The sequence below is a fragment of the Dendrobates tinctorius genome, unplaced genomic scaffold (genome assembly GCF_039654945.1).
Source record: "Dendrobates tinctorius isolate UK_male_01 unplaced genomic scaffold, ASM3965494v1 ptg000300l, whole genome shotgun sequence".
NCBI lineage: Eukaryota > Metazoa > Chordata > Amphibia > Anura > Dendrobatidae > Dendrobates > Dendrobates tinctorius.
This window is the reverse complement of record NW_027361967.1, coordinates 537,604-609,314: the sequence shown is the minus strand read 5'-3', so window position 1 is coordinate 609,314 and position 71,711 is coordinate 537,604. Positions and strand designations below refer to the sequence as shown.

At 36.3% G+C, this 71,711-nt stretch overlaps 12 non-coding genes across 12 annotated transcripts; all 12 read right to left on the bottom strand.

Annotated features, from left to right (window-relative positions):
• Positions 1-658: 658 nt before the first annotated feature.
• On the bottom strand, positions 659-741 carry TRNAL-UAG (transfer RNA leucine (anticodon UAG)). The gene has a single exon. It is a non-coding gene; the product is annotated as a tRNA-Leu (tRNA).
• Positions 742-15,872: 15,131 nt separating this feature from the next.
• Positions 15,873-15,955, bottom strand: TRNAL-UAG (transfer RNA leucine (anticodon UAG)). The gene has a single exon. It is a non-coding gene; the product is annotated as a tRNA-Leu (tRNA).
• Positions 15,956-21,830: 5,875 nt separating this feature from the next.
• On the bottom strand, positions 21,831-21,913 carry TRNAL-AAG (transfer RNA leucine (anticodon AAG)). Its single transcript has one exon. It is a non-coding gene; the product is annotated as a tRNA-Leu (tRNA).
• Positions 21,914-25,781: 3,868 nt separating this feature from the next.
• TRNAL-UAG (transfer RNA leucine (anticodon UAG)) lies at positions 25,782-25,864 on the bottom strand. The gene has a single exon. It is a non-coding gene; the product is annotated as a tRNA-Leu (tRNA).
• A 1,922-nt stretch (positions 25,865-27,786) lies between these two features.
• Positions 27,787-27,869, bottom strand: TRNAL-CAG (transfer RNA leucine (anticodon CAG)). Its single transcript has one exon. It is a non-coding gene; the product is annotated as a tRNA-Leu (tRNA).
• Positions 27,870-29,772: 1,903 nt separating this feature from the next.
• On the bottom strand, positions 29,773-29,855 carry TRNAL-AAG (transfer RNA leucine (anticodon AAG)). Its single transcript has one exon. It is a non-coding gene; the product is annotated as a tRNA-Leu (tRNA).
• A 19,466-nt stretch (positions 29,856-49,321) lies between these two features.
• Positions 49,322-49,404, bottom strand: TRNAL-CAG (transfer RNA leucine (anticodon CAG)). Its single transcript has one exon. It is a non-coding gene; the product is annotated as a tRNA-Leu (tRNA).
• Positions 49,405-51,307: 1,903 nt separating this feature from the next.
• Positions 51,308-51,390, bottom strand: TRNAL-AAG (transfer RNA leucine (anticodon AAG)). Its single transcript has one exon. It is a non-coding gene; the product is annotated as a tRNA-Leu (tRNA).
• Positions 51,391-55,258: 3,868 nt separating this feature from the next.
• TRNAL-UAG (transfer RNA leucine (anticodon UAG)) lies at positions 55,259-55,341 on the bottom strand. The gene has a single exon. It is a non-coding gene; the product is annotated as a tRNA-Leu (tRNA).
• A 1,922-nt stretch (positions 55,342-57,263) lies between these two features.
• TRNAL-CAG (transfer RNA leucine (anticodon CAG)) lies at positions 57,264-57,346 on the bottom strand. Its single transcript has one exon. It is a non-coding gene; the product is annotated as a tRNA-Leu (tRNA).
• A 1,903-nt stretch (positions 57,347-59,249) lies between these two features.
• Positions 59,250-59,332, bottom strand: TRNAL-AAG (transfer RNA leucine (anticodon AAG)). The gene has a single exon. It is a non-coding gene; the product is annotated as a tRNA-Leu (tRNA).
• Positions 59,333-63,200: 3,868 nt separating this feature from the next.
• On the bottom strand, positions 63,201-63,283 carry TRNAL-AAG (transfer RNA leucine (anticodon AAG)). Its single transcript has one exon. It is a non-coding gene; the product is annotated as a tRNA-Leu (tRNA).
• Positions 63,284-71,711: the final 8,428 nt, after the last annotated feature.

The following is a 71,711-nucleotide window of genomic DNA, read 5'->3' as shown; positions in this document are numbered from 1 at the left end:
AAAAAGACAGCAATTTTGCCATTGAATTTTTACATTTTCAGTTTGTCTCCATGCACCAGTATAATTCTGACCCTGTGCTTCTAGAATAGGTCATGGTCGCACATAAAACACAATTTGCATGCATAATGTTACATCAAGTTTTATTTTTTATGAGATGCAAGCAATTGGAGCAAAAAAGAGACAAAAATTTAGAGAAATATTTTATTGATTGTTAAAAGTGAGACCATTTGTCCCAAAATGTGCTGAAACATGTCAGAATGACATGGGCATTTCACATTTTTTAAACTATGATTACCTACTTGTTAAGTTTTTGTTTATTAAATATCGTTATGGTCTATTGATGTATGAGGTGAAAACTATGAAAGTAGACTTACCAGCAAATCCGTTTCTAGATATATTTCATGACAGCACTGTAGAAGGTTGATTCCCTACCCTAATAGGGACAGAGAACACAAAGAGGTGAAATAGTCCCTCCTCATTGACTGTCCAAAGGATTTTTCTAGTGCCAAAAGAACAACAGACATATGCACAAAAAATCTGTTTGAAGTTCCTAGAGTTCTTTTTTGAGAGGACAAATTCAGATTCACTCCAAAGACTCTCAGGAAATTTTTCAAAACCACATTACATGAAGATAAAGTTTCTTGAAATTAAATGTTGATGTCAGAAGTGGGATTTGAACCCACGCCTCCAGGGGATACTGCAACCTAAACGCAGCGCCTTAGACCACTCGGCCATCTTGACTTCGATATGCAATTGGAACTTAACTCCTTCCATGCTAGTCAGCAGAAATGTTACCATTCCTTGTGATTAAAAACTTGTCACACCACCCCAAAAAAGTCAATAAATAACATTTTTTATATGCGTACTTTTCGTCTGCATTAATTTTTAAACCTCCATTTATTTTGTTTGGATGTTAGAAATGTTAGATTTCTCACAAATGCGGTGATGCACCACATTTCTTCAGAAACTACTGTTTGGCCACACAGCAGGGCTTTGAAAGGAAGAGCCCTATTTGGGTTTTGCAATGCAGATTTTGCAGGAATACCTTGCAGATGAAATTTGCAGAGTACCAAAACAGCAGAAAACCTCCCAAAGTGACCACATTTTAGAAATTATTTTGCACAATGAGTTAATCAACACCTGCAATTACTATTGTCAGCCTATAGGTGTTTTCACTCTGAACCATCCAGCATTGCAAGTATGCCAGTTTAGTGCCCAGCTTTTGCTTGCAGAGACAAGCAACCCATACATTTTTAAGTGGGCTCTACTCACTGGAGCAATGTCAAATATGTAGATGCTTTGTCTCACCATTAAAGTAGAAACCTCCTATATTTCAAATTAAAGATGACGGACCTGTGTTCAGCTTGTGTTTTTTGCCTTTTTGACTTTGTCCACAGCATATTTTTTAAGGACATTTGTCTCAGTAATGCCTCAGTGTTTCAAAGTCAAACAAGCTGACTATAATCATTCAGCTAGTGTCTGATAAGTGCTGTCTGTTTCAGCTATCAGGTTACCTTTTAATCCTCTTACAGCTAAGTCAATCTGAAATAAAACAAAATAGAGGAAAAATTACTAAAAAACATTCATGTGTTCAAAAGGAAAAAGTTACCGTTTCTCAAATTTTTAACATTTTGTTTTCTGTAGATAGTTAAGATTTTTAGGCCTTTTGATCATGATCAGTCCATGTGCTTTGTTTAATATCTCCTTAAAATGTAAACGGTGAAGAAAAAGCATTTTGCCGAAACCCGGGATTGGACCAGGGACCTTTAGATCTTCAGTCTAACGCTCTCCCAACTGAGATATTTCGGCCATATCTATACATTTTCTGGGGGGTTTGACACTCTGCAAATGTCAAGTGTCACACCTGGAGGGATATATTATAATTTTTCATTTGACTGTTTTTTGAAGCATGATTTCTATTTGAAACGCCTTCCATTTTGCTGTACATATTTAATAACATTCATTAACTATTTGTGAATGAGTAGAAAAAGACAGCAATTTTTGCCATTGAATTTTTACATTTTCAGTTTGTCTCCATGCACCAGTATAATTCTGACCCTGTGCTTCTAGAATAGGTCATGGTCGCACATAAAACACAATTTGCATGCATAATGTTACATCAAGTTTTATTTTTTATGAGATGCAAACAATTGGAGCAAAAAAGAGACAAAAATTTAGAGAAAATATTTTATTGATTGTTAAAAGTGAGACCATTTGTCCCAAAATGTGCTGAAACATGTCAGAATGACATGGGCATTTCACATTTTTTAAACTATGATTACCTACTTGTTAAGTTTTTGTTTATTAAGTATCGTTATGGTCTATTGATGTATGAGGTGAAAACTATGAAAGTAGACTTACCAGCAAATCCGTTTCTAGATATATTTCATGACAGCACTGTAGAAGGTTGATTCCCTACCCTAATAGGGACAGAGAACACAAAGAGGTGAAATAGTCCCTCCTCATTGACTGTCCAAAGGATTTTTCTAGTGCCAAAAGAACAACAGACATATGCACAAAAAATCTGTTTGATGTTCCTAGAGTTCTTTTTTGAGAGGACAAATTCAGATTCACTCCAAAGACTCTCAGGAAATTTTTCAAAACCACATTACTAAGTTTTGTTTGACCTCATCTAATCAATAAATGAAGATAAAGTTTCTTGAAATTAAATGTCAGAAGTGGGATTTGAACCCACGCCTCGAGGGGAGACTGCGACCTGAACGCAGCACCTTAGACCGCTCGGTATTAGACCGCTCGCCTTAGACCGCTTCGATATGCAATTGGAACTTAACTCCTTCCATGCTAGTCAGCAGAAATGTTACCATTCCTTGTGATTAAAAACTTGTCACACCACCCCAAAAAAGTCAATAAATAACATTTTTTATATGCGTACTTTTCGTCTGCATTAATTTTTAAACCTCCATTTATTTTGTTTGGATATTAGAAATGTTAGATTTCTCACAAATGCGGTGATGCACCACATTTCTTCAGAAACTACTGTTTGGCCACACAGCAGGGCTTTGAAAGGAAGAGCCCTATTTGGGTTTTGCAATGCAGATTTTGCAGGAATACCTTGCAGATGAAATTTGCAGAGTACCAAAACAGCAGAAAACCTCCCAAAGTGACCACATTTTAGAAATTATTTTGCACAATGAGTTAATCAACACCTGCAATTACTATTGTCAGCCTATAGGTGTTTTCACTCTGAACCATCCAGCATTGCAAGTGATGTTTCTGTCACACTAAGGTGCGACCCGTCTTAATTGTCTGTTTCCGAATTGTAGCTTTGGCACAAGGTATACGTATACTCGAGGAAAGAATACACAAGACAAGAGGGTATCGTGTCAGTATGATTCTTCTCTGTCTTTAATCAAACGTGTACAGCTTTTATAACAGAATTTGAGCTACATCATCAGTTACATCATGGACATATTTCCAGTTACTATTTGCTTTTCTCAGGTCGCTACACAATCATTATGTACACTTCTGGGTTACCGTTTACTGCTCCCACATTGCTAAACAATACTTATATACACAAGTATTGTTTTCTAGCTTGGCTTACCCTGGTCCACCCAGTTTATTCAATATTTGGTGAAGCTTAGGTGAATGATACCATACAGAAACAACTCTAAGAAAATATAAGAAAATATAAGAAAATCAGAAGTATCTTAAAGCAACATGATCCCAATATCCAGCAAAGCGTCCATATAGTGATACAGTTTTGATTCTTGTATATATTCATGTGCCATATATTCTTCCCTTAACAGTCCCTCCTTTGGAGATATGCAAAATCAAAATCCTAATCTCGTCGAACCTATCGATCTGTCCTCCCAGCCTACCTATCTCAACAGTGCTGGAACCTAACTAACTAATCTTCACCGTATATACGAGACGACCCATCTCTAGTAGATGGACCCCCTCCTAACGGACTTTGCACAGGAGGAAGTCAGATCCTGGACTTTCCCTCATTGGCTTGCTTCAAGCAGGCATATTCCGGAGGTGGTGCTTGCATGTTTTCATTGGGACATCTTTCATACAGGGGATCTTCAAAATCGGCATGCATGGTCATCACTGTGGTTTCCATAGTTTTCATCATCATTTTCTTAAGGCATGGCACTATGCAGCATAGAATTAAAGAAAATATGATCAAAGGACATAAAATAACTTTTGCAAACTTAATGGGTCAATAATTGCCTTCATGGCATCCCCAGTGTATTTTATAAACCGTTGTTGATTATTGTATAAATAGTTTATCCGCTTTGCATTCTTATTTGCGGGGATGGTGGGTTTAAACACAACTATTGTCTCGTTCTCGACTTTGAATTTGTCAGGTGCTCCCTGTGTGCCCCCACTGGTATCTATGCTTCTTAGCCAAAATTTACCTTTTGTGTCACCATTTTCCCTCCCAAGTTTAGTACTTGAGCCTAGTACATATAACCCTTGCTCATACTCTGAAGGGTTGTCAATAGTAAGGTACAGAACTATGCATCCCTCCTTGGGGCAGTGAGTGGCAGTGACAGGGAGTATTGAATCTGGAAGGCCACTCTGACCCTTAAAATGGGCTTTGGACAGGGTCATGCGACTTAATAGGCTTATTCCCCATTTGTCCCTTCGCTGTAGGGCCTGGGCTGGTTGATGTCTCCAGTCACTTTCACCAGTGTGCCACCCAACAAGAGACTAATCCTCCCAGTTTGAACCTTCCCCTATTTCAGCAGTAGTGACACAGATGAATTGTGTATTAAACCTGATATGAAACTGTGCCATGGGGCCTGGACATTCTTATTGTGAGACAGTAGTCAAATTGATATGTTACTCTTGGGGTGGAGACATTATACCAGAAAGTCAGTATGCCCTTCTCATGAGTGACTACCCCTTGGTGATTGACTACCCCTTGAGCTAGGAGAAGGATAAGTGCCAGATGGATGAAGAGTGGCAGCCGCTACTGGACTCTGGATCCGGCATCTCCTTGCAGTGGGAAGCGAGGACCCATGGACTGCTGCGATAGTTGACAGGACTTGGAACAGGCTGTCATCTCTAGGTTCAAGGGTACGTCTGTTGAACCTCTTGGTGATGAGGACTCAGTCACCGGGCAGGATCTGGTGGGCTCCTATGTCCTCAGGATCTGGGATGGATGAAAAGACTCGAAAATGCATTTTAGTCACATGTTTTTAAACTTAGTCTACATATAGGCAATTATACTTGTGCGTGTATGTGACCCAAGGGAAAGACTAAACTCTTATGCTATGACCCCTGTTTCCTGTATAGCATCAAGTATGTAAAGTTTTGTTCGAGGCCTTAAATTTTCCTTGTTCATCCTTAGGTGTATTTCATCCTGTATAACTTCATCTTAGGTCCATTTCTTCTTTTCTTCCTTGGATACTTGTTTCTGGAGTGTTATTCCTTTTCCTCTGTTTCCGTGTCAACCGGTATTACTGCTGCTTCTTTTGCTGTTACTTCAGCTAGCCTGTTGCCCACTGCTTCCCTTGAAGTGTCTCCAGTGTGTGTGCTTTTACTTTTACCACCGCAACTCTTCCTGGCATCAACAAGGACTCCATTAATTCTTGCATGGCTTTGTGGTGTCTGACCGGCGTTCCGTTAGCCGTGATGAAGTCTCTTTCTCTCCAGATTGATCTTGATAGCTTCATGTTGAGTGGACCTCTCGTATGCTTCTGTCAAGGCCTGCAGTCCTTTTGGATATAGGCAGTGGTTTTGCTGGCAGCAAGTTACTTCTGTGGCTACTGCTATACCAGTGTGCGAACGGCCTTCTTGGTCTGCATACCTTGGTCTATCCACAATGAGCATCAGGTCAGGATCTTCCAGGTGTTCTCTTGCCTCATGACAGCAAGACAATCGCGTTCAGCCATTTCAGAGTCGACTACCTCTTCCACTAATGTGTCAGAGATGTGGTTTTCATCCTCCATCTTCCTCCCCCCTTTGGCAGAGGTAGAAGAGTAGCTGAATTATGGACAGCACATCTGGAGATGGTGACGTCCGGGAGCAGAGTAGGGCATTGCAGACAGGTGCTTTGGGCCAGGATCTTCAACTGGTGACCCATAAAAATATCAGAAGCTTTGTCCAGCACAGGTGGGTTGCAAACACGGTTCTCATGCAAGTTGGGACTCCACGAGCCACTTGGTCAAGTCTTGGAGAGTAGAAGCCAGGAGGGCATTGTCTTCCTCCGTGAAGCTGTGTTAGGACTCCATTTACATGGTCAGGCTTCTTCATGACAAACAGACAAAACAGTTCGGTATAGCCTGGCAGTCCTAGAGCTGTGAAAATGTGATTGCAATTTAGTATTTAAAACACACTGATTACCTTCTTTGAAAGTCTTGAAATAATTATAAAAAGGTTGCATGTGTAGAAGAGCAGTATTGGCTTGGCTGTCTTCAGTCAGGGGAAGAGGTCATCCATATATATTGTAAAACGAAGTGGCTGTGGGATGTATCCTCTTCCAGGGCTCCAGGACCGTGGTCATGGCTCGGGTGAACATAGAGAGGCTATACTGTGCCCCTTGAGGCATCATAGTCCAAATATATTGCTGGCCCTCATGTGAAAACAAACAGGTACTGGCTTGCAGCATGTAGAAATAAACTGAAGAAAGCATTGGCCAGGTCAATCACCGTAAACCATAGAAAAATAAATAGAATTGATAAAAAAAAACATAGTGTGTGGATTTGGTACCATAGATGTGTTCAGTACTATAACTTCATTGACAGCACATAAGTCATGTATTATCCATAACTTCATAGAAATAATTGCAAATTATGAAATGGATGGTGAAATAGGATGAATATTGCAATTTCCTTGGCAGCAGGGCTACTGGCTTCGGCCCCACCTTTACAAACTGGATTTTCAGCCTGCCAATATTGAGTCTGGGATCAGTGCCATTAGTTCAACGCCCACATGATCTACAGATGTGTCCTGTAAAAAAAAAAAAAAAAAAAAAAGACTACATACTTCTTCAGCAAGTAGATCAATGTCCCTGATCAATCTTCTGATTGCATCGGGACCCACCAGGAATTTGAGAGGAGTATCCTCAACCTCTGTCTGGGTGAGAGATGTTGTTTCTCTCCTGTATTTTTGTGGGGGGGGCGAGCTGTTTACTAGGGTATCTGTCTCCTGGCATTTCCAGGAGTCCTTGCATGTAGTAGATTGTGTATAAAAGTATGAGCTTTGAGGCTTAAAAGATGATGATGATAATTATGTCCCCTCACCATATAACGATAAATACTGTAGATTATCAGTCTGAGCTATTTATTTCCTGTCTCCTCCGGTTCTGTTTACTTATATACCTCCATGTCATATTCATCTTTTTCTTCATTATTCTTTTCATAAATTACATTAATTAATAAAACTATAATGGATGCTGGACAGGATGTAGCACAAGACGTGCCGTCTATATAAATAGTTGGAAAGAAGGTACGGCTCTTTGGGTTGGTCATCTGACAGTCAGAACAAGTCTCACGATATTCTGCATTCTGCGTTTGACAGCTGGCACACGTCCAGTCATCGGGAATGTATATAGATGTATAAATGAATGTAATGCAGATATTGCAACTGACATCTTCCTGTGTAAATATTTGTTTTGCACAAAATTCAGCAATCTTGTTATATTCCTCTCCTCATGCCTTTTTTCCTAACTTCCTCTGCCATCTTATAAAATGCTTCAGGGTCCTGTAACACCTCATAATACCTGAGGCTGGGACGCTGCTCTCCACTCATTAACACATTCTTCTATCCCTTCTTATCTAATGCTCCTCCCCTCGTGATCAGAGGGTTTCTTAACGTACATTTTCTTTCTCACTCCACTATGGGTCATATCTGTCTTATAGATATTGACTGACTGCTCCCACCCATTCTATCATCTGAATTCTGAGTATATCTGAAAAACATATGTATGTGGGCGTCTTGAAACAAATTCTCACGGGGTTATGAACAGTTGGATATGTGACTGTAAAAGCTGTATGTACTCCTTATGTCCGAGTAAAGGGGTCTTCAGTGAACATAGTGATGTCTAGCTATCTTGAACACAGTAATATAGGGAATTAACCAACAACTAACACCAGAGTATTTCACAAATCTTGTGTATCCAGAAACTGCGTAGTATAAAAATACCTTATAAATTGTTAAAATTTCTGTTTCCTCAAAACTTTCGCTCTAAAACCTTTCAAAGAAAACCATCTCATAGAGAAATGTAGTGACATTAGTAAAACAATAACTAAAAAGTAACAATAGACCTCGGATCTCACAGAGATATCTGTACAAATCAAGCAATTACCATTCAAGTAATTCTCTTTCTACCTGAACCAACTAACCTTATAATTATAGTATGCAGAACAAAACCAGTTTATCCAATTCTCTAATTTCACAACATATATATGTATACACACATAGAATGCATTCAAAAATTTTAACCACATGCTAGTATGCCTCCTGCAAATTATACACACTACAAAAGACAAAAGACAATGAATTTAAAACTGGTACTGACATCAAATACTGCGAATCCTTGACACCAAAACAATTCGCAATTTACCTATCCATATGCCAGCCTGATTTGTAGAGGTGAAAAATCTACACCTGGGCAAACCATACTTTTCAGGGAGAGAGCAATCACTCAGTCACATCAACACGGTAATTGAAATTACCCTTCCACCCATATAACTTATGAACCTATGCTGCAGCTAAAACACCATCATCTTAGCCAGATGATGTCCGGTGGGAAACCCGCAAGAAGTTACCAACCACTTAGAGGTTGGAAAATCACTGAGAGTAATCAAGCCCCTACTCCCACTTGCCCACTGGGAGAGACACAGTTCAGACTTCTGCGATCATCGGTCAAGCCGAGAGCAGGACCGGAACCAGAGTGACAGAGAATTTGCTCAGTACGTCTCCCTATCTATATTTTTTTCCTTTTCAGGCTGGCTGAGGTAACAATCACGTATGCAAACAACCAAAACAGCAAAGCAGAGAGGCAAAGCAGATAAGGCAGACAATTAAACTTTTAGATTACCGTAATTATAAATATGCTTGAAGGGTTACTGTGTGTATACTATAAAACAACTTATTACATTTTATATTTTATATCCTCCGGACTGAATACAGATAATGTAGCGTGATTATTAAACACTTTGCATTCAGGAAATGCAGCTGAAATAGCAGTCTAACCAGTATGGCAGTATATTCAATATGAGAGCTGCGGACAGGCGTGTCACAACAATGCATCAATACTTCAAACATAAAAAAAAACTATTATGAATGTATTCCTTATCCCTTTCACTGTTCTTTTGTTACCAAGGCAACTAGGGCTGGGCTTTTTGTCACTTTAGGTATAGTAAATAGTGGTAATCACTTCTAGATAGGTGGTTGATATTTCAGCAGAGGGGGAAAAATTAGTAATCACCTCTTTCCTTAAAAATGTATATACCGTGTCATTCACGTCACCGGGCCCAGTTTATACCGTGGGCGTATGGCCGGACGTGAGCACCTATATGTATATATCTGATATATATATATAACTTCTTCGACCGTCTAAGGTCGGAACCAGGGTGATAACTCAGTGGAAACAGCCCCTTTGCACTCTGCTCTGTATGCTTCTAGTAGCCCTAGTGCAGTATGAAATAGTTTTTATCAGATAATAGATGGATTCTAGATACACCCTCCGAATTGGTTAGACCGGATAATACACACAGACAATTAAGGAATTATATACCTGACCGGGTCCATAGGCTCAGGACTTTCAAACGTGGTCAGTTTAAGGGTTCAGAGAAGACAGCCAACTATCTCCTCCCAGCCGGACGTGAATACAGAAGGTTAGGTAAGATGATATATTTTCTCACCAGGTCTCGAGCTGCAGTCTCGTCCCGCTGGAAAGACGTCCGTCCTGGGGGGAGATTTTGTTGCGGCTGTGATCATCTGGTATCGTCCTTCGATATGCAATTGGAACTTAACTCCTTCCATGCTAGTCAGCAGAAATGTTACCATTCCTTGTGATTAAAAACTTTTCACACCACCCCAAAAAAGTCAATAAATAACATTTTTTATATGCGTACTTTTCGTCTGCATTAATTTTTAAACCTCCATTTATTTTGTTTGGATATTAGAAATGTTAGATTTCTCACAAATGCGGTGATGCACCACATTTCTTCAGAAACTACTGTTTGGCCACACAGCAGGGCTTTGAAAGGAAGAGCCCTATTTGGGTTTTGCAATGCAGATTTTGCAGGAATACCTTGCAGATGAAATTTGCAGAGTACCAAAACAGCAGAAAACCTCCCAAAGTGATCACATTTTAGAAATTATTTTGCACAATGAGTTAATCAACACCTGCAATTACTATTGTCAGCCTATAGGTGTTTTCACTCTGAACCATCCAGCATTGCAAGTATGCCAGTTTAGTGCCCAGCTTTTGCTTGCAGAGACAAGCAACCCATACATTTTTAAGTGGGCTCTACTCACTGGAGCAATGTCAAATATGTAGATGCTTTGTCTCACCATTAAAGTAGAAACCTCCTATATTTCAAATTAAAGATGACGGACCTGTGTTCAGCTTGTGTTTTTTGCCTTTTTGACTTTGTCCACAGCATATTTTTTAAGGACATTTGTCTCAGTAATGCCTCAGTGTTTCAAAGTCAAACAAGCTGACTATAATCATTCAGCTAGTGTCTGATAAGTGCTGTCTGTTTCAGCTATCAGGTTACCTTTTAATCCTCTTACAGCTAAGTCAATCTGAAATAAAACAAAATACAGGAAAAATTACTAAAAAACATTCATGTGTTCAAAAGGAAAAAGTTACCGTTTCTCAAATTTTTAACATTTTGTTTTCTGTAGATAGTTAAGATTTTTAGGCCTTTTGATCATTATCAGTCCATGTGCTTTGTTTAATATCTCCTTAAAATGTAAACGGTGAAGAAAAAGCATTTTGCCGAAACCCGGGATTGGACCAGGGACCTTTAGATCTTCAGTCTAACGCTCTCCCAAATGAGCTATTTCAGCCATATCTATACATTTTCTGGGGGGTTTGACACTCTGCAAATGTCAAGTGTCACACCTGGAGGGATATATTATAATTTTTCATTTGACTGTTTTTTGAAGCATGATTTCTATTTGAAACGCCTTCCATTTTGCTGTACATATTTAATAACATTCATTAACTATTTGTGAATGAGTAGAAAAAGACAGCAATTTTGCCATTGAATTTTTACATTTTCAGTTTGTCTCCATGCACCAGTATAATTCTGACCCTGTGCTTCTAGAATAGGTCATGGTCGCACATAAAACACAATTTGCATGCATAATGTTACATCAAGTTTTATTTTTTATGAGATGCAAACAATTGGAGCAAAAAAGAGACAAAAATTTAGAGAAAATATTTTATTGATTGTTAAAAGTGAGACCATTTGTCCCAAAATGTGCTGAAACATGTCAGAATGACATGGGCATTTCACATTTTTTAAACTATGATTACCTACTTGTTAAGTTTTTGTTTATTAAGTATCGTTATGGTCTATTGATGTATGAGGTGAAAACTATGAAAGTAGACTTACCAGCAAATCCGTTTCTAGATATATTTCATGACAGCACTGTAGAAGGTTGATTCCCTACCCTAATAGGGACAGAGAACACAAAGAGGTGAAATAGTCCCTCCTCATTGACTGTCCAAAGGATTTTTCTAGTGCCAAAAGAACAACAGACATATGCACAAAAAATCTGTTTGATGTTCCTAGAGTTCTTTTTTGAGAGGACAAATTCAGATTCACTCCAAAGACTCTCAGGAAATTTTTCAAAACCACATTACTAAGTTTTGTTTGACCTCATCTAATCAATAAATGAAGATAAAGTTTCTTGAAATTACATGTTGATGTCAGAAGTGGGATTTGAACTCACGCCTCCAGGGGAGACTGCGACCTGAACGCAGCGCCTTAGACCGCTCGGTATTAGACCGCTCGCCTTAGACCGCTTCAATATGCAATTGGAACTTAACTCCTTCCATGCTAGTCAGCAGAAATGTTACCATTCCTTGTGATTAAAAACGTCACACCACCCCAAAAAAGTCAATAAATAACATTTTTTATATGCGTACTTTTCGTCTGCATTAATTTTTAAACCTCCATTTATTTTGTTTGGATATTAGAAATGTTAGATTTCTCACAAATGCGGTGATGCACCACATTTCTTCAGAAACTACTGTTTGGCCACACAGCAGGGCTTTGAAAGGAAGAGCCCTATTTGGGTTTTGCAATGCAGATTTTGCAGGAATACCTTGCAGATGAAATTTGCAGAGTACCAAAACAGCAGAAAACCTCCCAAAGTGACCACATTTTAGAAATTATTTTGCACAATGAGTTAATCAACACCTGCAATTACTATTGTCAGCCTATAGGTGTTTTCACTCTGAACCATCCAGCATTGCAAGTATGCCAGTTTAGTGCCCAGCTTTTGCTTGCAGAGACAAGCAACCCATACATTTTTAAGTGGGCTCTACTCACTGGAGCAATGTCAAATATGTAGATGCTTTGTCTCACCATTAAAGTAGAAACCTCCTATATTTCAAATTAAAGATGACGGACCTGTGTTCAGCTTGTGTTTTTTGCCTTTTTGACTTTGTCCACAGCATATTTTTTAAGGACATTTGTCTCAGTAATGCCTCAGTGTTTCAAAGTCAAACAAGCTGACTATAATCATTCAGCTAGTGTCTGATAAGTGCTGTCTGTTTCAGCTATCAGGTTACCTTTTAATCCTCTTACAGCTAAGTCAATCTGAAATAAAACAAAATAGAGGAAAAATTACTAAAAAACATTCATGTGTTCAAAAGGAAAAAGTTACCGTTTCTCAAATTTTTAACATTTTGTTTTCTGTAGATAGTTAAGATTTTTAGGCCTTTTGATCATGATCAGTCCATGTGCTTTGTTTAATATCTCCTTAAAATGTAAATGGTGAAGAAAAAGCATTTTGCCGAAACCCGGGACCTTTAGATCTTCAGTCTAACGCTCTCCCAACTGAGCTATTTCGGCCATATCTATACATTTTCTGGGGGGTTTGACACTCTGCAAATGTCAAGTGTCACACCTGGAGGGATATATTATAATTTTTCATTTGACTGTTTTTTGAAGCATGATTTCTATTTGAAACGCCTTCCATTTTGCTGTACATATTTAATAACATTCATTAACTATTTGTGAATGAGTAGAAAAAGACAGCAATTTTGCCATTGAATTTTTACATTTTCAGTTTGTCTCCATGCACCAGTATAATTCTGACCCTGTGCTTCTAGAATAGGTCATGGTCACACATAAAACACAATTTGCATGCATAATGTTACATCAAGTTTTATTTTTTATGAGATGCAAACAATTGGAGCAAAAAAGAGACAAAAATTTAGAGAAAATATTTTATTGATTGTTAAAAGTGAGACCATTTGTCCCAAAATGTGCTGAAACATGTCAGAAGGACATGGGCATTTCACATTTTTTAAACTATGATTACCTACTTGTTAAGTTTTTGTTAATTAAGTATCATTATGGTCTATTGATGTATGAGGTGAAAACTATGAAAGTAGACTTACCAGCAAATCCGTTTCTAGATATATTTCATGACAGCACTGTAGAAGGTTGATTCCCTACCCTAATAGGGACAGAGAACACAAAGAGGTGAAATAGTCCCTCCTCATTGACTGTCCAAAGGATTTTTCTAGTGCCAAAAGAACAACAGACATATGCACAAAAAATCTGTTTGATGTTCCTAGAGTTCTTTTTTGAGAGGACAAATTCAGATTCACTCCAAAGACTCTCAGGAAATTTTTCAAAACCACATTACTAAGTTTTGTTTGACCTCATCTAATCAATAAATGAAGATAAAGTTTCTTGAAATTAAATATTGATGTCAGAAGTGGGATTTGAACCCACGCCTCCAGGGGAGACTGCGACCTGAACGCAGCGCCTTAGACCGCTCGGTATTAGACCGCTCGCCTTAGACAGCTTCGATATGCAATTGGAACTTAACTCCTTCCATGCTAGTCAGCAGAAATGTTACCATTCCTTGTGATTAAAAACTTGTCACACCACCCCAAAAAAGTCAATAAATAACATTTTTTATATGCGTACTTTTCGTCTGCATTAATTTTTAAACCTCCATTTATTTTGTTTGGATATTAGAAATGTTAGATTTCTCACAAATGCGGTGATGCACCACATTTCTTCAGAAACTACTGTTTGGCCACACAGCAGGGCTTTGAAAGGAAGAGCCCTATTTGGGTTTTGCAATGCAGATTTTGCAGGAATACCTTGCAGATGAAATTTGCAGAGTACCAAAACAGCAGAAAACCTCCCAAAGTGACCACATTTTAGAAATTATTTTGCACAATGAGTTAATCAACACCTGCAATTACTATTGTCAGCCTATAGGTGTTTTCACTCTGAACCATCCAGCATTGCAAGTATGCCAGTTTAGTGCCCAGCTTTTGCTTGCAGAGACAAGCAACCCATACATTTTTAAGTGGGCTCTACTCACTGGAGCAATGTCAAATATGTAGATGCTTTGTCTCACCATTAAAGTAGAAACCTCCTATATTTCAAATTAAAGATGACGGACCTGTGTGGAGCTTGTGTTTTTTGCCTTTTTGACTTTGTCCACAGCATATTTTTTAAGGACATTTGTCTCAGTAATGCCTCAGTGTTTCAAAGTCAAACAAGCTGACTATAATCATTCAGCTAGTGTCTGATAAGTGCTGTCTGTTTCAGCTATCAGGTTACCTTTTAATCCTCTTACAGCTAAGTCAATCTGAAATAAAACAAAATAGAGGAAAAATTACTAAAAAACATTCATGTGTTCAAAAGGAAAAAGTTACCGTTTCTCAAATTTTTAACATTTTGTTTTCTGTAGATAGTTAAGATTTTTAGGCCTTTTGATCATGATCAGTCCATGTGCTTTGTTTAATATCTCCTTAAAATGTAAACGGTGAAGAAAAAGCATTTTGCCGAAACCCGGGATTGGACTAGGGACCTTTAGATCTTCAGTCAAACGCTCTCCCAACTGAGCTATTTCAGCCATATCTATACATTTTCTGGGGGGTTTGACACTCTGCAAATGTCAAGTGTCACACCTGGAGGGATATATTATAATTTTTCATTTGACTGTTTTTTGAAGCATGATTTCTATTTGAAACGCCTTCCATTTTGCTGTACATATTTAATAACATTCATTAACTATTTGTGAATGAGTAGAAAAAGACAGCAATTTTGCCATTGAATTTTTACATTTTCAGTTTGTCTCCATGCACCAGTATAATTCTGACCCTGTGCTTCTAGAATAGGTCATGGTCGCACATAAAACACAATTTGCATGCATAATGTTACATCAAGTTTTATTTTTTATGAGATGCAAACAATTGGAGCAAAAAAGAGACAAAAATTTAGAGAAAATATTTTATTGATTGTTAAAAGTGAGACCATTTGTCCCAAAATGTGCTGAAACATGTCAGAAGGACATGGGCATTTCACATTTTTTAAACTATGATTACCTACTTGTTAAGTTTTTGTTAATTAAGTATCGTTATGGTCTATTGATGTATGAGGTGAAAACTATGAAAGTAGACTTACCAGCAAATCCGTTTCTAGATATATTTCATGACAGCACTGTAGAAGGTTGATTCCCTACCCTAATAGGGACAGAGAACACAAAGAGGTGAAATAGTCCCTCCTCATTGACTGTCCAAAGGATTTTTCTAGTGCCAAAAGAACATATGCACAAAAATCTGTTTGATGTTCCTAGAGTTCTTTTTTGAGAGGACAAATTCAGATTCACTCCAAAGACTCTCAGGAAATTTTTCAAAACCACATTACATGAAGATAAAGTTTCTTGAAATTAAATGTTGATGTCAGAAGTGGGATTTGAACCCACGCCTCCAGGGGAAACTGCAACCTAAACGCAGCGCCTTAGACCACTCGGCCATCTTGACTTCGATATGCAATTGGAACTTAACTCCTTCCATGCTAGTCAGCAGAAATGTTACCATTCCTTGTGATTAAAAACTTGTCACACCACCCCAAAAAAGTCAATAAATAACATTTTTTATATGCGTACTTTTCGTCTGCATTAATTTTTAAACCTCCATTTATTTTGTTTGGATATTAGAAATGTTAGATTTCTCACAAATGCGGTGATGCACCACATTTCTTCAGAAACTACTGTTTGGCCACACAGCAGGGCTTTGAAAGGAAGAGCCCTATTTGGGTTTTGCAATGCAGATTTTGCAGGAATACCTTGCAGATGAAATTTGCAGAGTACCAAAACAGCAGAAAACCTCCCAAAGTGACCACATTTTAGAAATTATTTTGCACAATGAGTTAATCAACACCTGCAATTACTATTGTCAGCCTATAGGTGTTTTCACTCTGAACCATCCAGCATTGCAAGTATGCCAGTTTAGTGCCCAGCTTTTGCTTGCAGAGACAAGCAACCCATACATTTTTAAGTGGGCTCTACTCACTGGAGCAATGTCAAATATGTAGATGCTTTGTCTCACCATTAAAGTAGAAACCTCCTATATTTCAAATTAAAGATGACGGACCTGTGTGGAGCTTGTGTTTTTTGCCTTTTTGACTTTGTCCACAGCATATTTTTTAAGGACATTTGTCTCAGTAATGCCTCAGTGTTTCAAAGTCAAACAAGCTGACTATAATCATTCAGCTAGTGTCTGATAAGTGCTGTCTGTTTCAGCTATCAGGTTACCTTTTAATCCTCTTACAGCTAAGTCAATCTGAAATAAAACAAAATAGAGGAAAAATTACTAAAAAACATTCATGTGTTCAAAAGGAAAAAGTTACCGTTTCTCAAATTTTTAACATTTTGTTTTCTGTAGATAGTTAAGATTTTTAGGCCTTTTGATCATGATCAGTCCATGTGCTTTGTTTAATATCTCCTTAAAATGTAAACGGTGAAGAAAAAGCATTTTGCCGAAACCCGGGATTGGACTAGGGACCTTTAGATCTTCAGTCTAACGCTCTCCCAACTGAGATATTTCAGCCATATCTATACATTTTCTGGGGGGTTTGACACTCTGCAAATGTCAAGTGTCACACCTGGAGGGATATATTATAATTTTTCATTTGACTGTTTTTTGAAGCATGATTTCTATTTGAAACGCCTTCCATTTTGCTGTACATATTTAATAACATTCATTAACTATTTGTGAATGAGTAGAAAAAGACAGCAATTTTGCCATTGAATTTTTACATTTTCAGTTTGTCTCCATGCACCAGTATAATTCTGACCCTGTGCTTCTAGAATAGGTCATGGTCGCACATAAAACACAATTTGCATGCATAATGTTACATCAAGTTTTATTTTTTATGAGATGCAAACAATTGGAGCAAAAAAGAGACAAAAATTTAGAGAAAATATTTTATTGATTGTTAAAAGTGAGACCATTTGTCCCAAAATGTGCTGAAACATGTCAGAATGACATGGGCATTTCACATTTTTTAAACTATGATTACCTACTTGTTAAGTTTTTGTTTATTAAATATCGTTATGGTCTATTGATGTGTGAGGTGAAAACTATGAAAGTAGACTTACCAGCAAATCCGTTTCTAGATATATTTCATGACAGCACTGTAGAAGGTTGATTCCCTACCCTAATAGGGACAGAGAACACAAAGAGGTGAAATAGTCCCTCCTCATTGACTGTCCAAAGGATTTTTCTAGTGCCAAAAGAACAACAGACATATGCACAAAAAATCTGTTTGATGTTCCTAGAGTTCTTTTTTGAGAGGACAAATTCAGATTCACTCCAAAGACTCTCGGGAAATTTTTCAAAACCACATTACATGAAGATAAAGTTTCTTGAAATTAAATGTTGATGTCAGAAGTGGGATTTGAACACACGCCTCCAGGGGAGACTGCGACCTGAACGCAGCGCCTTAGACCGCTTGGCCGTCGTGACTTCGATATGCAATTGGAACTTAACTCCTTCCATGCTAGTCAGCAGAAATGTTACCATTCCTTGTGATTAAAAACTTGTCACACCACCCCAAAAAAGTCAATAAATAACATTTTTTATATGCGTACTTTTCGTCTGCATTAATTTTTAAACCTCCATTTATTTTGTTTGGATATTAGAAATGTTAGATTTCTCACAAATGCGGTGATGCACCACATTTCTTCAGAAACTACTGTTTGGCCACACAGCAGGGCTTTGAAAGGAAGAGCCCTATTTGGGTTTTGCAATGCAGATTTTGCAGGAATACCTTGCAGATGAAATTTGCAGAGTACCAAAACAGCAGAAAACCTCCCAAAGTGACCACATTTTAGAAATTATTTTGCACAATGAGTTAATCAACACCTGCAATTACTATTGTCAGCCTATAGGTGTTTTCACTCTGAACCATCCAGCATTGCAAGTATGCCAGTTTAGTGCCCAGCTTTTGCTTGCAGAGACAAGCAACCCATACATTTTTAAGTGGGCTCTACTCACTGGAGCAATGTCAAATATGTAGATGCTTTGTCTCACCATTAAAGTAGAAACCTCCTATATTTCAAATTAAAGATGACGGACCTGTGTGGAGCTTGTGTTTTTTGCCTTTTTGACTTTGTCCACAGCATATTTTTTAAGGACATTTGTCTCAGTAATGCCTCAGTGTTTCAAAGTCAAACAAGCTGACTATAATCATTCAGCTAGTGTCTGATAAGTGCTGTCTGTTTCAGCTATCAGGTTACCTTTTAATCCTCTTACAGCTAAGTCAATCTGAAATAAAACAAAATAGAGGAAAAATTACTAAAAAACATTCATGTGTTCAAAAGGAAAAAGTTACCGTTTCTCAAATTTTTAACATTTTGTTTTCTGTAGATAGTTAAGATTTTTAGGCCTTTTGATCATGATCAGTCCATGTGCTTTGTTTAATATCTCCTTAAAATGTAAACGGTGAAGAAAAAGCATTTTGCCGAAACCCGGGATTGGACTAGGGACCTTTAGATCTTCAGTCTAACGCTCTCCCAACTGAGATATTTCAGCCATATCTATACATTTTCTGGGGGGTTTGACACTCTGCAAATGTCAAGTGTCACACCTGGAGGGATATATTATAATTTTTCATTTGACTGTTTTTTGAAGCATGATTTCTATTTGAAACGCCTTCCATTTTGCTGTACATATTTAATAACATTCATTAACTATTTGTGAATGAGTAGAAAAAGACAGCAATTTTGCCATTGAATTTTTACATTTTCAGTTTGTCTCCATGCACCAGTATAATTCTGACCCTGTGCTTCTAGAATAGGTCATGGTCGCACATAAAACACAATTTGCATGCATAATGTTACATCAAGTTTTATTTTTTATGAGATGCAAACAATTGGAGCAAAAAAGAGACAAAAATTTAGAGAAAATATTTTATTGATTGTTAAAAGTGAGACCATTTGTCCCAAAATGTGCTGAAACATGTCAGAATGACATGGGCATTTCACATTTTTTAAACTATGATTACCTACTTGTTAAGTTTTTGTTTATTAAATATCGTTATGGTCTATTGATGTGTGAGGTGAAAACTATGAAAGTAGACTTACCAGCAAATCCGTTTCTAGATATATTTCATGACAGCACTGTAGAAGGTTGATTCCCTACCCTAATAGGGACAGAGAACACAAAGAGGTGAAATAGTCCCTCCTCATTGACTGTCCAAAGGATTTTTCTAGTGCCAAAAGAACAACAGACATATGCACAAAAAATCTGTTTGATGTTCCTAGAGTTCTTTTTTGAGAGGACAAATTCAGATTCACTCCAAAGACTCTCGGGAAATTTTTCAAAACCACATTACATGAAGATAAAGTTTCTTGAAATTAAATGTTGATGTCAGAAGTGGGATTTGAACACACGCCTCCAGGGGAGACTGCGACCTGAACGCAGCGCCTTAGACCGCTTGGCCATCCTGACTTCGATATGAAATTGGAACTTAACTCCTTCCATGCTAGTCAGCAGAAATGTTACCATTCCTTGTGATTAAAAACTTGTCACACCACCCCAAAAAAGTCAATAAATAACATTTTTTATATGCGTACTTTTCGTCTGCATTAATTTTTAAACCTCCATTTATTTTGTTTGGATATTAGAAATGTTAGATTTCTCACAAATGCGGTGATGCACCACATTTCTTCAGAAACTACTGTTTGGCCACACAGCAGGGCTTTGAAAGGAAGAGCCCTATTTGGGTTTTGCAATGCAGATTTTGCAGGAATACCTTGCAGATGAAATTTGCAGAGTACCAAAACAGCAGAAAACCTCCCAAAGTGACCACATTTTAGAAATTATTTTGCACAATGAGTTAATCAACACCTGCAATTACTATTGTCAGCCTATAGGTGTTTTCACTCTGAACCATCCAGCATTGCAAGTATGCCAGTTTAGTGCCCAGCTTTTGCTTGCAGAGACAAGCAACCCATACATTTTTAAGTGGGCTCTACTCACTGGAGCAATGTCAAATATGTAGATGCTTTGTCTCACCATTAAAGTAGAAACCTCCTATATTTCAAATTAAAGATGACGGACCTGTGTGGAGCTTGTGTTTTTTGCCTTTTTGACTTTGTCCACAGCATATTTTTTAAGGACATTTGTCTCAGGAATGCCTCAGTGTTTCAAAGTCAAACAAGCTGACTATAATCATTCAGCTAGTGTCTGATAAGTGCTGTCTGTTTCAGCTATCAGGTTACCTTTTAATCCTCTTACAGCTAAGTCAATCTGAAATAAAACAAAATAGAGGAAAAATTACTAAAAAACATTCATGTGTTCAAAAGGAAAAAGTTACCGTTTCTCAAATTTTTAACATTTTGTTTTCTGTAGATAGTTAAGATTTTTAGGCCTTTTGATCATGATCAGTCCATGTGCTTTGTTTAATATCTCCTTAAAATGTAAACGGTGAAGAAAAAGCATTTTGCCAAAACCCGGGATTGGACCAGGGACCTTTAGATCTTCAGTCTAACGCTCTCCCAACTGAGTTATTTCTGCCATATCTATACATTTTCTCGGGGGTTTGACACTCTGCAAATGTCAAGTGTCACACCTGGAGGGATATATTATAATTTTTCATTTGACTGTTTTTTGAAGCATGATTTCTATTTGAAACGCCTTCCATTTTGCTGTACATATTTAATAACATTCATTAACTATTTGTGAATGAGTAGAAAAAGACAGCAATTTTGCCATTGAATTTTTACATTTTCAGTTTGTCTCCATGCACCAGTATAATTCTGACCCTGTGCTTCTAGAATAGGTCATGGTCGCACATAAAACACAATTTGCATGCATAATGTTACATCAAGTTTTATTTTTTATGAGATGCAAACAATTGGAGCAAAAAAGAGACAAAAATTTAGAGAAAATATTTTATTGATTGTTAAAAGTGAGACCATTTGTCCCAAAATGTGCTGAAACATGTCAGAATGACATGGGCATTTCACATTTTTTAAACTATGATTACAAACTTGTTAAGTTTTTGTTTATTAAGTATCGTTATGGTCTATTGATGTATGAGGTGAAAACTATGAAAGTAGACTTACCAGCAAATCCGTTTCTAGATATATTTCATGACAGCACTGTAGAAGGTTGATTCCCTACCCTAATAGGGACAGAGAACACAAAGAGGTGAAATAGTCCCTACTCATTGACTGTCCAAAGGATTTTTCTAGTGCCAAAAGAACAACAGACATATGCACAAAAAATCTGTTTGATGTTCCTAGAGTTCTTTTTTGAGAGGACAAATTCAGATTCACTCCAAAGACTCTCAGGAAATTTTTCAAAACCACATTACATGAAGATAAAGTTTCTTGAAATTAAATGTTGATGTCAGAAGTGGGATTTAAACCCACGCCTCCAGGGGAGACTGCGACCTTAACGCAGCGCCTTAGACCACTCGGCCATCCTGACTTCGATATGCAATTGGAACTTAACTCCTTCCATGCTAGTCAGCAGAAATGTTACCATTCCTTGTGATTAAAAACTTGTCACACCACCCCAAAAAAGTAAATAAATAACATTTTTTATATGCGTACTTTTCGTCTGCATTAATTTTTAAACCTCCATTTATTTTGTTTGGATATTAGAAATGTTAGATTTCTCACAAATGCGGTGATGCACCACATTTCTTCAGAAACTACTGTTTGGCCACACAGCAGGGCTTTGAAAGGAAGAGCCCTATTTGGGTTTTGCAATGCAGATTTTGCAGGAATACCTTGCAGATGAAATTTGCAGAGTACCAAAACAGCAGAAAACCTCCCAAAGTGACCACATTTTAGAAATTATTTTGCCCAATGAGTTAATCAACACCTGCAATTACTATTGTCAGCCTATAGGTGTTTTCACTCTGAACCATCCAGCATTGCAAGTATGCCAGTTTAGTGCCCAGCTTTTGCTTGCAGAGACAAGCAACCCATACATTTTTAAGTGGGCTCTACTCACTGGAGCAATGTCAAATATGTAGATGCTTTGTCTCACCATTAAAGTAGAAACCTCCTATATTTCAAATTAAAGATGACGGACCTGTGTGGAGCTTGTGTTTTTTGCCTTTTTGACTTTGTCCACAGCATATTTTTTAAGGACATTTGTCTCAGTAATGCCTCAGTGTTTCAAAGTCAAACAAGCTGACTATAATCATTCAGCTAGTGTCTGATAAGTGCTGTCTGTTTCAGCTATCAGGTTACCTTTTAATCCTCTTACAGCTAAGTTAATCTGAAATAAAACAAAATAGAGGAAAAATTACTAAAAAACATTCATGTGTTCAAAAGGAAAAAGTTACCGTTTCTCAAATTTTTAACATTTTGTTTTCTGTAGATAGTTAAGATTTTTAGGCCTTTTGATCATGATCAGTCCATGTGCTTTGTTTAATATCTCCTTAAAATGTAAATGGTGAAGAAAAAGCATTTTGCCGAAACCCGGGACCTTTAGATCTTCAGTCTAACGCTCTCCCAACTGAGCTATTTCAGCCATATCTATACATTTTCTGGGGGGTTTGACACTCTGCAAATGTCAAGTGTCACACCTGGAGGGATATATTATAATTTTTCATTTGACTGTTTTTTGAAGCATGATTTCTATTTGAAACGCCTTCCATTTTGCTGTACATATTTAATAACATTCATTAACTATTTGTGAATGAGTAGAAAAAGACAGCAATTTTGCCATTGAATTTTTACATTTTCAGTTTGTCTCCATGCACCAGTATAATTCTGACCCTGTGCTTCTAGAATAGGTCATGGTCGCACATAAAACACAATTTGCATGCATAATGTTACATCAAGTTTTATTTTTTATGAGATGCAAACAATTGGAGCAAAAAAGAGACAAAAATTTAGAGAAAATATTTTATTGATTGTTAAAAGTGAGACCATTTGTCCCAAAATGTGCTGAAACATGTCAGAATGACATGGGCATTTCACATTTTTTAAACTATGATTACCTACTTGTTAAGTTTTTGTTTATTAAGTATCGTTATGGTCTATTGATGTATGAGGTGAAAACTATGAAAGTAGACTTACCAGCAAATCCGTTTCTAGATATATTTCATGACAGCACTGTAGAAGGTTGATTCCCTACCCTAATAGGGACAGAGAACACAAAGAGGTGAAATAGTCCCTCCTCATTGACTGTCCAAAGGATTTTTCTAGTGCCAAAAGAACAACAGACATATGCACAAAAAATCTGTTTGATGTTCCTAGAGTGTTCTTTTTTGAAAGGACAAATTCAGATTCACTCCAAAGACTCTCAGGAAATTTTTCAAAACCACATTACATGAAGATAAAGTTTCTTGAAATTAAGTGTTGATGTCAGAAGTGGTATTTGAACCCACGCCTCCAGGGGAGACTGCGACCTGAACGCAGCGCCTTAGACCACTCAGCCATCCTGACTTTGATATGCAATTGGAACTTAACTCCTTCCATGCTAGTCAGCAGAAATGTTACCATTCCTTGTGATTAAAAACTTGTCACACCACCCCAAAAAAGTCAATAAATAACATTTTTTATATGCGTACTTTTCATCTGCATTAATTTTTAAACCTCCATTTATTTTGTTTGGATATTAGAAATGTTAGATTTCTCACAAATGCGGTGATGCACCACATTTCTTCAGAAACTACTGTTTGGCCACACAGCAGGGCTTTGAAAGGAAGAGCCCTATTTGGGTTTTGCAATGCAGATTTTGCAGGAATACCTTGCAGATGAAATTTGCAGAGTACCAAAACAGCAGAAAACCTCCCAAAGTGACCACATTTTAGAAATTATTTTGCACAATGAGTTAATCAACACCTGCAATTACTATTGTCAGCCTATAGGTGTTTTCACTCTGAACCATCCAGCATTGCAAGTATGCCAGTTTAGTGCCCAGCTTTTGCTTGCAGAGACAAGCAACCCATACATTTTTAAGTGGGCTCTACTCACTGGAGCAATGTCAAATATGTAGATGCTTTGTCTCACCATTAAAGTAGAAACCTCCTATATTTCAAATTAAAGATGACGGACCTGTGTGGAGCTTGTGTTTTTTTGCCTTTTTGACTTTGTCCACAGCATATTTTTTAAGGACATTTGTCTCAGTAATGCCTCAGTGTTTCAAAGTCAAACAAGCTGACTATAATCATTCAGCTAGTGTCTGATAAGTGCTGTCTGTTTCAGCTATCAGGTTACCTTTTAATCCTCTTACAGCTAAGTCAATCTGAAATAAAACAAAATAGAGGAAAAATTACTAAAAAACATTCAAGTGTTCAAAAGGAAAAAGTTACCGTTTCTCAAATTTTTAACATTTTGTTTTCTGTAGATAGTTAAGATTTTTAGGCCTTTTGATCATGATCAGTCCATGTGCTTTGTTTAATAGCTCCTTAAAATGTAAACGGTGAAGAAAAAGCATTTTGCCGAAAACCGGGACCTTTAGATCTTCAGTCTAACGCTCTCCCAACTGAGCTATTTCGGCCATATCTATACATTTTCTGGGGGGTTTGACACTCTGCAAATGTCAAGTGTCACACCTGGAGGGATATATTATAATTTTTCATTTGACTGTTTTTTGAAGCATGATTTCTATTTGAAACGCCTTCCATTTTGCTGTACATATTTAATAACATTCATTGACTATTTGTGAATGAGTAGAAAAAGACAGCAATTTTGCCATTGAATTTTTACATTTTCAGTTTGTCTCCATGCACCAGTATAATTCTGACCCTGTGCTTCTAGAATAGGTCATGGTCGCACATAAAACACAATTTGCATGCATAATGTTACATCAAGTTTTATTTTTTATGAGATGCAAACAATTGGAGCAAAAAAGAGACAAAAATTTAGAGAAAATATTTTATTGATTGTTAAAAGTGAGACCATTTGTCCCAAAATGTGCTGAAACATGTCAGAATGACATGGGCATTTCACATTTTTTAAACTATGATTACCTACTTGTTAAGTTTTTGTTTATTAAGTATCGTTATGGTCTATTGATGTATGAGGTGAAAACTATGAAAGTAGACTTACCAGCAAATCCGTTTCTAGATATATTTCATGACAGCACTGTAGAAGGTTGATTCCCTACCCTAATAGGGACAGAGAACACAAAGAGGTGAAATAGTCCCTCCTCATTGACTGTCCAAAGGATTTTTCTAGTGCCAAAAGAACAACAGACATATGCACAAAAAATCTGTTTGATGTTCCTAGAGTTCTTTTTTGAGAGGACAAATTCAGATTCACTCCAAAGACTCTCAGGAAATTTTTCAAAACCACATTACATGAAGATAAAGTTACTTGAAATTAAATGTTGATGTCAGAAGTGGGATTTGAACCCACGCCTCCAGGGGAAACTGCAACCTAAACGCAGCGCCTTAGACCACTCGGCCATCTTGACTTCGATATGCAATTGGAACTTAACTCCTTCCATGCTAGTCAGCAGAAATGTTACCATTCCTTGTGATTACAAACTTGTCACACCACCCCAAAAAAGTCAATAAATAACATTTTTTATATGCGTACTTTTCGTCTGCATTAATTTTTAAACCTCCATTTATTTTGTTTGGATATTAGAAATGTTAGATTTCTCACAAATACGGTGATGCACCACATTTCTTCAGAAACTACTGTTTGGCCACACAGCAGGGCTTTGAAAGGAAGAGCCCTATTTGGGTTTTGCAATGCAGATTTTGCAGGAATACCTTGCAGATGAAATTTGCAGAGTACCAAAATAGCAGAAAACCTCCCAAAGTGACCACATTTTAGAAATTATTTTGCACAATGAGTTAATCAACACCTGCAATTACTATTGTCAGCCTATAGGTGTTTTCACTCTGAACCATCCAGCATTGCAAGTATGCCAGTTTAGTGCCCAGCTTTTGCTTGCAGAGGCAAGCAACCCATACATTTTTAAGTGGGCTCTACTCACTGGAGCAATGTCAAATATGTAGATGCTATGTCTCACCATTAAAGTAGAAACCTCCTATATTTCAAATTAAAGATGACGGACCTGTGTGGAGCTTGTGTTTTTTGCCTTTTTGACTTTGTCCACAGCATATTTTTTAAGGACATTTGTCTCAGTAATGCCTCAGTGTTTCAAAGTCAAACAAGCTGACTATAATCATTCAGCTAGTGTCTGATAAGTGCTGTCTGTTTCAGCTATCAGGTTACCTTTTAATCCTCTTACAGCTAAGTCAATCTGAAATAAAACAAAATAGAGGAAAAATTACTAAAAAACATTCATGTGTTCAAAAGGAAAAAATTACCGTTTCTCAAATTTTTAACATTTTGTTTTCTGTAGATAGTTAAGATTTTTAGGCCTTTTGATCATGATCAGTCCATGTGCTTTGTTTAATATCTCCTTAAAATGTAAATGGTGAAGAAAAAGCATTTTGCCGAAACCCGGGACCTTTAGATCTTCAGTCTAACGCTCTCCAAACTGAGCTATTTCGGCCATTTCTATACATTTTCTGGGGGGTTTGACACTCTGCAAATGTCAAGTGTCACACCTGGAGGGATATATTATAATTTTTCATTTGACTGTTTTTTGAAGCATGATTTCTATTTGAAACGCCTTCCATTTTGCTGTACATATTTAATAACATTCATTAACTATTTGTGAATGAGTAGAAAAAGACAGCAATTTTGCCATTGAATTTTTACATTTTCAGTTTGTCTCCATGCACCAGTATAATTCTGACCCTGTGCTTCTAGAATAGGTCATGGTCGCACATAAAACACAATTTGCATGCATAATGTTACATCAAGTTTTATTTTTTATGAGATGCAAACAATTGGAGCAAAAAAGAGACAAAAATTTAGAGAAAATATTTTATTGATTGTTAAAAGTGAGACCATTTGTCCCAAAATGTGCTGAAACATGTCAGAATGACATGGGCATTTCACATTTTTTAAACTATGATTACCTACTTGTTAAGTTTTTGTTTATTAAGTATCGTTATGGTCTATTGATGTATGAGGTGAAAACTATGAAAGTAGACTTACCAGCAAATCCGTTTCTAGATATATTTCATGACAGCACTGTAGAAGGTTGATTCCCTACCCTAATAGGGACAGAGAACACAAAGAGGTGAAATAGTCCCTCCTCATTGACTGTCCAAAGGATTTTTCTAGTGCCAAAAGAACAACAGACATATGCACAAAAAATCTGTTTGATGTTCCTAGAGTTCTTTTTTGAGAGGACAAATTCAGATTCACTCCAAAGACTCTCAGGAAATTTTTCAAAACCACATTACTAAGTTTTGTTTGACCTCATCTAATCAATAAATGAAGATAAAGTTTCTTGAAATTAAATGTTGATGTCAGAAGTGGGATTTGAACCCACGCCTCCAGGGGAGACTGCGACCTGAACGCAGCGCCTTAGACCGCTTGGCCATCCTGACTTCGATATGAAATTGGAACTTAACTCCTTCCATGCTAGTCAGCAGAAATGTTACCATTCCTTGTGATTAAAAACTTGTCACACCACCCCAAAAAAGTCAATAAATAACATTTTTTATATGCGTACTTTTCGTCTGCATTAATTTTTAAACCTCCATTTATTTTGTTTGGATATTAGAAATGTTAGATTTCTCACAAATGCGGTGATGCACCACATTTCTTCAGAAACTACTGTTTGGCCACACAGCAGGGCTTTGAAAGGAAGAGCCCTATTTGGGTTTTGCAATGCAGATTTTGCAGGAATACCTTGCAGATGAAATTTGCAGAGTACCAAAACAGCAGAAAACCTCCCAAAGTGACCACATTTTAGAAATTATTTTGCACAATGAGTTAATCAACACCTGCAATTACTATTGTCAGCCTATAGGTGTTTTCACTCTGAACCATCCAGCATTGCAAGTATGCCAGTTTAGTGCCCAGCTTTTGCTTGCAGAGACAAGCAACCCATACATTTTTAAGTGGGCTCTACTCACTGGAGCAATGTCAAATATGTAGATGCTTTGTCTCACCATTAAAGTAGAAACCTCCTATATTTCAAATTAAAGATGACGGACCTGTGTGGAGCTTGTGTTTTTTGCCTTTTTGACTTTGTCCACAGCATATTTTTTAAGGACATTTGTCTCAGTAATGCCTCAGTGTTTCAAAGTCAAACAAGCTGACTATAATCATTCAGCTAGTGTCTGATAAGTGCTGTCTGTTTCAGCTATCAGGTTACCTTTTAATCCTCTTACAGCTAAGTCAATCTGAAATAAAACAAAATAGAGGAAAAATTACTAAAAAACATTCATGTGTTCAAAAGGAAAAAGTTACCGTTTCTCAAATTTTTAACATTTTGTTTTCTGTAGATAGTTAAGATTTTTAGGCCTTTTGATCATGATCAGTCCATGTGCTTTGTTTAATATCTCCTTAAAATGTAAACGGTGAAGAAAAAGCATTTTGCCAAAACCCGGGATTGGACCAGGGACCTTTAGATCTTCAGTCTAACGCTCTCCCAACTGAGTTATTTCTGCCATATCTATACATTTTCTCGGGGGTTTGACACTCTGCAAATGTCAAGTGTCACACCTGGAGGGATATATTATAATTTTTCATTTGACTGTTTTTTGAAGCATGATTTCTATTTGAAACGCCTTCCATTTTGCTGTACATATTTAATAACATTCATTAACTATTTGTGAATGAGTAGAAAAAGACAGCAATTTTGCCATTGAATTTTTACATTTTCAGTTTGTCTCCATGCACCAGTATAATTCTGACCCTGTGCTTCTAGAATAGGTCATGGTCGCACATAAAACACAATTTGCATGCATAATGTTACATCAAGTTTTATTTTTTATGAGATGCAAACAATTGGAGCAAAAAAGAGACAAAAATTTAGAGAAAATATTTTATTGATTGTTAAAAGTGAGACCATTTGTCCCAAAATGTGCTGAAACATGTCAGAATGACATGGGCATTTCACATTTTTTAAACTATGATTACAAACTTGTTAAGTTTTTGTTTATTAAGTATCGTTATGGTCTATTGATGTATGAGGTGAAAACTATGAAAGTAGACTTACCAGCAAATCCGTTTCTAGATATATTTCATGACAGCACTGTAGAAGGTTGATTCCCTACCCTAATAGGGACAGAGAACACAAAGAGGTGAAATAGTCCCTACTCATTGACTGTCCAAAGGATTTTTCTAGTGCCAAAAGAACAACAGACATATGCACAAAAAATCTGTTTGATGTTCCTAGAGTTCTTTTTTGAGAGGACAAATTCAGATTCACTCCAAAGACTCTCAGGAAATTTTTCAAAACCACATTACATGAAGATAAAGTTTCTTGAAATTAAATGTTGATGTCAGAAGTGGGATTTAAACCCACGCCTCCAGGGGAGACTGCGACCTTAACGCAGCGCCTTAGACCACTCGGCCATCCTGACTTCGATATGCAATTGGAACTTAACTCCTTCCATGCTAGTCAGCAGAAATGTTACCATTCCTTGTGATTAAAAACTTGTCACACCACCCCAAAAAAGTAAATAAATAACATTTTTTATATGCGTACTTTTCGTCTGCATTAATTTTTAAACCTCCATTTATTTTGTTTGGATATTAGAAATGTTAGATTTCTCACAAATGCGGTGATGCACCACATTTCTTCAGAAACTACTGTTTGGCCACACAGCAGGGCTTTGAAAGGAAGAGCCCTATTTGGGTTTTGCAATGCAGATTTTGCAGGAATACCTTGCAGATGAAATTTGCAGAGTACCAAAACAGCAGAAAACCTCCCAAAGTGACCACATTTTAGAAATTATTTTGCACAATGAGTTAATCAACACCTGCAATTACTATTGTCAGCCTATAGGTGTTTTCACTCTGAACCATCCAGCATTGCAAGTATGCCAGTTTAGTGCCCAGCTTTTGCTTGCAGAGACAAGCAACCCATACATTTTTAAGTGGGCTCTACTCACTGGAGCAATGTCAAATATGTAGATGCTTTGTCTCACCATTAAAGTAGAAACCTCCTATATTTCAAATTAAAGATGACGGACCTGTGTGGAGCTTGTGTTTTTTGCCTTTTTGACTTTGTCCACAGCATATTTTTTAAGGACATTTGTCTCAGTAATGCCTCAGTGTTTCAAAGTCAAACAAGCTGACTATAATCATTCAGCTAGTGTCTGATAAGTGCTGTCTGTTTCAGCTATCAGGTTACCTTTTAATCCTCTTACAGCTAAGTTAATCTGAAATAAAACAAAATAGAGGAAAAATTACTAAAAAACATTCATGTGTTCAAAAGGAAAAAGTTACCGTTTCTCAAATTTTTAACATTTTGTTTTCTGTAGATAGTTAAGATTTTTAGGCCTTTTGATCATGATCAGTCCATGTGCTTTGTTTAATATCTCCTTAAAATGTAAATGGTGAAGAAAAAGCATTTTGCCGAAACCCGGGACCTTTAGATCTTCAGTCTAACGCTCTCCCAACTGAGCTATTTCAGCCATATCTATACATTTTCTGGGGGGTTTGACACTCTGCAAATGTCAAGTGTCACACCTGGAGGGATATATTATAATTTTTCATTTGACTGTTTTTTGAAGCATGATTTCTATTTGAAACGCCTTCCATTTTGCTGTACATATTTAATAACATTCATTAACTATTTGTGAATGAGTAGAAAAAGACAGCAATTTTGCCATTGAATTTTTACATTTTCAGTTTGTCTCCATGCACCAGTATAATTCTGACCCTGTGCTTCTAGAATAGGTCATGGTCGCACATAAAACACAATTTGCATGCATAATGTTACATCAAGTTTTATTTTTTATGAGATGCAAACAATTGGAGCAAAAAAGAGACAAAAATTTAGAGAAAATATTTTATTGATTGTTAAAAGTGAGACCATTTGTCCCAAAATGTGCTGAAACATGTCAGAATGACATGGGCATTTCACATTTTTTAAACTATGATTACCTACTTGTTAAGTTTTTGTTTATTAAGTATCGTTATGGTCTATTGATGTATGAGGTGAAAACTATGAAAGTAGACTTACCAGCAAATCCGTTTCTAGATATATTTCATGACAGCACTGTAGAAGGTTGATTCCCTACCCTAATAGGGACAGAGAACACAAAGAGGTGAAATAGTCCCTCCTCATTGACTGTCCAAAGGATTTTTCTAGTGCCAAAAGAACAACAGACATATGCACAAAAAATCTGTTTGATGTTCCTAGAGTGTTCTTTTTTGAAAGGACAAATTCAGATTCACTCCAAAGACTCTCAGGAAATTTTTCAAAACCACATTACATGAAGATAAAGTTTCTTGAAATTAAGTGTTGATGTCAGAAGTGGTATTTGAACCCACGCCTCCAGGGGAGACTGCGACCTGAACGCAGCGCCTTAGACCACTCAGCCATCCTGACTTTGATATGCAATTGGAACTTAACTCCTTCCATGCTAGTCAGCAGAAATGTTACCATTCCTTGTGATTAAAAACTTGTCACACCACCCCAAAAAAGTAAATAAATAACATTTTTTATATGCGTACTTTTCGTCTGCATTAATTTTTAAACCTCCATTTATTTTGTTTGGATATTAGAAATGTTAGATTTCTCACAAATGCGGTGATGCACCACATTTCTTCAGAAACTACTGTTTGGCCACACAGCAGGGCTTTGAAAGGAAGAGCCCTATTTGGGTTTTGCAATGCAGATTTTGCAGGAATACCTTGCAGATGAAATTTGCAGAGTACCAAAACAGCAGAAAACCTCCCAAAGTGACCACATTTTAGAAATTATTTTGCACAATGAGTTAATCAACACCTGCAATTACTATTGTCAGCCTATAGGTGTTTTCACTCTGAACCATCCAGCATTGCAAGTATGCCAGTTTAGTGCCCAGCTTTTGCTTGCAGAGACAAGCAACCCATACATTTTTAAGTGGGCTCTACTCACTGTAGCAATGTCAAATATGTAGATGCTTTGTCTCACCATTAAAGTAGAAACCTCCTATATTTCAAATTAAAGATGACGGACCTGTGTGGAGCTTGTGTTTTTTGCCTTTTTGACTTTGTCCACAGCATATTTTTTAAGGACATTTGTCTCAGTAATGCCTCAGTGTTTCAAAGTCAAACAAGCTGACTATAATCATTCAGCTAGTGTCTGATAAGTGCTGTCTGTTTCAGCTATCAGGTTACCTTTTAATCCTCTTACAGCTAAGTTTATCTGAAATAAAACAAAATAGAGGAAAAATTACTAAAAAACATTCATGTGTTCAAAAGGAAAAAGTTACCGTTTCTCAAATTTTTAACATTTTGTTTTCTGTAGATAGTTAAGATTTTTAGGCCTTTTGATCATGATCAGTCCATGTGCTTTGTTTAATATCTCCTTAAAATGTAAATGGTGAAGAAAAAGCATTTTGCCGAAACCCGGGACCTTTAGATCTTCAGTCTAACGCTCTCCCAACTGAGCTATTTCGGCCATATCTATACATTTTCTGGGGGGTTTGACACTCTGCAAATGTCAAGTGTCACACCTGGAGGGATATATTATAATTTTTCATTTGACTGTTTTTTGAAGCATGATTTCTATTTGAAACGCCTTCCATTTTGCTGTACATATTTAATAACATTCATTAACTATTTGTGAATGAGTAGAAAAAGACAGCAATTTTGCCATTGAATTTTTACATTTTCAGTTTGTCTCCATGCACCAGTATAATTCTGACCCTGTGCTTCTAGAATAGGTCATGGTCGCACATAAAACACAATTTGCATGCATAATGTTACATCAAGTTTTATTTTTTATGAGATGCAAACAATTGGAGCAAAAAAGAGACAAAAATTTAGAGAAAATATTTTATTGATTGTTAAAAGTGAGACCATTTGTCCCAAAATGTGCTGAAACATGTCAGAATGACATGGGCATTTCACATTTTTTAAACTATGATTACCTACTTGTTAAGTTTTTGTTTATTAAGTATCGTTATGGTCTATTGATGTATGAGGTGAAAACTATGAAAGTAGACTTACCAGCAAATCCGTTTCTAGATATATTTCATGACAGCACTGTAGAAGGTTGATTCCCTACCCTAATAGGGACAGAGAACACAAAGAGGTGAAATAGTCCCTCCTCATTGACTGTCCAAAGGATTTTTCTAGTGCCAAAAGAACAACAGACATATGCACAAAAAATCTGTTTGATGTTCCTAGAGTGTTCTTTTTTGAGAGGACAAATTCAGATTCACTCCAAAGACTCTCAGGAAATTTTTCAAAACCACATTACATGAAGATAAAGTTTCTTGAAATTAAGTGTTGATGTCAGAAGTGGTATTTGAACCCACGCCTCCAGGGGAGACTGCGACCTGAACGCAGCGCCTTAGACCACTCAGCCATCCTGACTTTGATATGCAATTGGAACTTAACTCCTTCCATGCTAGTCAGCAGAAATGTTACCATTCCTTGTGATTAAAAACTTGTCACACCACCCCAAAAAAGTAAATAAATAACATTTTTTATATGCGTACTTTTCGTCTGCATTAATTTTTAAACCTCCATTTATTTTGTTTGGATATTAGAAATGTTAGATTTCTCACAAATGCGGTGATGCACCACATTTCTTCAGAAACTACTGTTTGGCCACACAGCAGGGCTTTGAAAGGAAGAGCCCTATTTGGGTTTTGCAATGCAGATTTTGCAGGAATACCTTGCAGATGAAATTTGCAGAGTACCAAAACAGCAGAAAACCTCCCAAAGTGACCACATTTTAGAAATTATTTTGCACAATGAGTTAATCAACACCTGCAATTACTATTGTCAGCCTATAGGTGTTTTCACTCTGAACCATCCAGCATTGCAAGTATGCCAGTTTAGTGCCCAGCTTTTGCTTGCAGAGACAAGCAACCCATACATTTTTAAGTGGGCTCTACTCACTGTAGCAATGTCAAATATGTAGATGCTTTGTCTCACCATTAAAGTAGAAACCTCCTATATTTCAAATTAAAGATGACGGACCTGTGTGGAGCTTGTGTTTTTTGCCTTTTTGACTTTGTCCACAGCATATTTTTTAAGGACATTTGTCTCAGTAATGCCTCAGTGTTTCAAAGTCAAACAAGCTGACTATAATCATTCAGCTAGTGTCTGATAAGTGCTGTCTGTTTCAGCTATCAGGTTACCTTTTAATCCTCTTACAGCTAAGTTAATCTGAAATAAAACAAAATAGAGGAAAAATTACTAAAAAACATTCATGTGTTCAAAAGGAAAAAGTTACCGTTTCTCAAATTTTTAACATTTTGTTTTCTGTAGATAGTTAAGATTTTTAGGCCTTTTGATCATGATCAGTCCATGTGCTTTGTTTAATATCTCCTTAAAATGTAAATGGTGAAGAAAAAGCATTTTGCCGAAACCCGGGACCTTTAGATCTTCAGTCTAACGCTCTCCCAACTGAGCTATTTCGGCCATATCTATACATTTTCTGGGGGGTTTGACACTCTGCAAATGTCAAGTGTCACACCTGGAGGGATATATTATAATTTTTCATTTGACTGTTTTTTGAAGCATGATTTCTATTTGAAACGCCTTCCATTTTGCTGTACATATTTAATAACATTCATTAACTATTTGTGAATGAGTAGAAAAAGACAGCAATTTTGCCATTGAATTTTTACATTTTCAGTTTGTCTCCATGCACCAGTATAATTCTGACCCTGTGCTTCTAGAATAGGTCATGGTCGCACATAAAACACAATTTGCATGCATAATGTTACATCAAGTTTTATTTTTTATGAGATGCAAACAATTGGAGCAAAAAAGAGACAAAAATTTAGAGAAAATATTTTATTGATTGTTAAAAGTGAGACCATTTGTCCCAAAATGTGCTGAAACATGTCAGAATGACATGGGCATTTCACATTTTTTAAACTATGATTACCTACTTGTTAAGTTTTTGTTTATTAAGTATCGTTATGGTCTATTGATGTATGAGGTGAAAACTATGAAAGTAGACTTACCAGCAAATCCGTTTCTAGATATATTTCATGACAGCACTGTAGAAGGTTGATTCCCTACCCTAATAGGGACAGAGAACACAAAGAGGTGAAATAGTCCCTCCTCATTGACTGTCCAAAGGATTTTTCTAGTGCCAAAAGAACAACAGACATATGCACAAAAAATCTGTTTGATGTTCCTAGAGTGTTCTTTTTTGAGAGGACAAATTCAGATTCACTCCAAAGACTCTCAGGAAATTTTTCAAAACCACATTACTAAGTTTTGTTTGACCTCATCTAATCAATAAATGAAGACAAAGTTACTTGAAATTAAATGTTGATGTCAGAAGTGGGATTTGAACCCACGCCTCCAGGGGCGACTGCGACCTGAACGCTGCGCCTTTGACCGCTCGGCCATCCTGACTTCGATATGCAATTGGAATTTAACTCCTTCCATGCTAGTCAGCAGAAATGTTACCATTCCTTGTGATTACAAACTTGTCACACCACCCCAAAAAAGTCAATAAATAACATTTTTTATATGCGTACTTTTCGTCTGCATTAATTTTTAAACCTCCATTTATTTTGTTTGGATATTAGAAATGTTAGATTTCTCACAAATGCGGTGATGCACCACATTTCTTCAGAAACTACTGTTTGGCCACACAGCAGGGATTTGAAAGGAAGAGCCCTATTTGGGTTTTGCAATGCAGATTTTGCAGGAATACCTTGCAGATGAAATTTGCAGCGTACCAAAACAGCAGAAAACCTCCCAAAGTGACCACATTTTAGAAATTATTTTGCACAATGAGTTAATCAACACCTGCAATTACTATTGTCAGCCTATAGGTGTTTTCACTCTGAACCATCCAGCATTGCAAGTATGCCAGTTTAGTGCCCAGCTTTTGCTTGCAGAGACAAGCAACCCATACATTTTTAAGTGGGCTCTACTCACTGGAGCAATGTCAAATATGTAGATGCTTTGTCTCACCATTAAAGTAGAAACCTCCTATATTTCAAATTAAAGATGACGGACCTGTGTGGAGCTTGTGTTTTTTTGCCTTTTTGACTTTGTCCACAGCATATTTTTTAAGGACATTTGTCTCAGTAATGCCTCAGTGTTTCAAAGTCAAACAAGCTGACTATAATCATTCAGCTAGTGTCTGATAAGTGCTGTCTGTTTCAGCTATCAGGTTACCTTTTAATCCTCTTACAGCTAAGTCAATCTGAAATAAAACAAAATAGAGGAAAAATTACTAAAAAACATTCATGTGTACAAAAGGAAAAAGTTACCGTTTCTCAAATTTTTAACATTTTGTTTTCTGTAGATAGTTAAGATTTTCAGGCCTTTTGATCATGATCAGTCCATGTGCTTTGTTTAATATCTCCTTAAAATGTAAACGGTGAAGAAAAAGCATTTGGCCGAAACCCGGGACCTTTAGATCTTCAGTCTAACGCTCTCCCAACTGAGCTATTTCGGCCATATCTATACATTTTCTGGGGGGTTTGACACTCTGCAAATGTCAAGTGTCACACCTGGAGGGATATATTATAATTTTTCATTTGACTGTTTTTTGAAGCATGATTTCTATTTGAAACGCCTTCCATTTTGCTGTACATATTTAATAACATTCATTAACTATTTGTGAATGAGTAGAAAAAGACAGCAATTTTGCCATTGAATTTTTACATTTTCAGTTTGTCTCCATGCACCAGTATAATTCTGACCCTGTGCTTCTAGAATAGGTCATGGTCGCACATAAAACACAATTTGCATGCATAATGTTACATCAAGTTTTATTTTTTATGAGATGCAAACAATTGGAGCAAAAAAGAGACAAAAATTTAGAGAAAATATTTTATTGATTGTTAAAAGTGAGACCATTTGTCCCAAAATGTGCTGAAACATGTCAGAATGACATGGGCATTTCACATTTTTTAAACTATGATTACCTACTTGTTAAGTTTTTGTTTATTAAGTATCGTTATGGTCTATTGATGTATGAGGTGAAAACTATGAAAGTAGACTTACCAGCAAATCCGTTTCTAGATATATTTCATGACAGCACTGTAGAAGGTTGATTCCCTACCCTAATAGGGACAGAGAACACAAAGAGGTGAAATAGTCCCTCCTCATTGACTGTCCAAAGGATTTTTCTAGTGCCAAAAGAACAACAGACATATGCACAAAAAATCTGTTTGATGTTCCTAGAGTTCTTTTTTGAGAGGACAAATTCAGATTCACTCCAAAGACTCTCAGGAAATTTTTCAAAACCACATTACATGAAGAAAAAGTTTCTTGAAATTAAATGTTGATGTCAGAAGTGGGATTTGAACCCACGCCTCCAGGGGAGACTGCGACCTGAACGCAAAGTCAATAAATAACATTTTTTATATGCGTACTTTTCATCTGCATTAATTTTTAAACCTCCATTTATTTTGTTTGGATATTAGAAATGTTAGATTTCTCACAAATGCGGTGATGCACCACATTTCTTCAGAAACTACTGTTTGGCCACACAGCAGGGCTTTGAAAGGAAGAGCCCTATTTGGGTTTTGCAATGCAGATTTTGCAGGAATACCTTGCAGATGAAATTTGCAGAGTACCAAAACAGCAGAAAACCTCCCAAAGTGACCACATTTTAGAAATTATTTTGCACAATGAGTTAATCAACACCTGCAATTACTATTGTCAGCCTATAGGTGTTTTCACTCTGAACCATCCAGCATTGCAAGTATGCCAGTTTAGTGCCCAGCTTTTGCTTGCAGAGACAAGCAACCCATACATTTTTAAGTGGGCTCTACTCACTGGAGCAATGTCAAATATGTAGATGCTTTGTCTCACCATTAAAGTAGAAACCTCCTATATTTCAAATTAAAGATGACGGACCTGTGTGGAGCTTGTGTTTTTTTGCCTTTTTGACTTTGTCCACAGCATATTTTTTAAGGACATTTGTCTCAGTAATGCCTCAGTGTTTCAAAGTCAAACAAGCTGACTATAATCATTCAGCTAGTGTCTGATAAGTGCTGTCTGTTTCAGCTATCAGGTTACCTTTTAATCCTCTTACAGCTAAGTCAATCTGAAATAAAACAAAATAGAGGAAAAATTACTAAAAAACATTCATGTGTTCAAAAGGAAAAAGTTACCGTTTCTCAAATTTTTAACATTTTGTTTTCTGTAGATAGTTAAGATTTTTAGGCCTTTTGATCATGATCAGTCCATGTGCTTTGTTTAATATCTCCTTAAAATGTAAATGGTGAAGAAAAAGCATTTTGCCGAAACACGGGACCTTTAGATCTTCAGTCTAACGCTCTCCCAACTGAGATATTTCGGCCATATCTATACATTTTCTCGGGGGTTTGACACTCTGCAAATGTCAAGTGTCACACCTGGAGGGATATATTATAATTTTTCATTTGACTGTTTTTTGAAGCATGATTTCTATTTGAAACGCCTTCCATTTTGCTGTACATATTTAATAACATTCATTAACTATTTGTGAATGAGTAGAAAGAGACAACAATTTTGCCATTGAATTTTTACATTTTCAGTTTGTCTCCATGCACCAGTATAATTCTGACCCTGTGCTTCTAGAATAGGTCATGGTCGCACATAAAACACAATTTGCATGCATAATGTTACATCAAGTTTTATTTTTTATGAGATGCAAACAATTGGAGCAAAAAAGAGACAAAAATTTAGAGAAAATATTTTATTGATTGTTAAAAGTGAGACCATTTGTCCCAAAATGTGCTGAAACATGTCAGAATGACATGGGCATTTCACATTTTTTAAACTATGATTACCTACTTGTTAAGTTTTTGTTTATTAAGTATCGTTATGGTCTATTGATGTATGAGGTGAAAACTATGAAAGTAGACTTACCAGCAAATCCGTTTCTAGATATATTTCATGACAGCACTGTAGAAGGTTGATTCCCTACCCTAATAGGGACAGAGAACACAAAGAGGTGAAATAGTCCCTCCTCATTGACTGTCCAAAGGATTTTTCTAGTGCCAAAAGAACAACAGACATATGCACAAAAAATCTGTTTGATGTTCCTAGAGTTCTTTTTTGAGAGGACAAATTCAGATTCACTCCAAAGACTCTCAGGAAATTTTTCAAAACCACATTACATGAAGAAAAAGTTTCTTGAAATTAAATGTTGATGTCAGAAGTGGGATTTGAACCCACGCCTCCAGGGGAGACTGCGACCTGAACGCAAAGTCAATAAATAACATTTTTTATATGCGTACTTTTCATCTGCATTAATTTTTAAACCTCAATTAATTTTGTTTGGATATTAGAAATGTTAGATTTCTCACAAATGCGGTGATGCACCACATTTCTTCAGAAACTACTGTTTGGCCACACAGCAGGGCTTTGAAAGGAAGAGCCCTATTTGGGTTTTGCAATGCAGATTTTGCAGGAATACCTTGCAGATGAAATTTGCAGAGTACCAAAACAGCAGAAAACCTCCCAAAGTGACCACATTTTAGAAATTATTTTGCACAATGAGTTAATCAACACCTGCAATTACTATTGTCAGCCTATAGGTGTTTTCACTCTGAACCATCCAGCATTGCAAGTATGCCAGTTTAGTGCCCAGCTTTTGCTTGCAGAGACAAGCAACCCATACATTTTTAAGTGGGCTCTACTCACTGGAGCAATGTCAAATATGTAGATGCTTTGTCTCACCATTAAAGTAGAAACCTCCTATATTTCAAATTAAAGATGACGGACCTGTGTGGAGCTTGTGTTTTTTTGCCTTTTTGACTTTGTCCACAGCATATTTTTTAAGGACATTTGTCTCAGTAATGCCTCAGTGTTTCAAAGTCAAACAAGCTGACTATAATCATTCAGCTAGTGTCTGATAAGTGCTGTCTGTTTCAGCTATCAGGTTACCTTTTAATCCTCTTACAGCTAAGTCAATCTGAAATAAAACAAAATAGAGGAAAAATTGCTAAAAAACATTCATGTGTTCAAAAGGAAAAAGTTACCGTTTCTCAAATTTTTAACATTTTGTTTTCTGTAGATAGTTAAGATTTTTAGGCCTTTTGATCATGATCAGTCCATGTGCTTTGTTTAATATCTCCTTAAAATGTAAATGGTGAAGAAAAAGCATTTTGCCGAAACACGGGACCTTTAGATCTTCAGTCTAACGCTCTCCCAACTGAGATATTTCGGCCATATCTATACATTTTCTCGGGGGTTTGACACTCTGCAAATGTCAAGTGTCACACCTGGAGGGATATATTATAATTTTTCATTTGACTGTTTTTTGAAGCATGATTTCTATTTGAAACGCCTTCCATTTTGCTGTACATATTTAATAACATTCATTAACTATTTGTGAATGAGTAGAAAGAGACAACAATTTTGCCATTGAATTTTTACATTTTCAGTTTGTCTCCATGCACCAGTATAATTCTGACCCTGTGCTTCTAGAATAGGTCATGGTCGCACATAAAACACAATTTGCATGCATAATGTTACATCAAGTTTTATTTTTTATGAGATGCAAACAATTGGAGCAAAAAAGAGACAAAAATTTAGAGAAAATATTTTATTGATTGTTAAAAGTGAGACCATTTGTCCCAAAATGTGCTGAAACATGTCAGAATGACATGGGCATTTCACATTTTTTAAACTATGATTACCTACTTGTTAAGTTTTTGTTTATTAAGTATCGTTATGGTCTATTGATGTATGAGGTGAAAACTATGAAAGTAGACTTACCAGCAAATCCGTTTCTAGATATATTTCATGACAGCACTGTAGAAGGTTGATTCCCTACCCTAATAGGGACAGAGAACACAAAGAGGTGAAATAGTCCCTCCTCATTGACTGTCCAAAGGATTTTTCTAGTGCCAAAAGAACAACAGACATATGCACAAAAAATCTGTTTGATGTTCCTAGAGTTCTTTTTTGAGAGGACAAATTCAGATTCACTCCAAAGACTCTCAGGAAATTTTTCAAAACCACATTACATGAAGAAAAAGTTTCTTGAAATTAAATGTTGATGTCAGAAGTGGGATTTGAACCCACGCCTCCAGGGGAGACTGCGACCTGAACGCAAAGTCAATAAATAACATTTTTTATATGCGTACTTTTCATCTGCATTAATTTTTAAACCTCCATTTATTTTGTTTGGATATTAGAAATGTTAGATTTCTCACAAATGCGGTGATGCACCACATTTCTTCAGAAACTACTGTTTGGCCACACAGCAGGGCTTTGAAAGGAAGAGCCCTATTTGGGTTTTGCAATGCAGATTTTGCAGGAATACCTTGCAGATGAAATTTGCAGAGTACCAAAACAGCAGAAAACCTCCCAAAGTGACCACATTTTAGAAATTATTTTGCACAATGAGTTAATCAACACCTGCAATTACTATTGTCAGCCTATAGGTGTTTTCACTCTGAACCATCCAGCATTGCAAGTATGCCAGTTTAGTGCCCAGCTTTTGCTTGCAGAGACAAGCAACCCATACATTTTTAAGTGGGCTCTACTCACTGGAGCAATGTCAAATATGTAGATGCTTTGTCTCACCATTAAAGTAGAAACCTCCTATATTTCAAATTAAAGATGACGGACCTGTGTGGAGCTTGTGTTTTTTTGCCTTTTTGACTTTGTCCACAGCATATTTTTTAAGGACATTTGTCTCAGTAATGCCTCAGTGTTTCAAAGTCAAACAAGCTGACTATAATCATTCAGCTAGTGTCTGATAAGTGCTGTCTGTTTCAGCTATCAGGTTACCTTTTAATCCTCTTACAGCTAAGTCAATCTGAAATAAAACAAAATAGAGGAAAAATTACTAAAAAACATTCATGTGTTCAAAAGGAAAAAGTTACCGTTTCTCAAATTTTTAACATTTTGTTTTCTGTAGATAGTTAAGATTTTTAGGCCTTTTGATCATGATCAGTCCATGTGCTTTGTTTAATATCTCCTTAAAATGTAAATGGTGAAGAAAAAGCATTTTGCCGAAACACGGGACCTTTAGATCTTCAGTCTAACGCTCTCCCAACTGAGATATTTCGGCCATATCTATACATTTTCTCGGGGGTTTGACACTCTGCAAATGTCAAGTGTCACACCTGGAGGGATATATTATAATTTTTCATTTGACTGTTTTTTGAAGCATGATTTCTATTTGAAACGCCTTCCATTTTGCTGTACATATTTAATAACATTCATTAACTATTTGTGAATGAGTAGAAAGAGACAGCAATTTTGCCATTGAATTTTTACATTTTCAGTTTGTCTCCATGCACCAGTATAATTCTGACCCTGTGCTTCTAGAATAGGTCATGGTCGCACATAAAACACAATTTGCATGCATAATGTTACATCAAGTTTTATTTTTTATGAGATGCAAACAATTGGAGCAAAAAAGAGACAAAAATTTAGAGAAAATATTTTATTGATTGTTAAAAGTGAGACCATTTGTCCCAAAATGTGCTGAAACATGTCAGAATGACATGGGCATTTCACATTTTTTAAACTATGATTACCTACTTGTTAAGTTTTTGTTTATTAAGTATCGTTATGGTCTATTGATGTATGAGGTGAAAACTATGAAAGTAGACTTACCAGCAAATCCGTTTCTAGATATATTTCATGACAGCACTGTAGAAGGTTGATTCCCTACCCTAATAGGGACAGAGAACACAAAGAGGTGAAATAGTCCCTCCTCATTGACTGTCCAAAGGATTTTTCTAGTGCCAAAAGAACAACAGACATATGCACAAAAAATCTGTTTGATGTTCCTAGAGTTCTTTTTTGAGAGGACAAATTCAGATTCACTCCAAAGACTCTCAGGAAATTTTTCTAAACCACATTACTAAGTTTTGTTTGACCTCATCTAATCAATAAATGAAGATAAAGTTTCTTGAAATTAAATGTTGATGTCAGAAGTGGGATTTGAACCCACAACTCCACGTGAATGCAGCGCCTTAGACCGCTCGGCCATCCTGACTTTGATATGCAATTGGAACTTAACTCCTTCCATGCTAGTCAGCAGAAATGTTACCATTCCTTGTGATTACAAACTTGTCACACCACCCCAAAAAAGTCAATAAATAACATTTTTTATATGCGTACTTTTCGTCTGCATTAATTTTTAAACCTCCATTTATTTTGTTTGGATATTAGAAATGTTAGATTTCTCACAAATGCGGTGATGCACCACATTTCTTCAGAAACTACTGTTTGGCCACACAGCAGGGCTTTGAAAGGAAGAGCCCTATTTGGGTTTTGCAATGCAGATTTTGCAGGAATACCTTGCAGATGAAATTTGCAGAGTACCAAAACAGCAGAAAACCTCCCAAAGTGACCACATTTTAGAAATTATTTTGCACAATGAGTTAATCAACACCTGCAATTACTATTGTCAGCCTATAGGTGTTTTCACTCTGAACCATCCAGCATTGCAAGTATGCCAGTTTAGTGCCCAGCTTTTGCTTGCAGAGACAAGCAACCCATACATTTTTAAGTGGGCTCTACTCACTGGAGCAATGTCAAATATGTAGATGCTTTGTCTCACCATTAAAGTAGAAACCTCCTATATTTCAAATTAAAGATGACGGACCTGTGTGGAGCTTGTGTTTTTTTGCCTTTTTGACTTTGTCCACAGCATATTTTTTAAGGACATTTGTCTCAGTAATGCCTCAGTGTTTCAAAGTCAAACAAGCTGACTATAATCATTCAGCTAGTGTCTGATAAGTGCTGTCTGTTTCAGCTATCAGGTTACCTTTTAATCCTCTTACAGCTAAGTCAATCTGAAATAAAACAAAATAGAGGAAAAATTACTAAAAAACATTCATGTGTTCAAAAGGAAAAAGTTACCGTTTCTCAAATTTTTAACATTTTGTTTTCTGTAGATAGTTAAGATTTTTAGGCCTTTTGATCATGATCAGTCCATATGCTTTGTTTAATATCTCCTTAAAATGTAAACGGTGAAGAAAAAGCATTTTGCCATAACCCGGGATTGGACCAGGGACCTTTAGATATTCAGTCTAACGCTCTCCCAACTGAGCTATTTCGGCCATAGCTATACATTTTCTGGGGGGTTTGACACTCTGCAAATGTCAAGTGTCACACCTGGAGGGATATATTATAATTTTTCATTTGACTGTTTTTTGAAGCATGATTTCTATTTGAAACGCCTTCCATTTTGCTGTACATATTTAATAACATTCATTGACTATTTGTGAATGAGTAGAAAAAGACAGCAATTTTGCCATTGAATTTTTACATTTTCAGTTTGTCTCCATGCACCAGTATAATTCTGACCCTGTGCTTCTAGAATAGGTCATGGTCGCACATAAAACACAATTTGCATGCATAATGTTACATCAAGTTTTATTTTTTATGAGATGCAAACAATTGGAGCAAAAAAGAGACAAAAATTTAGAGAAAATATTTTATTGATTGTTAAAAGTGAGACCATTTGTCCCAAAATGTGCTGAAACATGTCAGAATGACATGGGCATTTCACATTTTTTAAACTATGATTACCTACTTGTTAAGTTTTTGTTTATTAAGTATCGTTATGGTCTATTGATGTATGAGGTGAAAACTATGAAAGTAGACTTACCAGCAAATCCGTTTCTAGATATATTTCATGACAGCACTGTAGAAGGTTGATTCCCTACCCTAATAGGGACAGAGAACACAAAGAGGTGAAATAGTCCCTCCTCATTGACTGTCCAAAGGATTTTTGTAGTGCCAAAAGAACAACAGACATATGCACAAAAAATCTGTTTGATGTTCCTAGAGTTCTTTTTTGAGAGGACAAATTCAGATTCACTCCAAAGACTCTCAGGAAATTTTTCACAACCACATTACTAAGTTTTGTTTGACCTCATCTAATCAATAAATGAAGATAAAGTTTCTTGAAATGAAAATGTCAGAAGTGGGATTTGATCCCACACCTCCAGGGGAGACTGCGACCTGAACGCTGCGCCTTAGACCGCTCGGCCATCCTGACTTTGATATGCAATTGGAACTTAACTCCTTCCATGCTAGTCAGCAGAAATGTTACCATTCCTTGTGATTACAAACTTGTCACACCACCCCAAAAAAGTCAATAAATAACATTTTTTATATGCGTACTTTTCGTCTGCATTAATTTTTAAACCTCCATTTATTTTGTTTGGATATTAGAAATGTTAGATTTCTCACAAATGAGGTGATGCACCACATTTCTTCAGAAACTACTGTTTGGCCACACAGCAGGGCTTTGAAAGGAAGAGCCCTATTTGGGTTTTGCAATGCAGATTTTGCAGGAATACCTTGCAGATGAAATTTGCAGAGTACCAAAACAGCAGAAAACCTCCCAAAGTGACCACATTTTAGAAATTATTTTGCACAATGAGTTAATCAACACCTGCAATTACTATTGTCAGCCTATAGGTGTTTTCACTCTGAACCATCCAGCATTGCAAGTATGCCAGTTTAGTGCCCAGCTTTTGCTTGCAGAGACAAGCAACCCATACATTTTTAAGTGGGCTCTACTCACTGGAGCAATGTCAAATATGTAGATGCTTTGTCTCACCATTAAAGTAGAAACCTCCTATATTTCAAATTAAAGATGACGGACCTGTGTGGAGCTTGTGTTTTTTGCCTTTTTGACTTTGTCCACAGCATATTTTTTAAGGACATTTGTCTCAGTAATGCCTCAGTGTTTCAAAGTCAAACAAGCTGACTATAATCATTCAGCTAGTGTCTGATAAGTGCTGTCTGTTTCAGCTATCAGGTTACCTTTTAATCCTCTTACAGCTAAGTCAATCTGAAATAAAACAAAATAGAGGAAAAATTACTAAAAAACATTCATGTGTTCAAAAGGAAAAAGTTACCGTTTCTCAAATTTTTAACATTTTGTTTTCTGTAGATAGTTAAGATTTTTAGGCCTTTTGATCATGATCAGTCCATGTGCTTTGTTTAATATCTCCTTAAAATGTAAACGGTGAAGAAAAAGCATTTTGCCGAAACCCAGGATTGGACCAGGGACCTTTAGATCTTCAGTCTAACGCTCTCCCAACTGAGCTATTTCGGCCATATCTATACATTTTCTGGGGGGTTTGACACTCTGCAAATGTCAAGTGTCACACCTGGAGGGATATATTATCATTTTTCATTTGACTGTTTTTTGAAGCATGATTTCTATTTGAAACGCCTTCCATTTTGCTGTACATATTTAATAACATTCATTAACTAATTGTGAATGAGTAGAAAAAGACAGCAATTTTGCCATTGAATTTTTACATTTTCAGTTTGTCTCCATGCACCAGTATAATTCTGACCCTGTGCTTCTAGAATAGGTCATGGTCGCACATAAAACACAATTTGCATGCATAATGTTACATCAAGTTTTATTTTTTATGAGATGCAAACAATTGGAGCAAAAAAGAGACAAAAATTTAGAGAAAATATTTTATTGATTGTTAAAAGTGAGACCATTTGTCCCAAAATGTGCTGAAACATGTCAGAATGACATGGGCATTTCACATTTTTTAAACTATGATTACCTACTTGTTAAGTTTTTGTTTATTAAGTATCGTTATGGTCTATTGATGTATGAGGTGAAAACTATGAAAGTAGACTTACCAGCAAATCCGTTTCTAGATATATTTCATGACAGCACTGTAGAAGGTTGATTCCCTACCCTAATAAGGACAGAGAACACAAAGAGGTGAAATAGTCCCTCCTCATTGACTGTCCAAAGGATTTTTCTAGTGCCAAAAGAACAACAGACATATGCACAAAAAATCTGTTTGATGTTCCTAGAGTTCTTTTTTGAGAGGACAAATTCAGATTCACTCCAAAGACTCTCAGGAAATTTTTCAAAACCACATTACTAAGTTTTGTTTGACCTCATCTAATCAATAAATGAAGATAAAGTTTCTTGAAATTAAATGTTGATGTCAGAAGTGGGATTTGAACGCACGCCTCCAGCGGAGACTGCGACCTGAACGCTGCGCCTTAGATCGCTCGGCCGTCCTGACTTCAATATGCAATTGGAACTTAACTCCTTCCATGCTAGTCAGCGGAAATGTTACCATTCCTTGTGATTACAAACTTGTCACACCACCCCAAAAAAGTCAATAAATAACATTTTTTATATGCGTACTTTTCGTCTGCATTAATTTTTAAACCTCCATTTATTTTGTTTGGATATTAGAAATGTTAGATTTCTCACAAATACGGTGATGCACCACATTTCTTCAGAAACTACTGTTTGGCCACACAGCAGGGCTTTGAAAGGAAGAGCCCTATTTGGGTTTTGCAATGCAGATTTTGCAGGAATACCTTGCAGATGAAATTTGCAGAGTACCAAAATAGCAGAAAACCTCCCAAAGTGACCACATTTTAGAAATTATTTTGCACAATGAGTTAATCAACACCTGCAATTACTATTGTCAGCCTATAGGTGTTTTCACTCTGAACCATCCAGCATTGCAAGTATGCCAGTTTAGTGCCCAGCTTTTGCTTGCAGAGGCAAGCAACCCATACATTTTTAAGTGGGCTCTACTCACTGGAGCAATGTCAAATATGTAGATGCTATGTCTCACCATTAAAGTAGAAACCTCCTATATTTCAAATTAAAGATGACGGACCTGTGTGGAGCTTGTGTTTTTTGCCTTTTTGACTTTGTCCACAGCATATTTTTTAAGGACATTTGTCTCAGTAATGCCTCAGTGTTTCAAAGTCAAACAAGCTGACTATAATCATTCAGCTAGTGTCTGATAAGTGCTGTCTGTTTCAGCTATCAGGTTACCTTTTAATCCTCTTACAGCTAAGTCAATCTGAAATAAAACAAAATAGAGGAAAAATTACTAAAAAACATTCATGTGTTCAAAAGGAAAAAATTACCGTTTCTCAAATTTTTAACATTTTGTTTTCTGTAGATAGTTAAGATTTTTAGGCCTTTTGATCATGATCAGTCCATGTGCTTTGTTTAATATCTCCTTAAAATGTAAATGGTGAAGAAAAAGCATTTTGCCGAAACCCGGGACCTTTAGATCTTCAGTCTAACGCTCTCCAAACTGAGCTATTTCGGCCATTTCTATACATTTTCTGGGGGGTTTGACACTCTGCAAATGTCAAGTGTCACACCTGGAGGGATATATTATAATTTTTCATTTGACTGTTTTTTGAAGCATGATTTCTATTTGAAACGCCTTCCATTTTGCTGTACATATTTAATAACATTCATTAACTATTTGTGAATGAGTAGAAAAAGACAGCAATTTTGCCATTGAATTTTTACATTTTCAGTTTGTCTCCATGCACCAGTATAATTCTGACCCTGTGCTTCTAGAATAGGTCATGGTCGCACATAAAACACAATTTGCATGCATAATGTTACATCAAGTTTTATTTTTTATGAGATGCAAACAATTGGAGCAAAAAAGAGACAAAAATTTAGAGAAAATATTTTATTGATTGTTAAAAGTGAGACCATTTGTCCCAAAATGTGCTGAAACATGTCAGAATGACATGGGCATTTCACATTTTTTAAACTATGATTACCTACTTGTTAAGTTTTTGTTTATTAAGTATCGTTATGGTCTATTGATGTATGAGGTGAAAACTATGAAAGTAGACTTACCAGCAAATCCGTTTCTAGATATATTTCATGACAGCACTGTAGAAGGTTGATTCCCTACCCTAATAGGGACAGAGAACACAAAGAGGTGAAATAGTCCCTCCTCATTGACTGTCCAAAGGATTTTTCTAGTGCCAAAAGAACAACAGACATATGCACAAAAAATCTGTTTGATGTTCCTAGAGTTCTTTTTTGAGAGGACAAATTCAGATTCACTCCAAAGACTCTCAGGAAATTTTTCAAAACCACATTACTAAGTTTTGTTTGACCTCATCTAATCAATAAATGAAGATAAAGTTTCTTGAAATTAAATGTTGATGTCAGAAGTGGGATTTGAACCCACGCCTCCAGGGGAGACTGCGACCTGAACGCAGCGCCTTAGACCGCTTGGCCATCCTGACTTCGATATGAAATTGGAACTTAACTCCTTCCATGCTAGTCAGCAGAAATGTTACCATTCCTTGTGATTAAAAACTTGTCACACCACCCCAAAAAAGTCAATAAATAACATTTTTTATATGCGTACTTTTCGTCTGCATTAATTTTTAAACCTCCATTTATTTTGTTTGGATATTAGAAATGTTAGATTTCTCACAAATGCGGTGATGCACCACATTTCTTCAGAAACTACTGTTTGGCCACACAGCAGGGCTTTGAAAGGAAGAGCCCTATTTGGGTTTTGCAATGCAGATTTTGCAGGAATACCTTGCAGATGAAATTTGCAGAGTACCAAAACAGCAGAAAACCTCCCAAAGTGACCACATTTTAGAAATTATTTTGCACAATGAGTTAATCAACACCTGCAATTACTATTGTCAGCCTATAGGTGTTTTCACTCTGAACCATCCAGCATTGCAAGTATGCCAGTTTAGTGCCCAGCTTTTGCTTGCAGAGACAAGCAACCCATACATTTTTAAGTGGGCTCTACTCACTGGAGCAATGTCAAATATGTAGATGCTTTGTCTCACCATTAAAGTAGAAACCTCCTATATTTCAAATTAAAGATGACGGACCTGTGTGGAGCTTGTGTTTTTTGCCTTTTTGACTTTGTCCACAGCATATTTTTTAAGGACATTTGTCTCAGTAATGCCTCAGTGTTTCAAAGTCAAACAAGCTGACTATAATCATTCAGCTAGTGTCTGATAAGTGCTGTCTGTTTCAGCTATCAGGTTACCTTTTAATCCTCTTACAGCTAAGTCAATCTGAAATAAAACAAAATAGAGGAAAAATTACTAAAAAACATTCATGTGTTCAAAAGGAAAAAGTTACCGTTTCTCAAATTTTTAACATTTTGTTTTCTGTAGATAGTTAAGATTTTTAGGCCTTTTGATCATGATCAGTCCATGTGCTTTGTTTAATATCTCCTTAAAATGTAAACGGTGAAGAAAAAGCATTTTGCCAAAACCCGGGATTGGACCAGGGACCTTTAGATCTTCAGTCTAACGCTCTCCCAACTGAGTTATTTCTGCCATATCTATACATTTTCTCGGGGGTTTGACACTCTGCAAATGTCAAGTGTCACACCTGGAGGGATATATTATAATTTTTCATTTGACTGTTTTTTGAAGCATGATTTCTATTTGAAACGCCTTCCATTTTGCTGTACATATTTAATAACATTCATTAACTATTTGTGAATGAGTAGAAAAAGACAGCAATTTTGCCATTGAATTTTTACATTTTCAGTTTGTCTCCATGCACCAGTATAATTCTGACCCTGTGCTTCTAGAATAGGTCATGGTCGCACATAAAACACAATTTGCATGCATAATGTTACATCAAGTTTTATTTTTTATGAGATGCAAACAATTGGAGCAAAAAAGAGACAAAAATTTAGAGAAAATATTTTATTGATTGTTAAAAGTGAGACCATTTGTCCCAAAATGTGCTGAAACATGTCAGAATGACATGGGCATTTCACATTTTTTAAACTATGATTACAAACTTGTTAAGTTTTTGTTTATTAAGTATCGTTATGGTCTATTGATGTATGAGGTGAAAACTATGAAAGTAGACTTACCAGCAAATCCGTTTCTAGATATATTTCATGACAGCACTGTAGAAGGTTGATTCCCTACCCTAATAGGGACAGAGAACACAAAGAGGTGAAATAGTCCCTACTCATTGACTGTCCAAAGGATTTTTCTAGTGCCAAAAGAACAACAGACATATGCACAAAAAATCTGTTTGATGTTCCTAGAGTTCTTTTTTGAGAGGACAAATTCAGATTCACTCCAAAGACTCTCAGGAAATTTTTCAAAACCACATTACATGAAGATAAAGTTTCTTGAAATTAAATGTTGATGTCAGAAGTGGGATTTAAACCCACGCCTCCAGGGGAGACTGCGACCTTAACGCAGCGCCTTAGACCACTCGGCCATCCTGACTTCGATATGCAATTGGAACTTAACTCCTTCCATGCTAGTCAGCAGAAATGTTACCATTCCTTGTGATTAAAAACTTGTCACACCACCCCAAAAAAGTAAATAAATAACATTTTTTATATGCGTACTTTTCGTCTGCATTAATTTTTAAACCTCCATTTATTTTGTTTGGATATTAGAAATGTTAGATTTCTCACAAATGCGGTGATGCACCACATTTCTTCAGAAACTACTGTTTGGCCACACAGCAGGGCTTTGAAAGGAAGAGCCCTATTTGGGTTTTGCAATGCAGATTTTGCAGGAATACCTTGCAGATGAAATTTGCAGAGTACCAAAACAGCAGAAAACCTCCCAAAGTGACCACATTTTAGAAATTATTTTGCACAATGAGTTAATCAACACCTGCAATTACTATTGTCAGCCTATAGGTGTTTTCACTCTGAACCATCCAGCATTGCAAGTATGCCAGTTTAGTGCCCAGCTTTTGCTTGCAGAGACAAGCAACCCATACATTTTTAAGTGGGCTCTACTCACTGGAGCAATGTCAAATATGTAGATGCTTTGTCTCACCATTAAAGTAGAAACCTCCTATATTTCAAATTAAAGATGACGGACCTGTGTGGAGCTTGTGTTTTTTGCCTTTTTGACTTTGTCCACAGCATATTTTTTAAGGACATTTGTCTCAGTAATGCCTCAGTGTTTCAAAGTCAAACAAGCTGACTATAATCATTCAGCTAGTGTCTGATAAGTGCTGTCTGTTTCAGCTATCAGGTTACCTTTTAATCCTCTTACAGCTAAGTTAATCTGAAATAAAACAAAATAGAGGAAAAATTACTAAAAAACATTCATGTGTTCAAAAGGAAAAAGTTACCGTTTCTCAAATTTTTAACATTTTGTTTTCTGTAGATAGTTAAGATTTTTAGGCCTTTTGATCATGATCAGTCCATGTGCTTTGTTTAATATCTCCTTAAAATGTAAATGGTGAAGAAAAAGCATTTTGCCGAAACCCGGGACCTTTAGATCTTCAGTCTAACGCTCTCCCAACTGAGCTATTTCAGCCATATCTATACATTTTCTGGGGGGTTTGACACTCTGCAAATGTCAAGTGTCACACCTGGAGGGATATATTATAATTTTTCATTTGACTGTTTTTTGAAGCATGATTTCTATTTGAAACGCCTTCCATTTTGCTGTACATATTTAATAACATTCATTAACTATTTGTGAATGAGTAGAAAAAGACAGCAATTTTGCCATTGAATTTTTACATTTTCAGTTTGTCTCCATGCACCAGTATAATTCTGACCCTGTGCTTCTAGAATAGGTCATGGTCGCACATAAAACACAATTTGCATGCATAATGTTACATCAAGTTTTATTTTTTATGAGATGCAAACAATTGGAGCAAAAAAGAGACAAAAATTTAGAGAAAATATTTTATTGATTGTTAAAAGTGAGACCATTTGTCCCAAAATGTGCTGAAACATGTCAGAATGACATGGGCATTTCACATTTTTTAAACTATGATTACCTACTTGTTAAGTTTTTGTTTATTAAGTATCGTTATGGTCTATTGATGTATGAGGTGAAAACTATGAAAGTAGACTTACCAGCAAATCCGTTTCTAGATATATTTCATGACAGCACTGTAGAAGGTTGATTCCCTACCCTAATAGGGACAGAGAACACAAAGAGGTGAAATAGTCCCTCCTCATTGACTGTCCAAAGGATTTTTCTAGTGCCAAAAGAACAACAGACATATGCACAAAAAATCTGTTTGATGTTCCTAGAGTGTTCTTTTTTGAAAGGACAAATTCAGATTCACTCCAAAGACTCTCAGGAAATTTTTCAAAACCACATTACATGAAGATAAAGTTTCTTGAAATTAAGTGTTGATGTCAGAAGTGGTATTTGAACCCACGCCTCCAGGGGAGACTGCGACCTGAACGCAGCGCCTTAGACCACTCAGCCATCCTGACTTTGATATGTAATTGGAACTTAACTCCTTCCATGCTAGTCAGCAGAAATGTTACCATTCCTTGTGATTAAAAACTTGTCACACCACCCCAAAAAAGTCAATAAATAACATTTTTTATATGCGTACTTTTCATCTGCATTAATTTTTAAACCTCCATTTATTTTGTTTGGATATTAGAAATGTTAGATTTCTCACAAATGCGGTGATGCACCACATTTCTTCAGAAACTACTGTTTGGCCACACAGCAGGGCTTTGAAAGGAAGAGCCCTATTTGGGTTTTGCAATGCAGATTTTGCAGGAATACCTTGCAGATGAAATTTGCAGAGTACCAAAACAGCAGAAAACCTCCCAAAGTGACCACATTTTAGAAATTATTTTGCACAATGAGTTAATCAACACCTGCAATTACTATTGTCAGCCTATAGGTGTTTTCACTCTGAACCATCCAGCATTGCAAGTATGCCAGTTTAGTGCCCAGCTTTTGCTTGCAGAGACAAGCAACCCATACATTTTTAAGTGGGCTCTACTCACTGGAGCAATGTCAAATATGTAGATGCTTTGTCTCACCATTAAAGTAGAAACCTCCTATATTTCAAATTAAAGATGACGGACCTGTGTGGAGCTTGTGTTTTTTTGCCTTTTTGACTTTGTCCACAGCATATTTTTTAAGGACATTTGTCTCAGTAATGCCTCAGTGTTTCAAAGTCAAACAAGCTGACTATAATCATTCAGCTAGTGTCTGATAAGTGCTGTCTGTTTCAGCTATCAGGTTACCTTTTAATCCTCTTACAGCTAAGTCAATCTGAAATAAAACAAAATAGAGGAAAAATTACTAAAAAACATTCAAGTGTTCAAAAGGAAAAAGTTACCGTTTCTCAAATTTTTAACATTTTGTTTTCTGTAGATAGTTAAGATTTTTAGGCCTTTTGATCATGATCAGTCCATGTGCTTTGTTTAATATCTCCTTAAAATGTAAACGGTGAAGAAAAAGCATTTTGCCGAAAACCGGGACCTTTAGATCTTCAGTCTAACGCTCTCCCAACTGAGCTATTTCGGCCATATCTATACATTTTCTGGGGGGTTTGACACTCTGCAAATGTCAAGTGTCACACCTGGAGGGATATATTATAATTTTTCATTTGACTGTTTTTTGAAGCATGATTTCTATTTGAAACGCCTTCCATTTTGCTGTACATATTTAATAACATTCATTGACTATTTGTGAATGAGTAGAAAAAGACAGCAATTTTGCCATTGAATTTTTACATTTTCAGTTTGTCTCCATGCACCAGTATAATTCTGACCCTGTGCTTCTAGAATAGGTCATGGTCGCACATAAAACACAATTTGCATGCATAATGTTACATCAAGTTTTATTTTTTATGAGATGCAAACAATTGGAGCAAAAAAGAGACAAAAATTTAGAGAAAATATTTTATTGATTGTTAAAAGTGAGACCATTTGTCCCAAAATGTGCTGAAACATGTCAGAATGACATGGGCATTTCACATTTTTTAAACTATGATTACCTACTTGTTAAGTTTTTGTTTATTAAGTATCGTTATGGTCTATTGATGTATGAGGTGAAAACTATGAAAGTAGACTTACCAGCAAATCCGTTTCTAGATATATTTCATGACAGCACTGTAGAAGGTTGATTCCCTACCCTAATAGGGACAGAGAACACAAAGAGGTGAAATAGTCCCTCCTCATTGACTGTCCAAAGGATTTTTCTAGTGCCAAAAGAACAACAGACATATGCACAAAAAATCTGTTTGATGTTCCTAGAGTTCTTTTTTGAGAGGACAAATTCAGATTCACTCCAAAGACTCTCAGGAAATTTTTCAAAACCACATTACATGAAGATAAAGTTACTTGAAATTAAATGTTGATGTCAGAAGTGGGATTTGAACCCACGCCTCCAGGGGAAACTGCAACCTAAACGCAGCGCCTTAGACCACTCGGCCATCTTGACTTCGATATGCAATTGGAACTTAACTCCTTCCATGCTAGTCAGCAGAAATGTTACCATTCCTTGTGATTACAAACTTGTCACACCACCCCAAAAAAGTCAATAAATAACATTTTTTATATGCGTACTTTTCGTCTGCATTAATTTTTAAACCTCCATTTATTTTGTTTGGATATTAGAAATGTTAGATTTCTCACAAATACGGTGATGCACCACATTTCTTCAGAAACTACTGTTTGGCCACACAGCAGGGCTTTGAAAGGAAGAGCCCTATTTGGGTTTTGCAATGCAGATTTTGCAGGAATACCTTGCAGATGAAATTTGCAGAGTACCAAAATAGCAGAAAACCTCCCAAAGTGACCACATTTTAGAAATTATTTTGCACAATGAGTTAATCAACACCTGCAATTACTATTGTCAGCCTATAGGTGTTTTCACTCTGAACCATCCAGCATTGCAAGTATGCCAGTTTAGTGCCCAGCTTTTGCTTGCAGAGGCAAGCAACCCATACATTTTTAAGTGGGCTCTACTCACTGGAGCAATGTCAAATATGTAGATGCTATGTCTCACCATTAAAGTAGAAACCTCCTATATTTCAAATTAAAGATGACGGACCTGTGTGGAGCTTGTGTTTTTTGCCTTTTTGACTTTGTCCACAGCATATTTTTTAAGGACATTTGTCTCAGTAATGCCTCAGTGTTTCAAAGTCAAACAAGCTGACTATAATCATTCAGCTAGTGTCTGATAAGTGCTGTCTGTTTCAGCTATCAGGTTACCTTTTAATCCTCTTACAGCTAAGTCAATCTGAAATAAAACAAAATAGAGGAAAAATTACTAAAAAACATTCATGTGTTCAAAAGGAAAAAATTACCGTTTCTCAAATTTTTAACATTTTGTTTTCTGTAGATAGTTAAGATTTTTAGGCCTTTTGATCATGATCAGTCCATGTGCTTTGTTTAATATCTCCTTAAAATGTAAATGGTGAAGAAAAAGCATTTTGCCGAAACCCGGGACCTTTAGATCTTCAGTCTAACGCTCTCCAAACTGAGCTATTTCGGCCATTTCTATACATTTTCTGGGGGGTTTGACACTCTGCAAATGTCAAGTGTCACACCTGGAGGGATATATTATAATTTTTCATTTGACTGTTTTTTGAAGCATGATTTCTATTTGAAACGCCTTCCATTTTGCTGTACATATTTAATAACATTCATTAACTATTTGTGAATGAGTAGAAAAAGACAGCAATTTTGCCATTGAATTTTTACATTTTCAGTTTGTCTCCATGCACCAGTATAATTCTGACCCTGTGCTTCTAGAATAGGTCATGGTCGCACATAAAACACAATTTGCATGCATAATGTTACATCAAGTTTTATTTTTTATGAGATGCAAACAATTGGAGCAAAAAAGAGACAAAAATTTAGAGAAAATATTTTATTGATTGTTAAAAGTGAGACCATTTGTCCCAAAATGTGCTGAAACATGTCAGAATGACATGGGCATTTCACATTTTTTAAACTATGATTACCTACTTGTTAAGTTTTTGTTTATTAAGTATCGTTATGGTCTATTGATGTATGAGGTGAAAACTATGAAAGTAGACTTACCAGCAAATCCGTTTCTAGATATATTTCATGACAGCACTGTAGAAGGTTGATTCCCTACCCTAATAGGGACAGAGAACACAAAGAGGTGAAATAGTCCCTCCTCATTGACTGTCCAAAGGATTTTTCTAGTGCCAAAAGAACAACAGACATATGCACAAAAAATCTGTTTGATGTTCCTAGAGTTCTTTTTTGAGAGGACAAATTCAGATTCACTCCAAAGACTCTCAGGAAATTTTTCAAAACCACATTACTAAGTTTTGTTTGACCTCATCTAATCAATAAATGAAGATAAAGTTTCTTGAAATTAAATGTTGATGTCAGAAGTGGGATTTGAACCCACGCCTCCAGGGGAGACTGCGACCTGAACGCAGCGCCTTAGACCGCTTGGCCATCCTGACTTCGATATGAAATTGGAACTTAACTCCTTCCATGCTAGTCAGCAGAAATGTTACCATTCCTTGTGATTAAAAACTTGTCACACCACCCCAAAAAAGTCAATAAATAACATTTTTTATATGCGTACTTTTCGTCTGCATTAATTTTTAAACCTCCATTTATTTTGTTTGGATATTAGAAATGTTAGATTTCTCACAAATGCGGTGATGCACCACATTTCTTCAGAAACTACTGTTTGGCCACACAGCAGGGCTTTGAAAGGAAGAGCCCTATTTGGGTTTTGCAATGCAGATTTTGCAGGAATACCTTGCAGATGAAATTTGCAGAGTACCAAAACAGCAGAAAACCTCCCAAAGTGACCACATTTTAGAAATTATTTTGCACAATGAGTTAATCAACACCTGCAATTACTATTGTCAGCCTATAGGTGTTTTCACTCTGAACCATCCAGCATTGCAAGTATGCCAGTTTAGTGCCCAGCTTTTGCTTGCAGAGACAAGCAACCCATACATTTTTAAGTGGGCTCTACTCACTGGAGCAATGTCAAATATGTAGATGCTTTGTCTCACCATTAAAGTAGAAACCTCCTATATTTCAAATTAAAGATGACGGACCTGTGTGGAGCTTGTGTTTTTTGCCTTTTTGACTTTGTCCACAGCATATTTTTTAAGGACATTTGTCTCAGTAATGCCTCAGTGTTTCAAAGTCAAACAAGCTGACTATAATCATTCAGCTAGTGTCTGATAAGTGCTGTCTGTTTCAGCTATCAGGTTACCTTTTAATCCTCTTACAGCTAAGTCAATCTGAAATAAAACAAAATAGAGGAAAAATTACTAAAAAACATTCATGTGTTCAAAAGGAAAAAGTTACCGTTTCTCAAATTTTTAACATTTTGTTTTCTGTAGATAGTTAAGATTTTTAGGCCTTTTGATCATGATCAGTCCATGTGCTTTGTTTAATATCTCCTTAAAATGTAAACGGTGAAGAAAAAGCATTTTGCCAAAACCCGGGATTGGACCAGGGACCTTTAGATCTTCAGTCTAACGCTCTCCCAACTGAGTTATTTCTGCCATATCTATACATTTTCTCGGGGGTTTGACACTCTGCAAATGTCAAGTGTCACACCTGGAGGGATATATTATAATTTTTCATTTGACTGTTTTTTGAAGCATGATTTCTATTTGAAACGCCTTCCATTTTGCTGTACATATTTAATAACATTCATTAACTATTTGTGAATGAGTAGAAAAAGACAGCAATTTTGCCATTGAATTTTTACATTTTCAGTTTGTCTCCATGCACCAGTATAATTCTGACCCTGTGCTTCTAGAATAGGTCATGGTCGCACATAAAACACAATTTGCATGCATAATGTTACATCAAGTTTTATTTTTTATGAGATGCAAACAATTGGAGCAAAAAAGAGACAAAAATTTAGAGAAAATATTTTATTGATTGTTAAAAGTGAGACCATTTGTCCCAAAATGTGCTGAAACATGTCAGAATGACATGGGCATTTCACATTTTTTAAACTATGATTACAAACTTGTTAAGTTTTTGTTTATTAAGTATCGTTATGGTCTATTGATGTATGAGGTGAAAACTATGAAAGTAGACTTACCAGCAAATCCGTTTCTAGATATATTTCATGACAGCACTGTAGAAGGTTGATTCCCTACCCTAATAGGGACAGAGAACACAAAGAGGTGAAATAGTCCCTACTCATTGACTGTCCAAAGGATTTTTCTAGTGCCAAAAGAACAACAGACATATGCACAAAAAATCTGTTTGATGTTCCTAGAGTTCTTTTTTGAGAGGACAAATTCAGATTCACTCCAAAGACTCTCAGGAAATTTTTCAAAACCACATTACATGAAGATAAAGTTTCTTGAAATTAAATGTTGATGTCAGAAGTGGGATTTAAACCCACGCCTCCAGGGGAGACTGCGACCTTAACGCAGCGCCTTAGACCACTCGGCCATCCTGACTTCGATATGCAATTGGAACTTAACTCCTTCCATGCTAGTCAGCAGAAATGTTACCATTCCTTGTGATTAAAAACTTGTCACACCACCCCAAAAAAGTAAATAAATAACATTTTTTATATGCGTACTTTTCGTCTGCATTAATTTTTAAACCTCCATTTATTTTGTTTGGATATTAGAAATGTTAGATTTCTCACAAATGCGGTGATGCACCACATTTCTTCAGAAACTACTGTTTGGCCACACAGCAGGGCTTTGAAAGGAAGAGCCCTATTTGGGTTTTGCAATGCAGATTTTGCAGGAATACCTTGCAGATGAAATTTGCAGAGTACCAAAACAGCAGAAAACCTCCCAAAGTGACCACATTTTAGAAATTATTTTGCACAATGAGTTAATCAACACCTGCAATTACTATTGTCAGCCTATAGGTGTTTTCACTCTGAACCATCCAGCATTGCAAGTATGCCAGTTTAGTGCCCAGCTTTTGCTTGCAGAGACAAGCAACCCATACATTTTTAAGTGGGCTCTACTCACTGGAGCAATGTCAAATATGTAGATGCTTTGTCTCACCATTAAAGTAGAAACCTCCTATATTTCAAATTAAAGATGACGGACCTGTGTGGAGCTTGTGTTTTTTGCCTTTTTGACTTTGTCCACAGCATATTTTTTAAGGACATTTGTCTCAGTAATGCCTCAGTGTTTCAAAGTCAAACAAGCTGACTATAATCATTCAGCTAGTGTCTGATAAGTGCTGTCTGTTTCAGCTATCAGGTTACCTTTTAATCCTCTTACAGCTAAGTTAATCTGAAATAAAACAAAATAGAGGAAAAATTACTAAAAAACATTCATGTGTTCAAAAGGAAAAAGTTACCGTTTCTCAAATTTTTAACATTTTGTTTTCTGTAGATAGTTAAGATTTTTAGGCCTTTTGATCATGATCAGTCCATGTGCTTTGTTTAATATCTCCTTAAAATGTAAATGGTGAAGAAAAAGCATTTTGCCGAAACCCGGGACCTTTAGATCTTCAGTCTAACGCTCTCCCAACTGAGCTATTTCAGCCATATCTATACATTTTCTGGGGGGTTTGACACTCTGCAAATGTCAAGTGTCACACCTGGAGGGATATATTATAATTTTTCATTTGACTGTTTTTTGAAGCATGATTTCTATTTGAAACGCCTTCCATTTTGCTGTACATATTTAATAACATTCATTAACTATTTGTGAATGAGTAGAAAAAGACAGCAATTTTGCCATTGAATTTTTACATTTTCAGTTTGTCTCCATGCACCAGTATAATTCTGACCCTGTGCTTCTAGAATAGGTCATGGTCGCACATAAAACACAATTTGCATGCATAATGTTACATCAAGTTTTATTTTTTATGAGATGCAAACAATTGGAGCAAAAAAGAGACAAAAATTTAGAGAAAATATTTTATTGATTGTTAAAAGTGAGACCATTTGTCCCAAAATGTGCTGAAACATGTCAGAATGACATGGGCATTTCACATTTTTTAAACTATGATTACCTACTTGTTAAGTTTTTGTTTATTAAGTATCGTTATGGTCTATTGATGTATGAGGTGAAAACTATGAAAGTAGACTTACCAGCAAATCCGTTTCTAGATATATTTCATGACAGCACTGTAGAAGGTTGATTCCCTACCCTAATAGGGACAGAGAACACAAAGAGGTGAAATAGTCCCTCCTCATTGACTGTCCAAAGGATTTTTCTAGTGCCAAAAGAACAACAGACATATGCACAAAAAATCTGTTTGATGTTCCTAGAGTGTTCTTTTTTGAAAGGACAAATTCAGATTCACTCCAAAGACTCTCAGGAAATTTTTCAAAACCACATTACATGAAGATAAAGTTTCTTGAAATTAAGTGTTGATGTCAGAAGTGGTATTTGAACCCACGCCTCCAGGGGAGACTGCGACCTGAACGCAGCGCCTTAGACCACTCAGCCATCCTGACTTTGATATGCAATTGGAACTTAACTCCTTCCATGCTAGTCAGCAGAAATGTTACCATTCCTTGTGATTAAAAACTTGTCACACCACCCCAAAAAAGTCAATAAATAACATTTTTTATATGCGTACTTTTCATCTGCATTAATTTTTAAACCTCCATTTATTTTGTTTGGATATTAGAAATGTTAGATTTCTCACAAATGCGGTGATGCACCACATTTCTTCAGAAACTACTGTTTGGCCACACAGCAGGGCTTTGAAAGGAAGAGCCCTATTTGGGTTTTGCAATGCAGATTTTGCAGGAATACCTTGCAGATGAAATTTGCAGAGTACCAAAACAGCAGAAAACCTCCCAAAGTGACCACATTTTAGAAATTATTTTGCACAATGAGTTAATCAACACCTGCAATTACTATTGTCAGCCTATAGGTGTTTTCACTCTGAACCATCCAGCATTGCAAGTATGCCAGTTTAGTGCCCAGCTTTTGCTTGCAGAGACAAGCAACCCATACATTTTTAAGTGGGCTCTACTCACTGGAGCAATGTCAAATATGTAGATGCTTTGTCTCACCATTAAAGTAGAAACCTCCTATATTTCAAATTAAAGATGACGGACCTGTGTGGAGCTTGTGTTTTTTTGCCTTTTTGACTTTGTCCACAGCATATTTTTTAAGGACATTTGTCTCAGTAATGCCTCAGTGTTTCAAAGTCAAACAAGCTGACTATAATCATTCAGCTAGTGTCTGATAAGTGCTGTCTGTTTCAGCTATCAGGTTACCTTTTAATCCTCTTACAGCTAAGTCAATCTGAAATAAAACAAAATAGAGGAAAAATTACTAAAAAACATTCAAGTGTTCAAAAGGAAAAAGTTACCGTTTCTCAAATTTTTAACATTTTGTTTTCTGTAGATAGTTAAGATTTTTAGGCCTTTTGATCATGATCAGTCCATGTGCTTTGTTTAATATCTCCTTAAAATGTAAACGGTGAAGAAAAAGCATTTTGCCGAAAACCGGGACCTTTAGATCTTCAGTCTAACGCTCTCCCAACTGAGCTATTTCGGCCATATCTATACATTTTCTGGGGGGTTTGACACTCTGCAAATGTCAAGTGTCACACCTGGAGGGATATATTATAATTTTTCATTTGACTGTTTTTTGAAGCATGATTTCTATTTGAAACGCCTTCCATTTTGCTGTACATATTTAATAACATTCATTGACTATTTGTGAATGAGTAGAAAAAGACAGCAATTTTGCCATTGAATTTTTACATTTTCAGTTTGTCTCCATGCACCAGTATAATTCTGACCCTGTGCTTCTAGAATAGGTCATGGTCGCACATAAAACACAATTTGCATGCATAATGTTACATCAAGTTTTATTTTTTATGAGATGCAAACAATTGGAGCAAAAAAGAGACAAAAATTTAGAGAAAATATTTTATTGATTGTTAAAAGTGAGACCATTTGTCCCAAAATGTGCTGAAACATGTCAGAATGACATGGGCATTTCACATTTTTTAAACTATGATTACCTACTTGTTAAGTTTTTGTTTATTAAGCATCGTTATGGTCTATTGATGTATGATGTGAAAACTATGAAAGTAGACTTACCAGCAAATCCGTTTCTAGATATATTTCATGACAGCACTGTAGAAGGTTGATTCCCTACCCTAATAGGGACAGAGAACACAAAGAGGTGAAATAGTCCCTACTCATTGACTGTCCAAAGGATTTTTCTAGTGCCAATAGAACAACAGACATATGCACAAAAAATCTGTTTGATGTTCCTAGAGTTCTTTTTTGAGAGGACAAATTCAGATTCACTCCAAAGACTCTCAGGAAATTTCTCAAAACCACATTACATGAAGATAAAGTTTCTTGAAATTAAATGTTGATGTCAGAAGTGGGATTTGAACCCACGCCTCCAGGGGAGACTGCGACCTTAACGCAGCGCCTTAGACCACTCGGCCATCCTGACTTCGATATGCAATTGGAACTTAACTCCTTCCATGCTAGTCAGCAGAAATGTTACCATTCCTTGTGATTAAAAACTTGTCACACCACCCCAAAAAAGTAAATAAATAACATTTTTTATATGCGTACTTTTCGTCTGCATTAATTTTTAAACCTCCATTTATTTTGTTTGGATATTAGAAATGTTAGATTTCTCACAAATGCGGTGATGCACCACATTTCTTCAGAAACTACTGTTTGGCCACACAGCAGGGCTTTGAAAGGAAGAGCCCTATTTGGGTTTTGCAATGCAGATTTTGCAGGAATACCTTGCAGATGAAATTTGCAGAGTACCAAAACAGCAGAAAACCTCCCAAAGTGACCACATTTTAGAAATTATTTTGCACAATGAGTTAATCAACACCTGCAATTACTATTGTCAGCCTATAGGTGTTTTCACTCTGAACCATCCAGCATTGCAAGTATGCCAGTTTAGTGCCCAGCTTTTGCTTGCAGAGACAAGCAACCCATACATTTTTAAGTGGGCTCTACTCACTGTAGCAATGTCAAATATGTAGATGCTTTGTCTCACCATTAAAGTAGAAACCTCCTATATTTCAAATTAAAGATGACGGACCTGTGTGGAGCTTGTGTTTTTTGCCTTTTTGACTTTGTCCACAGCATATTTTTTAAGGACATTTGTCTCAGTAATGCCTCAGTGTTTCAAAGTCAAACAAGCTGACTATAATCATTCAGCTAGTGTCTGATAAGTGCTGTCTGTTTCAGCTATCAGGTTACCTTTTAATCCTCTTACAGCTAAGTTAATCTGAAATAAAACAAAATAGAGGAAAAATTACTAAAAAACATTCATGTGTTCAAAAGGAAAAAGTTACCGTTTCTCAAATTTTTAACATTTTGTTTTCTGTAGATAGTTAAGATTTTTAGGCCTTTTGATCATGATCAGTCCATGTGCTTTGTTTAATATCTCCTTAAAATGTAAATGGTGAAGAAAAAGCATTTTGCCGAAACCCGGGACCTTTAGATCTTCAGTCTAACGCTCTCCCAACTGAGCTATTTCGGCCATATCTATACATTTTCTGGGGGGTTTGACACTCTGCAAATGTCAAGTGTCACACCTGGAGGGATATATTATAATTTTTCATTTGACTGTTTTTTGAAGCATGATTTCTATTTGAAACGCCTTCCATTTTGCTGTACATATTTAATAACATTCATTAACTATTTGTGAATGAGTAGAAAAAGACAGCAATTTTGCCATTGAATTTTTACATTTTCAGTTTGTCTCCATGCACCAGTATAATTCTGACCCTGTGCTTCTAGAATAGGTCATGGTCGCACATAAAACACAATTTGCATGCATAATGTTACATCAAGTTTTATTTTTTATGAGATGCAAACAATTGGAGCAAAAAAGAGACAAAAATTTAGAGAAAATATTTTATTGATTGTTAAAAGTGAGACCATTTGTCCCAAAATGTGCTGAAACATGTCAGAATGACATGGGCATTTCACATTTTTTAAACTATGATTACCTACTTGTTAAGTTTTTGTTTATTAAGTATTGTTATGGTCTATTGATGTATGAGGTGAAAACTATGAAAGTAGACTTACCAGCAAATCCGTTTCTAGATATATTTCATGACAGCACTGTAGAAGGTTGATTCCCTACCCTAATAGGGACAGAGAACACAAAGAGGTGAAATAGTCCCTCCTCATTGACTGTCCAAAGGATTTTTCTAGTGCCAAAAGAACAACAGACATATGCACAAAAAATCTGTTTGATGTTCCTAGAGTGTTCTTTTTTGAGAGGACAAATTCAGATTCACTCCAAAGACTCTCAGGAAATTTTTCAAAACCACATTACTAAGTTTTGTTTGACCTCATCTAATCAATAAATGAAGACAAAGTTACTTGAAATTAAATGTTGATGTCAGAAGTGGGATTTGAACCCACGCCTCCAGGGGCGACTGCGACCTGAACGCTGCGCCTTTGACCGCTCGGCCATCCTGACTTCGATATGCAATTGGAATTTAACTCCTTCCATGCTAGTCAGCAGAAATGTTACCATTCCTTGTGATTACAAACTTGTCACACCACCCCAAAAAAGTCAATAAATAACATTTTTTATATGCGTACTTTTCGTCTGCATTAATTTTTAAACCTCCATTTATTTTGTTTGGATATTAGAAATGTTAGATTTCTCACAAATGCGGTGATGCACCACATTTCTTCAGAAACTACTGTTTGGCCACACAGCAGGGATTTGAAAGGAAGAGCCCTATTTGGGTTTTGCAATGCAGATTTTGCAGGAATACCTTGCAGATGAAATTTGCAGCGTACCAAAACAGCAGAAAACCTCCCAAAGTGACCACATTTTAGAAATTATTTTGCACAATGAGTTAATCAACACCTGCAATTACTATTGTCAGCCTATAGGTGTTTTCACTCTGAACCATCCAGCATTGCAAGTATGCCAGTTTAGTGCCCAGCTTTTGCTTGCAGAGACAAGCAACCCATACATTTTTAAGTGGGCTCTACTCACTGGAGCAATGTCAAATATGTAGATGCTTTGTCTCACCATTAAAGTAGAAACCTCCTATATTTCAAATTAAAGATGACGGACCTGTGTGGAGCTTGTGTTTTTTTGCCTTTTTGACTTTGTCCACAGCATATTTTTTAAGGACATTTGTCTCAGTAATGCCTCAGTGTTTCAAAGTCAAACAAGCTGACTATAATCATTCAGCTAGTGTCTGATAAGTGCTGTCTGTTTCAGCTATCAGGTTACCTTTTAATCCTCTTACAGCTAAGTCAATCTGAAATAAAACAAAATAGAGGAAAAATTACTAAAAAACATTCATGTGTACAAAAGGAAAAAGTTACCGTTTCTCAAATTTTTAACATTTTGTTTTCTGTAGATAGTTAAGATTTTCAGGCCTTTTGATCATGATCAGTCCATGTGCTTTGTTTAATATCTCCTTAAAATGTAAACGGTGAAGAAAAAGCATTTGGCCGAAACCCGGGACCTTTAGATCTTCAGTCTAACGCTCTCCCAACTGAGCTATTTCGGCCATATCTATACATTTTCTGGGGGGTTTGACACTCTGCAAATGTCAAGTGTCACACCTGGAGGGATATATTATAATTTTTCATTTGACTGTTTTTTGAAGCATGATTTCTATTTGAAACGCCTTCCATTTTGCTGTACATATTTAATAACATTCATTAACTATTTGTGAATGAGTAGAAAAAGACAGCAATTTTGCCATTGAATTTTTACATTTTCAGTTTGTCTCCATGCACCAGTATAATTCTGACCCTGTGCTTCTAGAATAGGTCATGGTCGCACATAAAACACAATTTGCATGCATAATGTTACATCAAGTTTTATTTTTTATGAGATGCAAACAATTGGAGCAAAAAAGAGACAAAAATTTAGAGAAAATATTTTATTGATTGTTAAAAGTGAGACCATTTGTCCCAAAATGTGCTGAAACATGTCAGAATGACATGGGCATTTCACATTTTTTAAACTATGATTACCTACTTGTTAAGTTTTTGTTTATTAAGTATCGTTATGGTCTATTGATGTATGAGGTGAAAACTATGAAAGTAGACTTACCAGCAAATCCGTTTCTAGATATATTTCATGACAGCACTGTAGAAGGTTGATTCCCTACCCTAATAGGGACAGAGAACACAAAGAGGTGAAATAGTCCCTCCTCATTGACTGTCCAAAGGATTTTTCTAGTGCCAAAAGAACAACAGACATATGCACAAAAAATCTGTTTGATGTTCCTAGAGTTCTTTTTTGAGAGGACAAATTCAGATTCACTCCAAAGACTCTCAGGAAATTTTTCAAAACCACATTACATGAAGAAAAAGTTTCTTGAAATTAAATGTTGATGTCAGAAGTGGGATTTGAACCCACGCCTCCAGGGGAGACTGCGACCTGAACGCAAAGTCAATAAATAACATTTTTTATATGCGTACTTTTCATCTGCATTAATTTTTAAACCTCCATTTATTTTGTTTGGATATTAGAAATGTTAGATTTCTCACAAATGCGGTGATGCACCACATTTCTTCAGAAACTACTGTTTGGCCACACAGCAGGGCTTTGAAAGGAAGAGCCCTATTTGGGTTTTGCAATGCAGATTTTGCAGGAATACCTTGCAGATGAAATTTGCAGAGTACCAAAACAGCAGAAAACCTCCCAAAGTGACCACATTTTAGAAATTATTTTGCACAATGAGTTAATCAACACCTGCAATTACTATTGTCAGCCTATAGGTGTTTTCACTCTGAACCATCCAGCATTGCAAGTATGCCAGTTTAGTGCCCAGCTTTTGCTTGCAGAGACAAGCAACCCATACATTTTTAAGTGGGCTCTACTCACTGGAGCAATGTCAAATATGTAGATGCTTTGTCTCACCATTAAAGTAGAAACCTCCTATATTTCAAATTAAAGATGACGGACCTGTGTGGAGCTTGTGTTTTTTTGCCTTTTTGACTTTGTCCACAGCATATTTTTTAAGGACATTTGTCTCAGTAATGCCTCAGTGTTTCAAAGTCAAACAAGCTGACTATAATCATTCAGCTAGTGTCTGATAAGTGCTGTCTGTTTCAGCTATCAGGTTACCTTTTAATCCTCTTACAGCTAAGTCAATCTGAAATAAAACAAAATAGAGGAAAAATTACTAAAAAACATTCATGTGTTCAAAAGGAAAAAGTTACCGTTTCTCAAATTTTTAACATTTTGTTTTCTGTAGATAGTTAAGATTTTTAGGCCTTTTGATCATGATCAGTCCATGTGCTTTGTTTAATATCTCCTTAAAATGTAAATGGTGAAGAAAAAGCATTTTGCCGAAACACGGGACCTTTAGATCTTCAGTCTAACGCTCTCCCAACTGAGATATTTCGGCCATATCTATACATTTTCTCGGGGGTTTGACACTCTGCAAATGTCAAGTGTCACACCTGGAGGGATATATTATAATTTTTCATTTGACTGTTTTTTGAAGCATGATTTCTATTTGAAACGCCTTCCATTTTGCTGTACATATTTAATAACATTCATTAACTATTTGTGAATGAGTAGAAAGAGACAACAATTTTGCCATTGAATTTTTACATTTTCAGTTTGTCTCCATGCACCAGTATAATTCTGACCCTGTGCTTCTAGAATAGGTCATGGTCGCACATAAAACACAATTTGCATGCATAATGTTACATCAAGTTTTATTTTTTATGAGATGCAAACAATTGGAGCAAAAAAGAGACAAAAATTTAGAGAAAATATTTTATTGATTGTTAAAAGTGAGACCATTTGTCCCAAAATGTGCTGAAACATGTCAGAATGACATGGGCATTTCACATTTTTTAAACTATGATTACCTACTTGTTAAGTTTTTGTTTATTAAGTATCGTTATGGTCTATTGATGTATGAGGTGAAAACTATGAAAGTAGACTTACCAGCAAATCCGTTTCTAGATATATTTCATGACAGCACTGTAGAAGGTTGATTCCCTACCCTAATAGGGACAGAGAACACAAAGAGGTGAAATAGTCCCTCCTCATTGACTGTCCAAAGGATTTTTCTAGTGCCAAAAGAACAACAGACATATGCACAAAAAATCTGTTTGATGTTCCTAGAGTTCTTTTTTGAGAGGACAAATTCAGATTCACTCCAAAGACTCTCAGGAAATTTTTCAAAACCACATTACATGAAGAAAAAGTTTCTTGAAATTAAATGTTGATGTCAGAAGTGGGATTTGAACCCACGCCTCCAGGGGAGACTGCGACCTGAACGCAAAGTCAATAAATAACATTTTTTATATGCGTACTTTTCATCTGCATTAATTTTTAAACCTCCATTTATTTTGTTTGGATATTAGAAATGTTAGATTTCTCACAAATGCGGTGATGCACCACATTTCTTCAGAAACTACTGTTTGGCCACACAGCAGGGCTTTGAAAGGAAGAGCCCTATTTGGGTTTTGCAATGCAGATTTTGCAGGAATACCTTGCAGATGAAATTTGCAGAGTACCAAAACAGCAGAAAACCTCCCAAAGTGACCACATTTTAGAAATTATTTTGCACAATGAGTTAATCAACACCTGCAATTACTATTGTCAGCCTATAGGTGTTTTCACTCTGAACCATCCAGCATTGCAAGTATGCCAGTTTAGTGCCCAGCTTTTGCTTGCAGAGACAAGCAACCCATACATTTTTAAGTGGGCTCTACTCACTGGAGCAATGTCAAATATGTAGATGCTTTGTCTCACCATTAAAGTAGAAACCTCCTATATTTCAAATTAAAGATGACGGACCTGTGTGGAGCTTGTGTTTTTTTGCCTTTTTGACTTTGTCCACAGCATATTTTTTAAGGACATTTGTCTCAGTAATGCCTCAGTGTTTCAAAGTCAAACAAGCTGACTATAATCATTCAGCTAGTGTCTGATAAGTGCTGTCTGTTTCAGCTATCAGGTTACCTTTTAATCCTCTTACAGCTAAGTCAATCTGAAATAAAACAAAATAGAGGAAAAATTACTAAAAAACATTCATGTGTTCAAAAGGAAAAAGTTACCGTTTCTCAAATTTTTAACATTTTGTTTTCTGTAGATAGTTAAGATTTTTAGGCCTTTTGATCATGATCAGTCCATGTGCTTTGTTTAATATCTCCTTAAAATGTAAATGGTGAAGAAAAAGCATTTTGCCGAAACACGGGACCTTTAGATCTTCAGTCTAACGCTCTCCCAACTGAGATATTTCGGCCATATCTATACATTTTCTCGGGGGTTTGACACTCTGCAAATGTCAAGTGTCACACCTGGAGGGATATATTATAATTTTTCATTTGACTGTTTTTTGAAGCATGATTTCTATTTGAAACGCCTTCCATTTTGCTGTACATATTTAATAACATTCATTAACTATTTGTGAATGAGTAGAAAGAGACAACAATTTTGCCATTGAATTTTTACATTTTCAGTTTGTCTCCATGCACCAGTATAATTCTGACCCTGTGCTTCTAGAATAGGTCATGGTCGCACATAAAACACAATTTGCATGCATAATGTTACATCAAGTTTTATTTTTTATGAGATGCAAACAATTGGAGCAAAAAAGAGACAAAAATTTAGAGAAAATATTTTATTGATTGTTAAAAGTGAGACCATTTGTCCCAAAATGTGCTGAAACATGTCAGAATGACATGGGCATTTCACATTTTTTAAACTATGATTACCTACTTGTTAAGTTTTTGTTTATTAAGTATCGTTATGGTCTATTGATGTATGAGGTGAAAACTATGAAAGTAGACTTACCAGCAAATCCGTTTCTAGATATATTTCATGACAGCACTGTAGAAGGTTGATTCCCTACCCTAATAGGGACAGAGAACACAAAGAGGTGAAATAGTCCCTCCTCATTGACTGTCCAAAGGATTTTTCTAGTGCCAAAAGAACAACAGACATATGCACAAAAAATCTGTTTGATGTTCCTAGAGTTCTTTTTTGAGAGGACAAATTCAGATTCACTCCAAAGACTCTCAGGAAATTTTTCAAAACCACATTACATGAAGAAAAAGTTTCTTGAAATTAAATGTTGATGTCAGAAGTGGGATTTGAACCCACGCCTCCAGGGGAGACTGCGACCTGAACGCAAAGTCAATAAATAACATTTTTTATATGCGTACTTTTCATCTGCATTAATTTTTAAACCTCCATTTATTTTGTTTGGATATTAGAAATGTTAGATTTCTCACAAATGCGGTGATGCACCACATTTCTTCAGAAACTACTGTTTGGCCACACAGCAGGGCTTTGAAAGGAAGAGCCCTATTTGGGTTTTGCAATGCAGATTTTGCAGGAATACCTTGCAGATGAAATTTGCAGAGTACCAAAACAGCAGAAAACCTCCCAAAGTGACCACATTTTAGAAATTATTTTGCACAATGAGTTAATCAACACCTGCAATTACTATTGTCAGCCTATAGGTGTTTTCACTCTGAACCATCCAGCATTGCAAGTATGCCAGTTTAGTGCCCAGCTTTTGCTTGCAGAGACAAGCAACCCATACATTTTTAAGTGGGCTCTACTCACTGGAGCAATGTCAAATATGTAGATGCTTTGTCTCACCATTAAAGTAGAAACCTCCTATATTTCAAATTAAAGATGACGGACCTGTGTGGAGCTTGTGTTTTTTTGCCTTTTTGACTTTGTCCACAGCATATTTTTTAAGGACATTTGTCTCAGTAATGCCTCAGTGTTTCAAAGTCAAACAAGCTGACTATAATCATTCAGCTAGTGTCTGATAAGTGCTGTCTGTTTCAGCTATCAGGTTACCTTTTAATCCTCTTACAGCTAAGTCAATCTGAAATAAAACAAAATAGAGGAAAAATTACTAAAAAACATTCATGTGTTCAAAAGG